Raw genomic sequence first — 72089 nt, forward strand, 5'->3', positions numbered from 1 at the left:
ATAGAGACAGAAGAGCAAACACAAGATGTACGTGGTTCACCCTGATTGGCTACGTCCACGTAGTAGAGGAGTTCTCATTAATTGTGAAGGGTTTACACCAGTACATAGGTTCAAGCTCTCCTTTAGTGGGTACAAGTGAATGATTTAGTACAAATGGCATTAGGAAATATTTTGGGAGAATGATCTCCTTTTATAGAAGAGAGTTTCTAGCCTTGTTCTGACATTGACACATGTCGTGTTGTGATTGGCTTCCGATGTTGACACGTGTCACGCTATGATTGGCTTCTGATGTCGACACGTATCGCTCTGTGATTGGCTTCCTGGTTAGAGGGGAAGCTCCTCGGTTGGGGACTTACAAGATCCAAGCCGCTGAGTAATCATGAAACTTCTAAGTACCGAAGTGTGGTATCGTCTTCACTTGCCTTATCTGTCTCATAGGTAGATGTGGCATCTTCTCTAGAAGTACTCTTCCTCCGTCCAAGGGTGGTATCTTTAACTGGTGGAGATGCACAAGGTAATGTATCAATTTCACTTGAAGCTTATGTTGGAAATGTGCCCTAAAACCAATCATATGATGATACTTTACGGACATTTCAAATGTTAAACTAATCTAGTTTAACATATAAAGGGCAAAGATTATTGTTTGAGCCGTCTCATATAAATGTTATATGCTTAAACGATAAAGTCCAAGGAATATGTGATTGGGAGAATGCAATCTAATGAAGTTAGATTAATGAGACCATTCTTTCGTAGACACTTCCTAAATGTTCCTGATCATAGGATTACCAATTGGGCATTGACAGTCCGTTAAGATCAGTACGTACTGTGTCTTCTCTCAGGGAGAGTGACTAGTCTCGAGTCATTGGTGTGTGTGACATCAAGACAAGTACGTAGGTGCTCAATAAGAGAATGAGTTCACTGAACGTGATCAACGAAGAGTTCTTATATTCCATGTCACATAAGAACTCATGGTTGGGATAATGCAAAGTAGTCCTTTGACCTGAGGCATCACAATTGTCTTGTGGTTAAGTCCTTAATCTTTGATTATGTCTAATTCACCCCCTAGGGGTGTCACGGCATCGTTGGGGTTAAGCCACTTAGCTATGGAGACAAGTAAATGCGCAACAAGGGATCTCTAACCTTCAAACAGTTGAGGGAGAATACTCTATGATATGATTTGGAATCTCTGGCCAGAGTATGAATGAGATTGGGGAATGCGTTCCAAATCACATTCAAGGAAATCATATAAGCAAACGATTCACATTGGATAGTAGACATGAGTAAATAAACTATCATACCAAACAATGTGGTCAAGAGTATTAGATTAGAGAAAGACCGTATTGCATTTGTAATCCCGAACTGAATAGGTTCTCTAACCTCTTCTGATTAGCTTGGGTAACCATGACATGCTGCTAGGCGTCAACCATGGTTTGTGGAAGCCCTATACGTGTATAACCACTAAAGGGAGAATTGAAAATTGTTTCAATTCACAATCGATGTAAAATTGTTTTAATCGCCCACTGCCTCGCTAAAAGGAACCTAATGGATCGCACACCATAAAAGGTGGAGATTGAAGATTAAACGGAAATGAGTAAGAATGATTAAATGGTTTAATCATTTATTTATGGCAAGGATTAATTAATATGTTAATTAATCAAACGAATAAGTTCGTTAAAGACTTCGGGATAGTTTTGGACCTTAAGGCCCAATGGGCTTCGAACGTCAAGCCCATTAACTTAAGTTGTATGACAATTTAATGAATAAAGATTCATTAAGGCCCAAAAGCCCAAAACTCCCTAAATGGACGGCCATATGTGTATGAATTAGGGTTTTGGTTGTTTAGGTCACTTAAAGAAGTGACTATATAAATGACTTTATAGCCAAATATTCATTAATGTGATTAAGGGTTTATTTTGGGTAAAAATGGGAGAGAATTGTCTCTCCATTTTCTCTCTAAAGAAGCTAACACCTTGGAGGGTACATCTAGCAATCCTACTACTCCAAGGTCACTCATTTCTTCTACAATCAAACCTTGGTGAAGAGACTTAGAGGTTCTCAATTTTGGGAACTTAGAGAACCTATTCTTCCATCCAAATCCATGGATCTAAGAAGCAAGGAATGAAGGCCCTATCTCTTTGGGTGATTAGCCTTTGCTTATGCAAAGAGGAATCTACAAAGGTATTAATTTCAACTCACTTTGTTTTGAGTTGATTATTGGTTCACCAATCTACTAGGCTTTGAATTTCATGGTAATGTTTTGTTTTTGAGTGCATGCAAGCATGATTCCGCCTTTTAATTGTTAATTGCATGCTATATGATGTTGCTCAAATGAACATGTTTTTCAAAATAAATCCTTCAGCTTACTTGTAGTTTCAGGCGTGATCAAGCGCGATACAAACCATGTAGTAGGAGTCCCCCAAGTCGCCGAGCTAGGGGATCTGCTGAAAGAGGTGACAGACAAGGTAAGCAATCAGAGCTCCAAGCAATCAGTCCCAGCTCAGAAGTTTAATTTCGAGTTCCGGCTGATTGTTCTCATTCTCTTTATCTTGCAGGCAGCATGAAGGATAAAGAGAAGAAAAGGAAAAGAGATGATATGAGATACTTTTTTTTTGAAGAAGTAACTTTCCACAGGCTTATTCTTAAACTGGGCTGGAGGGTTTTCTGGTTACCTCCAGAGTATAAGGCCGACTGAAGAATTTGAGGGTCAAAACAAGTCCATCAAATCTAAAGTACGTTCGACCCTGCTGATATGGGATACTTTTTCTGTTGACAAAGTAGTGGAAGTATCGGCACGTGTTCTGTTACGCTTGTTTCCACATGCTTCTTTGTATCCTTCTCACTTGCCCTATCTGTTCCTCAGGCAGATTTGGTATCTTCTCTGGAAGCATAAGATGTTGAAGATGAGTACTCGAGAGTAATGTCAGGTAAGTAATCAGGTAAGGGGTTCCAAGCAGTCAGTTCCTGACTGGAAGCTTGATTCCAAGTACTAACTGATTGCTCTCTTTCTCCTTGTCTTGCAGGTAAGAACAAGGCCAAAGGAAAAGATAGGGAAAAAGCATGATATGGGATACTCTTGCTTTTAACCCTGATGATATGAGATATTCTTGCTCTAGTGTAGCTTGTTTGCAGAGGTATTATCAGGGGAAAAGAAAGCTGAGTATTTCGAGAGGCTTCGTTGGGAGTGCCTTCTTAGATATGAGGAAGGGTTGAGCATTTTTGCAGGTCTGCCTGTCCGTTGAGGATGGAGGTCGACATATATAGGAGTCTCCTTAACAACAAGTAGTAATGTTATTCCTTTACCCTTCTTGGTCATAGCACTGTAATGGGAGCTGCCAGCTTCACGTGTTTTAACTCTGTCAGAGCACTTTGAAAAAATGGTCTGTGGTATCTGGAAAGCTGATGTTGCGTGTGAAGATTACAAACAAGCTTTATCCAAGGAGATCTGGCTCTCGAAGTTGAGAAAGCGATGCCTTTTCGGTTTTCGAACAAGCGATCCTGTTGGGGATCTGGCTCTTGAGATTCGGAGAACGATGCCTCTTCGATTTTTGAGAAAGCAATCCTGCTGGGAGTCTGGCTCTTGAAATTCGGAGAGCGATGTCTCTTCGATTTTTGAGAAAGTAATCCTGTTAGGAGTCTGGCTTTCTAGATTCGGAGGGTGGTGCCTCTTCAAATTTGGAGCAAGCAATCTTGTTGGGAGTGTTTTCTCGAATGTGAGTAAAGGTTGGGCATTTTTGCTAGTCTACCTTGCCACGAAGCACAGAGGTTGACACACAGAGACTTTCCAATTATCTTGCAGTGGTGCTGTTCCTTTACCCTTGTGGGTAATAATATGGTAGCTAAACCTTCAAAATTTATGTGTCTAAACTTTGTTAGTGCTGTTTCTTTGCTATTCTTTTACCCATCTTGGTCATAGTGATGTAGTGGGAGCTGCAACCTTCACGTGCTTTCTACTTCACCAGAAATCTTCGACAGATTGCCCGTAATTTTTGCAAAGCTGAGTGTGCGTGTGACAAGTGCTGACAAGGCTAAGAAAGCAGGTGTCTTTTCGATTTCTGAGATCGGCCCTCGTGGTCTCTGAGCAGCCCAGCTTTTAAGAAAGCAAGCGTCTCTTCGATTTTTTAGATCGGCCCTCGTGGTCTTTGAGCATCCCAGCTTTTGAGAAAGCAAACGCCTCTTCGATCTCTGAGATCAGCCCTCATGGTCCTTGAGCAACCCAGTTTTTGAGAAAGCAAACGCGTCTTCGATTTCTGAATCTCTGTCGAGTGTAGAGTTTTATAGAGGCTGGCATTAAGTTCCAAAGCACACTTGAATCTCCACCAGTAGAAGCTCCATTCTTGCACTTCTAAGATCTTGATTTATCCGACCTCTTCTCTCTTCAACACCTTTGAAAATGTATGGCTCTTCCGACCGTCGTTTTGACTTAAACCTTGGTGAAGAGGCAGCCGCGCCTTCTCCAGACAACATATGGCTCCCATTCTTCTTATCCCCTACTGGTCCTCTTACCGTTGGGGATTCCGTGATGAAGAATGATATAACCGCTGCGGTGGTGGCCAGGAACATTCTCACTCCCAAAGATAACAGACTTTTTTCCAAACGGTCTGATGAGTTGGCTGTTAAGGATTCTCTAGCTCTCAGTGTTCAATGTGCAGGTTCTGTGTCGAATATGGCCCAACGCCTATTTGCTTGAACCCGCCAAGTTGAATCATTGGCGGCTGAAGTCATGAGTCTCAAGGAGGAGATTAGAGAGCTCAAGCATGAGAATAAACAGTTGCACATGCTCGCACATGACTATTCTACAAACATGAAGAGGAAGCTTGACCAGGTGAAGGAATCTGATGGTTAGATTTTACTTGATCATCAGAGGTTTGTGGGTTTGTTCCAAAGGCATTTATTGCCTTCGTCTTCTAGGGCTGTACCGCGTAATGAAGCTCCAAATGATCAGCCTCTGATGCCTCTTCCTTTTAGGGTTCTGTCCAGTACTGAGGCTCCGAGTGATCACCCTCCGGTGCCTTCTCTTTCTGGGGCTCTACTGACTGCTGAGACTTCTCCTAAGCAACCTTTGTGAAGGCCCCCTCTTGTTTGTTTATTTTGACTCATGTATATGTACATATTTGTAACTTATCGGAGATATCAATAAATAAGCTTTGCTTCATTTCAACGTATTGTGTTAAATACACCAAATCCTTCTTCACTAAGTTCTTTGAATTTTTCTTTTGTTGAAGCTTGTACGTTGAAGTTTGTGAGTGAAGCATGTAGGTTGAGGTAGTGTTCCCTTAATTTCTCGAGTGAGGAAAACTTCTCAGTTGGAGACTTGAAAAATCCAAGTCACTGAGTAGGGTCGGCTATATGAATCTTAGAACGCCATTGTGCTCAGTCCTATGTCATGTCCTCCGTTAGATCCAAGTACTCTAAGTCTTTTCTTAGAGTTTCTTCCAAAGTTTTCCTAGGTCTTCCTCTACCCCTTCGGCCCTGAACCTCTATCCCATAGTCGCATCTTCTAACCGAAGCGTCAGTAGGCCTTCTTTGCACATGTCCAAACCACCATAACTGATTTTCTCTCAGCTTTCCTACAATTTCGGCTACTCCTACTTTACCTCGGATATCCTCATTCCTAATCTTATCCTTTCTCGTATGCCCACACATCCAACGAAGCATCCTCATCTCCGCTACACCCATTTTGTGTACGTGTTGATGCTTCACCGCCCAACATTCTATGCCATACAGGATTGCCGGCCTTATTGCCGTCCTATAAAATTTTCCCTTGAGCTTCAGTGGCATACGACGGTCACACAACACGCCGGATGCACTCTTCCACTTCATCCATCCAGCTTGTATTCTATGGTTGAGATCTCCATCTAATTCTCCGTTCTTTTGCAAGATAGATCCTAGGTAGCGAAAGAAGTCGCTCTTTGGTATTTCCTGATCTCCGATCCTCACCCCTAACTCATTTTGGCCTCCATTTGCACTGAACTTGCACTCCATATATTCTGTCTTTGATCGGCTTAGACGAAGACCTTTAGATTCCAACACTTCTCTCCCAAGGTTAAGCTTCACATTTACCCCTTCCTGAGTTTCATCTATCAACACTATATCGTCTGTGAAAAGCATACACCAAGGAATATCATCTTGAATATGTCCTGTTATCATCTTGAATTTGTACATCTCCCTTATTCTTGTAGATAGGCACCAAAGTGCTCTTTCGCCACTCATTTGGCATCTTCTTCATTTTCAAAATCCTATTGAAAAGGTCAGTGAGCCATGCTATACTTGTCTCTCCCAAGACTTTCCACACTTTGATCGGTATATCATCTGGGCCCACTGCTTTTCTATGCTTCATCTTCTTCAAAGCTACAACCACTTCTTCCTTCTTGATTCGACGATAAAATGAGTAGTTTCTACACTCTTCTGAGTTACTCAACTCCCTTAAAGAAGTACTCCTTTCATGTCCTTCATTAAAAGATTATGAAAATAACCTCTCCATCTGTCTTTGACCGCGTTCTTTGTAGCAAGAACCTTTCCATCCTCATCCTTGATGCACCTCACTTGGTTTAGGTCCCTTGTCTTCTTTTCCCTTGCTCTAGCTAGTTTATAGATATCCAACTCTCATTCTTTGGTATCTAGTCGCTTATACATATCGTCATAAGCCACTAACTTAGCTTCTCTCACAGCTTTCTTCGCCTCTTGCTTCGCTTTTCTATACCTTTCACCATTTTCATCGGTCCTATCCTTGTATAAGGCTTTACAACATTCCTTCTTAGCCTTCACCTTTATTTGTACCTCCTCATTCCACCACCAAGATTCCTTTTGGTGTGGAGCAAAGCCCTTGGACTCTCCTAATACCTCTTTTGCTACTTTTCGGATACAACTAGCCATGGAATCCCACCTTTGGCTAGCTTCCCCCTCTCTATCCCACACACACTGGGTGATTACTTTCTCTTTGAAAATGGCTTGTTTTTCTCCTTTTAGATTCCACCATCTAGTCCTTGGGCACTTCCAAGTCTTGTTCTTTTTTCTCACTCTTTTGATATGTACATCCATCACCAACAAGCGATGTTGATTAGCCAAGCTCTCTCCCGGTATAACTTTGCAATCCTTACAAGTTATACGATCCCCTTTCCTTATTAGAAGAAAATCTATTTGTATTTTTGACGACCCACTCTTGTAGGTGATCACATGTTCTTCTCTCTTCTTAAAGAAAGTGTTGGCTACGAAGAGATCATATGCCATTGCAAAATCCAAGATAGCTTCCCCATCCTCGTTTCTCTCCCTAAAATCATGGCCACCATGAAAACCTCCATAGTTGCCTGTCTCCTTGCCCACGTGTCCATTTAAATCTCCTCCTATAACTAACTTCTCCGTTTAAGCAATTCCTCGCACCAAGTCTCCAAGGTTTTCCCAAAATTTCTCCTTCGAACTCGTATCTAACCCTACTTGAGGTGCGTACGCACTAATCACATTGATGAGTTCTTGTCCTATTACAATCTTGATTGCCATGATTCTATCTCCTACCCTCTTGACATCTACAACATCTTGTGTCAAGGTCTTGTCCACGATGATGCCAACACCGTTTCTCATTCTATTTGTGCCCAAATACCAGAGTTTAAACCCTGAGTTTTCTAGATCCTTTGCCTTAAGACCAACCCACTTAGTTTCTTGTAGGCACATAATATTTATCCTTCTCCTCACCATAACTTCCACTACTTCCATAGATTTTCCCGTTAGGGTTCCTATATTCCACATTCCTAAACGCATTCTACTCTCTTAAACTCTACCATTCTGTCCTACCTTCTTCAACCTCCCTCGTCTAATAGGATCAAAGTACTTCTTTTGTATCCTGTGTAAAGTTGATAGGAGCATATGCTCCCGGACAACTTTGAGTAGAGTCATTCGAAAAGAAGTTTCTATGGCCTCCTTGCTCATTTAACACTGCATCCGGGTGCCGATGGAGATACAGCAACCCTTGTTCACTTATCACTGTGCTCGTGCCACACAGCGCGCCACTTACGGGTGACGCCCTAGCTTTAGCACGATTTCGTTCTGGATTCATTTTCATAAGGATTCGACGTAAACTAGGAGTGCCGGTTGTCGACAACCTAACGCCTTCCCCCTCCTCCTTTATCCGGGCTTGGGACCGGCAATGTAAGATAAACTTACACAGGTGGAGTTGTCAGCAAACTCCAGACATTGGAGGTAAAAATAAGGACCCTGATAAAATTGAAAAAACCAACAAAATTCCTATCGACTGAAGATAAGATAAGGTACAATGAGGTTTCATACCTTTTATATACCTTGAGCACAAAGTGGTTCCAAGGTTGCACACGAAAGCCCCAAGATTGCAGCATTACCGTTTCCTAAAATTGAAAACTAAATCATATCCGAGCGCACACACAAAACCCCAAAATTACAAACGCAAAATTTAAACATAAAACCCCCAAAATTATAAAATCAAAACTTAATCTGCTACCCCTTCTCTCCTGTTTCTCTCTCACCCTAATCTCCATTTCTGCAAATGACCTACCTCCCTGTCTCCGTGTATACTCCTTATCTCTCATTAAATCAAAACTCTCAAACCCAATTCAAAGCCTTATCAGAACCCATAGCATAATCTAATTAAAAATATTACCCAAAAAAAAAGATTCAATTTTTAATATTTTAAAATTGAAGAAAACAAAACCCATAGATGTTAAAAAAAAAAAAACTCCGAGATGTAGGATTCAAAGAACTTACCAGAAAACGTAAACCTTTTTTACTTAAAATCACCTTCAATCTAAATCAAAAAGCTGAAGAAGCTTAAACTGCTTCGAATTTTTCCAGCAAGCCAAGATTTAACAGGGATAGAAACGAAGGTTTAAGAGCGATGGAGACCATGGCGACAAAGAGAAAGGGAGAATAGCCTGCAAGACACTGAGAAGATGGTGAGAGAGACGAGAAATGGAAAGCAAAGAAAGAAAAAGCAGAGAACTGATAAACTGCATCGATAATGGACGCGTGCCAAGCGAGGAACAGAAAAAAAAGATCGAACCTAAGGGTGCGTTTAGTGCGCTTAAATTATGTGGAACGCCTGTCCCATGGAACAAAAATAGGTTAAATTTTTGGTTCCACATACCCCTGGAACGGATTGTTCCATCCCGTGAAACACAAAAATCATAAAATTTTAAGACAAAAATACCCCTGAACTTTTTTAATATTTACACCATCTATATCACACAACAAACCCTAAAACTACCATTTCTCTTCTCTCTGCCATTTTGTGAACTTGTTCATCCCATCTCCCCTTCGCAACCTTTCTCCTCATCCTTTTTCGTGTAGCCTCTCCGTGAACTTTCAGCTTTGCATCTTCGTTCCAGGTTCGATCTGATTGTGATAGGTTCCAGGGGGAACCAAGAGGTGAATTTGCAAAGAAAAAGGAAATGACAAAGAAATTGTAAAAGAACAGCTTTTCATTCATATCCCAAATGGGAGTCGCAACAGGGATAATTTACCCACACTCGCACTATAGACAAGAGTGTTAGGTAAACATGTTGAGTCACTATCCTACTACTGATCCACTACTAGATAAAGGAAATAACTAATGAAATGAGAAAAGGGTCTTAACAGGGCACCCGCCGTAGAACAAGCCTGTCCTCAAGAGTCAAAATCTGGAAAACGAGTTGCTATGGAGTCAGCATCTTCCCATGTTGCATCATGCTCTGGTAGACCTTGCCATTTGATTAACCAACGAGTGATGGCCTTGTTCTATCATTTGAACATGCCACGTTGCAGGATGCGCTCTGGAAACCATATAAAGGAGCCATTAGTGGCCACTGGGGGTAATGTTGCTAAAGTCACATAATGAGCACCAAGCTTGGGTTTGAGGAGTGACACATGAAAAGTGGGGTGAATGCGGGACTGAGGAGGAAGGTCCAATGTGTAGGTGACTTGGCCGACGCGAGCGAGCACTTGAAATGGTCCGTAATAACGCGAGGTCAATTTTGGGCAGTGAGTTTTGGACACAGAAGTTTTGCCGATACGGTTGGAGTTTGAGGAAGACCCAATCCCCGACTTGAAAAGTCTTTTTCGATCAATGCTTATCTGCCTGTTGCTTCATGCGCTGCTGTGCCATGTGTATGTTCTCCTTAAGATGGTTAAGAAGGGTGTCTCAGTTCCTGAGAGTGACATCCACCAAATGAACTGGAAAGGAGCCGGGAAGGTAGGACTGCACAGTGGGTGGATGATAGCTGTAGACCGCCCGGAATGGAGTCATTTGGATGGTTGACTGAAAGGTGGTGTTATACCACCATTCCGCCCATAGCAGCCATCGAATCCAAGTAGTGGGTTTGTCCATGGCAAAGCTGCGAAGATAATGCTCTAATGTCTTGTTAAGAACTTTTGTCTGGCCATCCGTTTGTGGGTGATAGGCAGAGTTTTTGCAAAATGCCGTTTGTTGGTGTTTGAAGAAGGCTGTCCAAAAATCACAAAGAAAAATCGGGTCGCGATCACTGACAATAGAAGCAGGCATCCTGTGTAATCTGAACACCTCTTGAATAAAGACTTCAGCAATCTGTGGAGCATAGTAAGGGTGTTGGATAGGAATGAAGTGACCGTATTTAGAAAGGCGATCCACCACTACCAAAATAGCATTCTTGCCATGGTTCGAGGGAAGACCTTCGACGAAGTCCATAGCAATATCAGTCCACACTTGGGTCGGCACCGAGAGTGGCTGTAGAAATCCTGGTGGTTTAATGGTTTCATAATGAGTTCGTTGGCAGACATCACAAGCGGCCACGAAGCTTTTAACCTCTTTTTTTATGCCGGGCCAATTAAAGTTATGAGTGATGCGTTTGTATGTCCATAAGAACCCAGAATGTCCAAAAGAATGAGAAGCATGGAATTCCTGTAGAAGGCAGGCACACCACTGAGATGTGGAAGGTACGAAAATACCGGTCTTGTAATAAATTAGGTCACCTTGCAGCTTAAAAGAGCCTGTACTGTGGGGGTTATGTTGTAAGTCCTGAATGAGCTTGGCCATGGAAGGATCGAACGCATAGGAATTCTGAATCTTGGATACACAATCAAATAGTGGTTGTGTTATCCCTATTAGAGATAGAAGGTCGTAATGGCGGGACAATGCATCAACAGCTGCATTAAAAGCCCCTGGACGATATTCCAAGGTATAGTTGTACCCAAGTAGTTTCAACAGCCACTTTTGTTGTGCCAGAGTAATAAGTCGTTGGTCTAAGAACTATTTGAAGGTTTGGTGATCCGTGAGAATTTTGAAGTGATGACCAATCAAGTATGGGTGCCACTTTTGTACAACAAACACTACAGCCATCATTTCCTTATCGTACGCTGACAAGGTTTGGTGTTTGGGGGCCAAGGGCTTACTGAGGAACTCAATGGGATGGTTATCTTGTGCCAACACTGCTCTTATACTAACGTTTGAAGCATCACACTCGAGAGTGAACCGCTTGGTAAAGTTCGGGAGAGCCAACACTGGTGTGGTGGACAGTGCAAGTTTGAGGGCCGAGAATGCCGTGTCGGCTGCCGGGGACCAAAGGAAACTGTATTTTTTTAGCATGTCTGTGAGAGGCTTGGCAATGAGACCAAAATGGCGGACAAATTTGCGGTAGTAACCTGCTAGACCCAATAATCCGTGAAGGCCCCTAAGACTTGTAGGCGTCAGCCATTCCACAATAGCTACAATTTTGGATGGGTCAACCTGAACCCCACTAGCTGAAATGATATGGCCTAAATAGGCAATCGAGTCCTGACCAAAAGTACACTTGGATGGTTTCAACCGCAAGTGGTGCAACTGGAGAATGTCGAACACGGCTGTGAGGTGGGAAACATGGCGGTCTAGTGATAGGAGCATATTTATGCGACTTAATTGGCTTGTTCTCGTACATTTACGTTATGTTTCCTTAGTTATTTTAGTGTTTAAAGTCACTTTTGTGTGTTTTCAGATTCTAAAGGCAAAGGATGCAATTTGGTGCCTTTTGGAGAAAATTGGGCTTGGAATGATTATCACAAGCTTGGAGCAAAAGGAATGGACGTAATTGAAGATGGATTCCTACTCACATGAGGATTCCTAGAAGAACAAGGATTCCTACTCCAACAAGGATTCCTACTTGAAGTAAGAAAGTTAAGCCAAGGTTTCCTATTTTGGTTTGACCTTTCCTAATACTAAAAGTCCTTATGTTCCAGCCAGTTTGAAGACTTCATATGCATTCTAGGATACAAAAAAAAGGCCCTAGAACCCTAATGGACCTTTGCCGCACCTCCCTTGACCTTTCCTCTTCCTTGTCGTGCAAGGGAGAGGGTTCTTTCCTATTTCCTTGCATTAAAACACATTCCTTTTGTGTTTTATGCCCTTGCCGCACCTTTTAGTCGAATTTCCTTTAAGTTTCTGATTTGATTTCCTATTTCTAGAAGCTTTTGACTTAATTTCTGTTTACCTAAATAACCTAGGGTTTTAATTCCTGAAATCCTTTAAATAAACTTCCTTTTTGCAGCCACAAAAGATCCATTCACTCCCATTCACGCCAGAAACCATTGAACATTCCTTGCCGTGCCCATACTTCACCATTCACACTAGTTTCTGCCCAAAAACATCCATTGCCGTCCCATACATCCAACCTAACCATAAACCCATCATTCTACACCATTCATAACTCCCAAAAACTCACCCCCAACCCTTGTGCCGCAGCAAAGGAGAGGAAAAAGAAGTGCTTGAAGGTTCTAGCTGTTCAACATTGAATCGTTGGAGAATTTAGGTGTTCTCTTTCTTATATTTACAATGTATAAATCTGTTTTCCTTTGTTTTGTGAACATGAGGAACTAAGCCTTTTTGGCTAGGGGGCTATTCAATACCATGATTATACTTGCAAGATGAACTGATTACTTCCAATTGTTATTTCATGAATTGTGAATTCAATTAGCTTAACCGTTTGATTGATGACTTATTTTTGTGTGTTGATTAAGGTGGCCAACTTAGTTTTCATGCAGGAATTTAAAGCTAAAATATAAGGAAGTTTCACCTAATAGTTACAACCTTATATTTGCAAGTAGTGGAGGTCGCTTATAAACGATCGTGTTAAGTGAATTCTTGGCAAACGTTTCATGCTTTTCATAGTAACAATTGCCTCGTCAATGCTTATAGTTTTCATGAAGTTTAATGATCTTTGATTGTACCTTTATTGTGCTTTTCACGTAAGGGACTTTTAGAGAATGTTTTGAGTTGTTGTATGTGCATTCCCATCCAATTCAATAACTTAAGGAAGACTTGAAGATTAAAAAAGTGCTATCACAATTAACCTTGGGCATTGAGGTTCATGGTTTATTGAAAAAAACAATTGGAAATCAACTTTGAATGCAAGTGTGTCATGTGTGGAGAAGAACCCTCTAGTTAGTCTATCACCCATCAATTCACCTAATTTTGTCTAAGAATCTGTTTAAATTGTTCTTGCTTTGTTTTACTTATTTTCGTCCAAAATCAAACCCCCTTTACTTTGTTAAGTCATATTAGTTAGAACTTGTCTTAGATTGTGTTTTTAAGTGTTTTGAGGCATTAGAAAACCAAATTTCGTCCAAACTTGTGTTTAGAGCTCAAAACTGGCCAGTTTGTGTTTTTAGGCAGTTTTGAGTGTTTTTAGGTTGTTTTGAGTCTTTTGAGTTTGTTTTGAGTCTTTTGAGTCTAGTTAAGTGTTTTAAAGCTTAGTTTTATCTAATTGAGTCAGTATAGAGTGTTTAGCAATCTCTCCTAATCCTCCGTTTAAGAACGATCCCTACTTATACATATACTACAATTGTCAACAAGAGGGTTTAATTTGTGTGTTTAGTTATTTTACGCATCATCTAGGGAGTCACTGAAGACTAAAATATCATCAAAAAAGACGAGAACGGATTTCCAGAGCAAGGGCTTCAAGATTGAATTCATTAGTGCTTGGAAGGTGGCTGGCGCGTTGGTAAAGCCAAATGGCATGACTGTGAATTCGTAATGGCCTTCATGTGTGCGAAACGCTGTCTTATGGATGTCCGCCTCGTGCATTCGGATTTAGTGGTACTCAGAGCGGAGATCCAATTTAGAAAATATCATAGCACCTTTCAATTCAGCCAACAGTTCATCAATAATAGGGACCGAGAAGCAATCTTTGATGGTGATCGCATTTAGCTCTCTGTAATCCACACAAAAACGCTAGGACAAGTCAGTTTTGGCACTAATAAGGTCGGGGATGAGAAGGGACTCGAGCTGGGGCGGATAATGCCTGCGGCTAGCATCTCGTCAACTTGGCGCTCCAATTCGGCTTTCTGGGCATGCCTGTAACGATATGGTCGAACATTGATAGGCCCCGTACCTGGGAGTAAGGGAATTTTATGATCGATCTCGCGATGAGGGGGCAATGATGTTGGGGGTTGGATGAGACTGTTATATTTAGTGAGGATGGATTGAAGTAGGGCCGGTGGTGGATTAGGTTGGTGAGAGGGGTGAGTAAGGCTTGACAACTGGGATACAGTTCGGAGAGGCTTGCCAGGAACAATCTTAATACTTGTAGGCACAGGAGAGCGCGGAACATGGGGATTCGAGGACCCAACCAATCAGTAATTGGTTCCATGGATTGAGAATTCCATAATTTTTAATAAAAAAATTCCATCTGATGAAACCCAGTGTTTCCAACCAATCCACTCCTAATACCATGTCACATCCCACCACCGTAAGAAGGTGAAAGTCACTGGTAAATGTATAGCCTTGAAGGTGCACTGAAACTTGGTGAGCCACCCCTTTGGTGTGAAAACAACGTCCTGTGGCGACCATGACTGCCTCGGTTCAAGACGGGTCAACGTGCAAGCCCAAACGAGTCGCCACTTACGGGTTGAGAAAACTTTTATCAGCACCAGAGTCGATGAAGACTTAGATCGGTGTTTGGAAAATGAATCCGTCCAAGCGCATTGCACGGCCCCTAGCACGCTTAGTGGCTGATATGGCATTGAGGGCGATGGGATACTCCGGATGTTCCACCATGGGAGGGGGCGGTGGTGCGGGAATCTCTGTCACTGGAATACGGTCGGGATCTTCCTCATCTGCTAGTAACAGTAGGATGTGGGATTGACAACACCGGTGACCGGGTAGATACTGGTCATCACAGTTGAAGCAGAGGCCCTGCTCGCGGCGGTTGCGCATTTGGCAGGGGAGGGGTTAGTGCTGTAAGAGGAGGTCGAGATGTAGTGGGTTGGTTAGGTGGGGTGGGTGAGGGGGAAAAAGGTTGTTTAGAAATATAATGGGATGAACGATAGTGTCCAGGACGGACCGCTGACCGGCGACCCGGTTTGTGCTCGTAGATGCGAGCGAGTTCAATTGCTCGTGCCATAGAGGAAGGTCCCTGGGCCAGGACATCATCTTGCAGCTCGTCTTTGAGGCCTTCCAAAAATGCGCCCAGTAGTTGAGCTTCGGTCCAGTCCGGAGTACGGCAGGAAAGGCGAATGAACTGGCCCACATACGCCTCCATGTGGTGGTCTGCGTGATATGGGACAAGGCCATATTAATGTTCAAGGAGTCAGTTGGGCCAAATCGTTGCAACAACTGGGTCGTGAAGGTAGCCCATGAGGAGAGGAGGAATCGTAGCTTGAACCAACGGAGCCAGTGGGTTGCGTCGCCTCCAAGATGAAAACCTGTCACTGTGACATGACGGTGCTCAGTTATCTCTTGATAGTCTAAAAACTCCTCAGCCATCGCAATCCATCTGTAAGGGTCGTCTCCAAATAAACGAGGAAGTTCGATTTTAAGGTGTTTGTGCCCAGGAAAGGTCGGGGAAATGGGTTGGGGTTTGTGGGTGTAAGACGGTTTAGGGGGAACAAAAGAAGTGGTAGGCCCAGTCGTGGATGGGGGAAGGTAGCGGGAGGTGGAGGGTCAGTTCAGAGCTTGGGTGGTGGTGGTTGTTAGGGTGAAGGGAAGGGATGAGGTCCCGGCCGTGAGGTGGGATCCTTGGGGTTGAGTTGTTAGGAAGGGTGGGGAAGGAGAGAGAGACTATGTCAGTGGTGGTATGGGGGTGTGGATGGCAGATAAGGGGTGGGTCCTAGCGAAACGGGAATGGAGCCGATTGGAATTTGTGGGTTGGGTAAGGGAGGGTTTTTTAGGGCACGAACTTCGTCCAAAATCGTTTACTGCAGCTAATCCTGACGAACCTGGTGGATCGAGAGACCGGCCATGGTGTGCTGCAGGTCGTCGTAATGGATATTCAACAGCGAGATGGATTCCTGAAACTTCTGTAACTGGGTGAGTATCTGGTGTTGTTGAAACTCACGGTCCAATTTGTCATCTGATACATCTGCCACCGTAACGGAAACCTTACTTTTGCCCATGGTTCCAACCTGGCTCTGGATACCAAATGATAGGTTCCAAGGGGGGACCAAGAGGCGAATTTGCAGAGAAAAAGGAAATGACAGAGAAATTGTAAAAGAACAGCTTTTCATTCATATCCCAAATGGGAGTCGCAACAGGGATAATATGCCCACACTCGCACTACAGACAAGAGTGTTAGGTAAACATGCTGAGTCACTATCCTACTATTGATCCACTCCTAGATAAAGGAAATAACTAAGGAAATGGAAAAAGGGTCTTAACAGATTGTGATTGTGTAGCTTCTCAGTCTCTCTTTCTTTGTATTTTGTAGTACTTTCTCTCTTGGTTTGGTGTTTGTTGTAAATTTGAAACTAAATCCCATATACTCTTACAAATCCTCCAATCTTATCTTTAATTAATTTTGATGTAAATTTGAAGACATTATTATTCTTTTCTGATTTGCTTGTTTCGATTTCATTAACCAGTTCCTAATTCTGCTGAATTTCTTTGTATTCTTTTCTGATTTGCTTGTTTTGATTTCTTTATATTTTGTAGTGCTTCGATCTACCCAATACTGCATCTGCAACCAAAGATCCGCCTCTGTTTATCTCCTTCCACTCCCTCTCTGTTTTTCAGTGTTCAAGTTTCGATTTTTATGTGCTGAAATCTATAAATTTGATGTCTTTGGGTTCTGTTAAATTGGATTGGGTTACATGTTTTGGATTTTCCTCTGTTGGATTGGGTTCTCTGTGTTGGATTTTCCTGTCAATCCCAATCTTAATGGTGTTTCTGTTAATTGGTGTTGTGTCTCACGGTTTTCATCTTCATCGACTATTGGGTTGGATCGACTATTGGGGAGCTTCCTCAATGGGCAGTTGTCGGTAAGCGACAAAGTTCATGCACCATATTTGTTATATACTTGAAGATAGTTAATTACTAATCCTGATCTGTATTTCAGGTGATACATTCCCAGTTGGCTGTGCTTTTGATCAATCCAATGTTCATCACAAGGTACTTCTGTCGTAAACTTGCTGCGCCTTTCGCGTGATGACAATTATCTGTTTGCTGATCAAAATTTTTATCCACATTATTGCCGCAGTACTTTGCGGAAAATCCTGACTACTATAATCCTTCTTACAACACTAAGTATGGAGTTTACTCGGAGGGATGTGGACTCGAAAATGTTATGATGTCGTGGGGGCACGATGATTACATGTATTTGGTATGTCTTCAAATATTTCATCATGTATTCAGATATACTTCAAAATATTAACTCTAAGCCTCTAATCAAACAATCTCGTTTTTTGTTAACACAATTAACTAAGTTTAATCTAATGGTGTGACATCTTCAGGTGGCCACAGAGAACAAATCAACTCTGCCTTCAGCAGCTCTGTTTATCATTAGATACCACTCATTCTATGGTATGTTAAGCAGCAGAAAAATACTACAAATTTACCAAAACAAAAATCTGTTTTCCTGACTAATTAACTGTGATGTTTTCTTTTTGATATTATTGCAGCCTTACATAAAGCGGGAGCGTATAAGCACTTAATGAACGAAGAGGATGTCGAAAACCTGAAATGGCTCCGTGTATTCAAGTAAGTTTATATGATACTTCACCTCTTACTAATTTTTCTTTAGTCTAAATGCTTAAGTTCACTTCGTATACTTTTACGTTTTTCCGTCGCAGCAAGTATGACCTTTACAGCAAGAGCAAGATACGGGTTGACGTTGAGAAGGTGAAGCCATACTATATTTCTCTCATTGAAAAGGTAAGTTCAACCAGATTTCATTTGATTCAACACACTTTTCTTCATTTTTTTTCCTGGAATATTAATTAGTGTTTTTAACTTGAACAATGTTGGTTGTGCAGTACTTCCCTTCGAAGCTAAGATGGTGAATATCCCAGCTCTTCCGTTCAATGTGTAACGAGTGTCGACTATATACCAGCAGATAGCGAGCGAGCTATACGCGAGGGATGACATTTCGATTTGTAGCTGCAATTCCTTGTTATTTCATAATGATTTCGTGTAAAATTATCTGTTATGTATGGTGTATCGGAACCCTTATCTTGGTTCCTTAATAAAACTCCAGCATGATTAAAAGTAAAAACTAGGGTTTTACATGACTCAGTTTCGTTATTTCCAAGCAGTATACACTTGTAACTCGTTGCCTAAATTGATAGTTATTCCATACCATAATATAGGACCTAAAAAGTTTTCTTTTGTGAAAATTGGTTAACTGGTGTAGTATCAAGTATTTTTGAGTCAATCTGTAATCTCAACTCAAAGAGAGTGCTCTAACGATTATAGGCTAATTGAGAATTTTGTACGCTGATGTGGTTTTGTTAGTTGGTAAGGGACTTTGTCCGCTTTCTTCCCTCTGAATTCGGCTTACCTAAGTTCGAGTGGTTTAAAATATTGTTTTTGTCAAAAAGAAGCGAAGAAGAATTTAGTTGTTACTATTGAGAATAGAGTGCATTTTTGCTCACCATCATTTAGTGTGGTGTATGCTCACCACCTTCTTTATCACCATTAGATAAGTTTTAATTTTGAGATTTGTTCCCATTCACTACACGAATTTCAAAATTCAAACTCATCTAAGGGTGATAAAAATGATGGTAAGCATACACCACCCTAAATAATAGTGAGCAAAAAAACTCCCATTGAGAATATGAGTTGGGCTATGTCTCCTAGGCGTGCACCTCATCCCAAAATGCGCTGTCGTTTGTGGTCCGAATTTGATTTGTGATGGATTTTTAAGATGGATTATTCATTATGTGCGCAGAAACAAATGGTTGTGCCTTCAATGTTAATACATGTGTTTTAGCGGGTAGACTAGATTTTTATAATTCTTATTCAATCATTTATTTTTAAGAATTTTAATGACAAGCTCTTGATACTATTCACTTTGACGGAAAACCACATTTTTACACTAAAAAGTTAATCCTGGTACTATTTATTTTACCCTTTATTTTGTCCATATCGTTAAAACTCAAAATTTTCAAGTCATTTTCATTAGTTTTCCTTTTATTTTTTGTACCATTCAATTCAACGTACTATTAAAAATATAAGACCAATTTTTTTTCGTGGTCCCTTAGTGAGACCCAAATTTTGAGCAGACCTCTATAATGAAAAAGTTGTTCATCCATAACCTTGTGGTCAAATTCGTTATCAATCTTAGTCCTAATCAAAATTTCTAACAAAACTCAACCCACATGTAGGTGTAGTGAAATTGAGCAAATGTGTGCAGTAGAATATAAAGTAAATAAGACACAATATTTACGAGGCAACAGGTGTGGCTACATCATCGGGACAGTAGTAATACTTTCTTTCATTATCTGAAATAATAGGAGTATAAAATAACTCTCACTATTTTCTGTCTTCTCTCTAGTCTGGCTCACTGGTATTTTCGCCTGCGTATCTCTTCTTTCTTTTCTCTCTATCTTTCATCTTTCTTTCCTTTCATCCTTATGTTTTTCTCTATTTTTGTGTTGTGTTCTTCAATGATGCAAATACCTCTTTATGTAGAGGTTTTCATTCTTCCTTGGTCATATTTGGTTGGCCATGTTTTTCAACCTAACAATCTTACCAAGACATTTTCTCTAGCAACATTGTAAAGTTACGGTTATATTTGGTTGCCTATTACTATGGGCATTCACACCTCCATTCACAACAGTCCATTTTGGATGCCCATATCAATATTGGTTGCCTTGTTAAAATCTTGATTTGTTTTGGATGCTCCCCATGATGAGTATCTTCCCTTGATTTTGAATTCTTCAATCTGACTGATTACAAAGTTGATGTAATCAGATGTCATGCAGTGTTTGCTTCTGAAGGTGGATCACGTGTGCCCAAATTTTAATAGGCCACAGGTCTTGACCAAACACATGTATTTCTGAGAGATATGAAGATGTGGCAATAAATGTTTACTTCCTTGATCGCTGTAGGATCAATATATTTTCATATGTAAATACAAATTCCTTTTTGTGAGCGATATGCATACAGGCTAAAGAGATATTCAGATTTGCTTGCCTAATAAGGTTATGCCTTTTGGTGAGTTCTTCGGAATAGAACAAGCATATGTCTATAATTTTCTAAAGATATCAATAGATAAATTTTACTTCATTCTAATACCCATATGGTGGTATTGTGCTTAATAGGAAATGTAACATCTGACTCAGTGTATTGTGCTAAATACAGTAAGGCACATACTTCACTAAGATATAGTACTTCTGGACCAAACATCAATTCATTATTTCCCTCACGATGATGAATGATCTTTCTTAGTGTTTAAATACTGGTTAATCATTTGAGTGTTTGAACTCATAATCTTCAATCCATATGGTACTTTAATACCACAAACATTTTGATGGAAACAAATCATGTTGGTATATTATTCGATATGCAACTTGAGACAATATTTCTTTCAACACTTTATAATTTTTCTGGCTCTTCAGGAGTCCTAATATAATATCAACTCTTGCAAGAGATTTAATATGTTGCAATAGTATCATAATGATAGTACCAACTAAGGCAATTTATATCATCCATTGGTATTAAGTACATAATTTATATTTTACCCTTCCAGGGTTTACTTTAAGCAATTTGAATCTTTCAAGGATTTTCTACACTTCATGACACATTCTCCTTTGGAATTTATACAGAATTTGCTTCTATGACACATTCTCCTTTGGGCATATATATAATTCTCCACTGAAATGAACAAGTTTCACAATGAGAAATCATGCTTCCAGGAGTGTATTACAATCTAAGAACCTTGCGTCTCATTGTATTACAAATGCTCACATGTAACCTTCTGGGTTCAACATAGTTTGGTGGTTTGTACTATAGGTTCATTTTTTTCATGTTCATATTAAATTGTAATGGAATTGTCTCTTTCCATTTTTGGCCTATAATTTTTGTTTTGTTGACGAACAAAAGAATATCGCTCAATATCAACACAGCTCATTGATGAATTTAGTAGCTACTGTAAAACCAAAATTAACATTGGTTATCATCAATTCGCGATTCACAATTCTTATGTGCATGCGCATGCATATTTATAAACATTTCATTACTTTAATCTCCACTTCTAGGGAGTTGAATCATTGGAACCTATACATTTATCATCCTTCGGGCATGAGATATATTAAAATTTCCATGTCCATAGATTGTCCTTTTTGGACTTTAATCTATGCAACGACTATCATGCTTCAGGCATGCAATAGTTTAGTAGGGTCAATTCATGAATAGTCTTATTGAGACTTCAATTCATGCATCATTTTGTAACTTGTTAATGCATTTGGTAGTTTATTAGTAATCGTGAAGATTGTATTACCTTTTATATATCATTGGTATGATATAAACTGGTGAGACAAAATAATATTTGTAGTCATTTTTATGCTTTGGCCATAGACTCAAGTCAAGTTTGCTAAGGCTATGAGTAGGATTCCCATAATAGAAATTTGGTCTTCCATTCACTTAGTCAGCCAATCATTTTCTCCTTTTGAACTTTTATGGGTTCATTGTTGATCATTTGGCTTCAACCTCCTGCATAATAGAATGATGTGCAACCTTTGCCTTTAAATGATCCTTCAAAACATCACTTCTTGGTGGCTCATCCATGCTTGGTAGTTTTAGTGTAAAGAGCCAACAGTGTACCAACTGTTATGCGACATTGGTGACTTGAAACCTAGCTCTAACAATAGTTGAAGATGACTACTTGAGAGCAATGCAAGGTATGAAATTAGGCAAAGGCTCCAGGCAATCAGTTCTGAATTAGAAGTTTGATTTTCAGGTTCCGACTGATTGCTTTCTTTCTTATTATCTTGTAGGCAATAACAAGGCAAAAGAAAAGACAGGAAAAAAGCATGATATGAGATACTTTTGCTCTTGACCCTGATGATATAAGGTAAAAGCTCTTGAAGAAAAACAGTAGAAGGATATGATGATGATGTAAAACTTCTTGATCAAAAATATTTTCTTGCTGAGGAAATGAGTTGGCCATTTTGAGGGACTTGGTTAAAGATTCATTCTGGGCAAAGAAGAATAGTTAGGCATTTTTGGAGGTCTACTTTGCCATGGAGGACGGGTCGACATATATAGGGATTTCCTAAGAGCAAGTAATGGGGTTGTTAGGACCATTTCTTTCACGGTTGTCGGCAACAATGGTGTAGTTGAAACAGTAAAATTCATGTGTTTTAACTTTGTCAAAGATAATTTGACAAAGTTGTCATTGATATCCAAAAAGCTAAGATTGTGTCTGAGAAGTGCTAATGACTTTATTCAGGTAAATTCGACTTTTGAAATTTAGAGAGCGGTGTCTCTTCGTTTGAACAAGTGGTCGTGTTAGCCATCAGTTGTATCCAAAAAGTACGCTCATAAAGTTGCCCACCTATGAAAATTGCTTTTGTTGTATTTCTGAGATTTCACTTATCTAACCTCATTTTCTTTCATCATTTCTTAAAATAGCTTGCCCATCTGGCCATTGTTTTGATTTGAATTTTGTGGAAGATGCATACATGCCTCTTCAAGACAGTATATGGTGCCCATCCTTCTTATCCTATAACGGTCCTCTTAAGGTTGGAGGCTTCATGATGAAGAATGATATAGTCGCTTCAGTAGTAGCTAAAAACCTTGTCAATCCCAAATATAAAAGAATACTTTCAAAAAGGTCTAACTAATTGGATGTTCAAGACTCTTTGGCTCTCAGTCTTAAGTGTGTGAGTTTTTTATTTAACATGGGCCAACGTGTACTTACTCGAACTCACCAAGTTAAATCATTAATGGCTGAGGTGGCAAGTCTTAGACAAGAGATTAGATGACTTAAGCATGAGAATAGAAAGTTGTACATACTTGCAAATAATTACCCTACGAACATGAAAAGAAAGCTCGACCAGCTACAAGAATCTGAAAACCGGCATTCATTGCCTCCACCCTCTAGACTTCTACCGAATACTGAGGCTTTAAATGATCTACCTTTGGTGCCTCCTCCTTCTGGAGTTTCGCCAAGTATTGAGGCTTCACATGATCAATCTCCAAAGCCTTCCCCTTCTAGATTTCTGCCAAGTAATGAGGCTTCACATGATCAACCTAATGTGATATAAACTAGCACTCAAACTTAAACCCTTTTTTTGACAATTGTAGTATGGATAAGTAGGGATAGTTCTAGGCTGGGGATTATGAGGGAATGCTAATGTACTCAAATTAGACTCAATTACACTTAACTAGACTTAAAAACACTAAACTAGATTCTTATGACTCAAAACTGACTCAAAACAAACAAATTGACTCAAAACTAACACTAAGGGTGACTTTGGATGAGAATTGAACTAAAAAGACTCAAAACAATGTGTATGGACGAATTCTAACTTATGTTGACTCAAAACACTAAACAGAAACCAGTTTGGATAGATTCTAACTAAAAGACACGAAATATAAAGGGGGGAGTGGTTTTTTAGGAATTTAAAGTAAAAGCAAACAGATTTAAAAACTCTAAACAACTTTGGACGAACTTGGGTGTTTTAATGAGTGAATGGCTAGCTGGAGAGTTCATCTCCACACATGACGCATATGCATACGAATCGATTTCCAGTTATTCTTCCTATAAACCATGAATGACAACACCCTAGATTAACCGTGGACAACATTAATTAACCCTCAGATTTTCCTAAGTTCATTGAATTGGACTCAGCATCGCAACCAAATTATTCTTATCAAGTTCCGTACACGAACAGTATGACAAAGATACATATCAAAGATCATTAAGTTTTGTGAAAGTCATAAGCATTGATAAGACATTCATAATTGTGAACAGCATAATACTCCTGCCAGGAATTTTACTTAACGCGATCATGACCAGTGACCTCCACTACTTATAAATATAAGATCATGACTATTAGGTGAAACTCCCTTATATTTTAGCATCAAATCCCTGCATGCAAACTAAGTATGCATCCCCAATCAACATACAAGAATAAGTTCTGAATTAAATAGTTAAGCAAATTGCATTCACGATTTATGAAATAATAACTGGATGTAATCAATTCATATGCAATATATGTTCATGGTTTTGAATTCTCCTCTAGCTAAAACAAGTTTAGTCCTCATGTTTCCACTTAAACAAAGATAACTTAAATTAAACATTGAAAACAAAAGATAGAATACACCTAAGAACGTTCCAGCAATTCAAGCTTGAATGGCAGAGCACGGCTCCAAGGGTCTCCTCTTCTTTCTCCTTGCAAGGCTGCGGCACTAAAAGGATTTCTGTGTATAATGGATGTGTGGTGCGAATTGTGGTGAGAGATGGATGATGTATGATTGCTGCGGCACAATATATTTATAAGGAGAAGAGAAGGCACGGCAAAGGTGATAGGAGCATATTTATGCGCCTTAGTTAGTTAGTTATTATGCATTTATGTTGTGTTTTCTTAGTTAAGTTAGTCTTTTAAGCTATTTTCATGTGTTTTCAGGTTTTAGAGACAAAGTGAGCAAAAGGATGCAATTTGGAGCATTTTGGAGCAAAATTGAGCTAAAATGGAGTTCATGCACATGAAGCACAAGGGATGGACGAATTTGAGGAATTGGTGAAGCTAGGAAGGCGTTTCAAAGTTGAAGAATTGAAGATGCAAGGTTTCCTACATGAAGAAGAAGAATTAAAGCCAAAGAATCAGCTCAAGATAAGGAGTATTATCCAAAACCTCATCCATAACCTTATCTTAGCTTATCTTATCCAATCAAACCTTATCCTATCCTATCTTATCCTTATCCTAAACTATCCACATTCCAGCCACTTAGGAGGGTTTCTAATTATATTAGGATGCTTAAAATAGGATTTCTAGAAGACCTTATCTTATCCTACCAAGATGACACCTAAGAACCTTTCTAGAAGCCTAAAAATCTGCCTTGCATTATCCTTCTAGAAACCACACTTTGTGCCGAATTTTCTACCCTATTTCCTTTAGGATTTTGGTTTCTAGAAGCCTTATCATTTCACACTTTTTGTGCTACACCTTATCTCCCAATCCTTTTGGGTTTTTGACTTGTTTTCCTTATAGGATTGGATGTTATTATCCTATGCAATTTAGGCCTTTAAAACCTTGTCCTTTGCTACCTAGGAGATGGGATTTTCAGCCTATATATACAACCCATTGCCGCACCCTTTCACTCACCACCCTCTACCAGATTTTCACTACACCATTCACCAATCATCCCTCATTGTGTCGTGAGTTTGCAAGGAGACTAAGGAAGACAACTTGGAGCCGTGCGTGCCATTCAAGACGTTGGATTGTCGGAGCGTTTCTAGGTGTTTTCTATCTTTGTTTCAATGTTTAAATTTATTTATCTTTGTTTGTTTGCGAACATGAGGAACTAATTTCTTTATAGTTAGAGGGGAATTCAAAGCCATGATCATATGTTTTATATGACTTGATTTCTTCCAATTATGATTTCATGAATCGTGAATGTGGTTTACTTATCTATTTGATTGATAACATGTTTATGTATGTTGATTGAGGGTCGACACTTAGTTTGCATGCATGAATTTGATGCTAGAGTATAAGGGAATTTCACCTAATCGTTATTAACTTATATTCATAAGTAGTAAAAGTCGCTAGTCACGATTGTGTTAAGTAAATCCTAGGCAAGAGTAACATGCGTATCCCATAGTTATGAATGCCTCGTCAATGCTTATGATTTCCATTGAACTTAATGATCTTTGATATGTGTCTCTATCATGCGTATTCCATAGTTAGGGTCCTTGATAAGAATAATTTGGTTGTAATGCGTATCCCATTCAATTCAATGAATCTAGGGAAATCTGAGAATTAATTGGTCAATCTAGTTAATTTGGGGCATTGTCATTCAAGGTTTATTGAAAGAGTAATTGGAAATCGAGTTGTATGCATATGTTTCATGTGTGGAGAAGGAACCTTCTAACTAGCCTTTCACCATCTTAGTTTTCATCAAAACGTTTTTGTCAAAGTTTATTTTCAAAGTTTCTGTTTTCAAAGTTAAATTCGTCCAAAATCAATCCCCCTTTACTTAGTTGAGTCATAGTAGTTAGAAATCACTTTAGTTTGTGTTTTTAAGTGTCTTAGGTCAAGTTAAAACCAATTTTCATCCAAGTTTGTGTCTAGTGTTCAAAACTGCCCAGATTGTGGTTTTAAGGCAGTTTTGAGTGTTTTTGGGCTGTTTTGAGTCTTTTGGTTTGTTTTGGTGTTTTAAAGTTTATTTTTGCATTCTTTGAGTCTAGTTTAGTGTTTTAAACTTGTTTTTACGTATTTGAGTCAGTTTTCAAGTGATTTTGCAATCCCTCCTAATCCCCGGTTTAGAACGATCCCTACTTACATACTTTGCTACAATTGATAAAAAGAGGGTTAATTTGTGTGTCAACATAATTTTCACATCAAATTTTGGCGCTGTTGCCGGGGATTAGCAAAGTTGCTAATCCCTTGGTTTGTTTTATTTCAATTTGTTTTATTTGTGTCCAGATTCTTACTTTGTTTTTGTTTCTTATTTTTAGGTACTAGTTTATGACTCGGAGCTCTAATCCGGTTCGTGAACACATCTTGGACTTTGACGACGATTTTGAACGAGAGTTGAGACGAAAGAGGAAGAATCCAGAGTCTAGTGAATCAAGTTCAAATCCGGAAGCCGAAGTTGAGATTGAGCAAGAGGAACCCACGGCACAAGTGGGTGAAGTTGAGACAGTCATGGCACAAGACAATCGTACAATCAAGGAGTTCTCGGCTTCGGGATTGGACAATGCCGCACCTCTATGTATTCAATATCCGGCGGCTGCCCAAGGAAAGACCGAGGAATTCGAGTTAAAGTCAAGTTTGCTCCACCATATTCCGAAGTACCATGGGTTGTCCATGGAGGATCCTAACAAGCACTTAAAAGAATTCGATGTGGTGTGTTCAAGCATGACTCCAATCAATGTCGACGGGAGTATATTGAAGATGAAGGCTTTTCCCTTTTCTCTCATGGAAAAGGCGAAAGATTGGTTGTATGAATTAGCTCCCGGAACGGTCACATCTTGGGAGAGCATGAAACGAGCTTTCTTGGAGAAGTTTTTCCCAACTTCTCGAGTCATCCTCCTACGAAAAAGGATAAGTGGAATTCAACAAGAAGAAGGTGAGTCTTTTCCTACATATTATGAACGGTTTAAATCTCTTGTTGCTTCTTGTCCACAGCATCAAATGAAGGAGGAGCTTCTGCTACAATACTTCTACGAGGGACTTCTACCAATCGAACGATAAATGCTAGATGCTTCGGCGGGAGGAGCTTTGGTGGACAAGACCCCCACGGTAGCAAAGACTTTGATTGCCAATCAAGCGTTGAACGCTCAACAATACGAAGGTGTTGGAGAAAGAGGCACCCCACGGCAACACCAAGTGAATGAGGTAAGTGCCATAACCGAACTTCAAAATCAAATGGCTAACCTTACTACTTTGCTTTCTCAGGTTGTGGAAGGGCCAAAAGTTCAAAATGTAAGTGCGTGTGGCGTATGTTCCATGCAAGGACATCCTACGGACAAGTGCCCACAATTGATTGAGAATGGAGGGTGGGAGACCCTCAATGCCGTGGGCTTTGGGCAGCAATACCAACAAAGGAATGATCCCTTTTCTAACACCTACAATCCCGGTTGGCGTGATCATCCAAATTTCAAATGGCGAGAACCCCAACAAGGCCAACAACAAAGCACGTTTAGGCAACAACCCCCGGGCTTCTATCAAAAGCCGTTTGCACCAAATCAAACCCAAGCACAACCCGCCCAAAAATCAGGTTCTTCTATTGATAATGATCAAAATTTTAATTTACTAACTTCTATGGCGCAGGGCATGCAGACTAGGGACAAGAAGGTGGATGAGTTGGAGAAGCAAATGGGGCAAATTACCGAGTTTATGGGACAGTTTCGAGACCAAGGAAGACTCCCCAGTTCAACCGTTGCAAATCCAAAAGGGGGATTCGAAACCGCCAAAGCAATTACATTGAGGAGTGGCAAACAAGTTGGAACTGAACCCCAAGCATCCAAAACAAGTCATGAAGAGGATGAAAAGTTGTAGTTTGAAAAGAACACACAAGCAAAACCCACGGCAAGGAGGGTACCACCTTTGCCGCAGCCATCTTGCACTTCCAATCCATATAATTCGGCCAAGGTAAGTTCAATCCCGACTTCCCCTAGTTCTATTCCACTAAACGTGCCTTTTCCTGGCAGGTTGAAGCAATCCAAGAAAGAGGAGAACGAGAAAGACATTTTGGAGACGTTTCGGAAAGTGCAAGTCAATATACCTCTTCTTGACGCCATTAAGCAAGTACCAAGGTACGCCAAGTTTTTGAAGGAATTATGCACAACAAGAAGGAGAATTTCGAACAAAGAGGTGGTCCAGGTAAGTGAGAATGTTTCCGCTGTTTTGCAAAGAAAACTACCTCCTAAATGCAAAGATCCAGGTAGTTTTACAATTCCATGTGTTATAGGCAATACTAAATTTGAACATGCTATGTTAGATCTAGGAGCTTCAATTAACGTCATGCCATACTCAATATATGCATCCATGAACTTAGGAGAACTTAAAAACGATGGTGTTATAATTCAATTAGCCGATCGTTCTAATGCATATCCGAAAGGAGTTTTGGAAGATGTGTTGGTGCAGGTGGATAACTTGATATTTCCAGCGGATTTCTATGTCTTAGAGATGGAGGACTCACCAAATGTCACCCCATTGCCGATTCTACTTGGGAGGCCTTTCATGAAAACAGCACGCACCAAGATCGATGTGTTCAAAGGGACATTGACAATGGAATTTGATGGGGAGATTATTAACTTTAACATTTCTGAAGCTATGAAATTTCCTAAAGATGATCATTCTTGTTTTTCTATTGATATATTGGATGAATTGGCGCAGGATTATCTTGATATGTTGGAAGACGATCCCCTTGAAACGACGATTGCACAAGGACTTGGCATGAAGCCCAATCTGGCCGTACCTAAGGAGGAGCATGCCGAGCTTGTGGCTGCCTTGGAATCATTGCCCCAACATCGTGGTAAGCCTTCTAACCCAATTCCAATTCCCGTTTCCACTAATACGTTGTTACCTTCTGTGATTCAGGCCCCCGTTCTTGAGCTTAAACCGTTGCCGGATCATTTAAAGTATGTATTCTTGGGAGATGAAGAAACGTTGCCCGTCATTGTCTCTTCATCACTCACGGCATTAGAGGAAGAAAAGTTGATTCGGGTGTTGAAAGAGCACAAAACAGCCATTGGATGGACATTGGCCGATATTAAGGGAATTAGCCCTACAACATGCATGCATCGCATATTTCTAGAGGAGGGGGCTAAACCAACTCGAGAGGCTCAACGCCGGCTCAACCCTCCGATGATGGAAGTCGTGAAAAAGGAGATTATAAAGCTTCTCGATTGTGGAGTGATTTATCCAATTTCGGATAGCCGTTGGGTCTCACCGGTTCAAGTTGTTCCGAATAAGTCCGGAGTTACTGTTGTGAAGAATGCCGAGGATGAGCTTGTGCCAACCCGTATTCAAACAGGTTGGAGAGTGTGCATTGACTATAGGAAGCTCAACAACACCACAAGGAAGGATCATTTTCCACTACCATTCATCGATCAAATGTTAGAAAGGTTAGTCGGTCATTCTTTTTATTGTTTTCTTGACGGTTATTCGGGATACAATCAAATTGTCATAGCTCCGGACGACCAAGAAAATACCACCTTCATGTGCCCATTTGGTACTTTTGCTTACCAGCGCATGCCATTCGGATTATGCAATGCACCGGCCACGTTCCAAAGATGCATGGTAAGTATCTTTTCCAATTTTATTGAGAAGATTATTGAGGTATTCATGGATGATTTTAGTGTCTTTGGCGATTCGTTTGATGGTTGCTTAGAAAATTTCACATTAATCTTAAAACGATGCGTGTAAACGAACCTTGTTTTAAATTGGGAAAAGTGTCACTTTATGGTAAAACAAGGCATCGTTTTAGGGCATATCATTTCTGAAAGGGGAATCGAAGTTGATAAATCGAAAATAGATCTTGTACGCTACTTACCCTCTCCAACTTCGGTTAGAGAGGTTCGTTCTTTTCTTAGCCACGCAGGATTTTATAGGCGATTCATCAGGGACTTTTCAAAGATTTCCACACCCCTATGCCGACTTCTCCAAAAGGATGTGACCTTCGACTTCAACGAGGAATGTGAAAAGGCGTTCAAACACCTCAAAGAGATGCTAACTTCGGCCCCCATCATTCGGCCACCAGATTGGAGCATTCCCTTCGAGCTTATGTGCGATGCATCCGACTATGCTCTAAGCGCTGTTTTGGGACAAAGGAAGGACAAACAGCCACACGTCATATATTATGCCTCTCGGACCTTGAACGATGCTCAATTGAACTATTCCACAACGGAAAAAGAACTTCTTGCCGTTGTTTTTTCTTTAGATAAGTTTCGTTCTTATTTACTTGGCACTAAAGTAATAATCTACACTGATCATGCAGCGTTGAAGTACTTGCTCACGAAGAAGGAGGCTAAACCAAGGCTTATTCGATGGATGCTTCTCCTCCAAGAGTTCGATATCGAAATCCGAGACAAGAAAGGAAGTGAGAACGTTGTGGCTGATCACCTGAGCCGTTTGGTGCATGAAGAGGAGGTTGTGCCGATCCCAGAGACATTCCCGGACGAGCAATTGATGTCCATTGAGGTTAGTATGCCATGGTATGCGGATTTAGTTAATTATTTAGCATCTAAAGTCATTCCAAGTGAGTTCAATAAAAACCAACGTGATAAACTTAAGTATGATGCACGAAATTATGTGTGGGATGATCCTTATTTATGGAAATATTGCTCTGATCAAATCATTCGTAGGTGTGTGCATGATTCTGAAATTCAGTCTATTTTAAACTTTTGTCACACTTATGCATGTGGAGGTCACTTTGGCACTCAAAGGACTGCACGTAAAGTACTTGAATGTGGTTTTTAGTGGCCTACTATTTTTAAGGATGCTAGAACTTTTTGCATTGCATGTGATCGTTATCAACGAACTGGAAATATAGGACCAAAAGACCAAATGCCGCAAAGTCCCATCTTTAATGTTGAAATTTTTTATGTGTGGGGCATAGATTTCATGGGTCCCTTTCCTTCATCTCATGGTTTTGTTTATATTCTACTTGCGGTTGATTATGTTTCGAAATGGGTGGAAGCAAGAGCCACCCGTACTAATGATTCTAAAGTGGCAGATTTTGTTAAGACTAACATTTTTGCAAGGTTTGGAATGCCGCGGGTACTTATAAGTGATGGGGGCTCTCATTTCTGCAATCGCACCATTGAAGCGCTACTCAAGAAATATGGTGTCACGCATAAGGTGGCAACACCTTATCATCCTCAAACAAGTGGGCAAGCGGAGGTGTCAAATAGAGAAATCAAGCAGATTTTGGAGAAGACCGTGGGGCCAAACCGGAAAGATTGGAGCTTGCGCTTGAATGATGCATTATGGGCGTATCGTACGGCCTACAAAACACCAATTGGAATGTCCCCATTTCGGCTCATTTATGGGAAACCATGCCATCTTCCGGTTGAATTGGAGCATAAAGCACATTGGGCCATCAAAACCTTTAATATGGACATTGATGCCGCAGGTCTTCATAGGAAACTTCAATTGAACGAGCTTGAGGAAGTTAGGAATGAAGCTTACGAGAACTCTCGTATTTACAAGGAGAAAACGAAGGCATTCCATGACAGGATGATTCGGAGCAAGACATTCTCTATCGGGCAGAAAGTGCTACTTTTCAATTCTCGCCTTCGGTTATTTCCAGGTAAGTTGCGTTCTAAATGGATTGGACCTTTTATTGTTACTAATGTTTTTCCGCATGGTGCAGTTCAAATTCAAAGTTTGAAGACGCAACAAGAGTTCAAAGTCAATGGACATCGTTTGAAGCCATATTTCACACCTTTTGAGGAGGAGACCGTGGAGGAAGTCAATCTCCAACCCGTGGGCCCTATTCAAGCTTGATTGGAAGCATCGTCCGGCTGGAAGACGTTAAAGCAAGCGCTACTTGGGAGGCAACCCATGCAAATAAAGAGGACCTAGGCAGCTCCGGCATCATAATCAGATTTGCGTTTCTAAACCCTACTCTTTATTGCTTTTACTTTGCCATATTTGTCATGTTTGCTAGTTGTGTTATTTGCTTGTTTTTGTGTGAGTCTATGTTTGAAACATTGAGGACAATGTTTGGTTTAAGTGTGGGGGGGTACACAAAGTGTTTTTGTGTCAAATTCGTAGGATTTTATCACCTAACATTTCAAAGGTTGTTTTTCATTGTTTTTAAGTGTTTTTAGAAAGTTTTGATGTGTTTTTATGTGGCTTTACCAGAAAATCCGAAAATTCAAGAAAAAAATAGAAAAAGTTTTGAAAAAACCCAAAAACAGTCGTTTTAAAAGTTTTTTTTGTGTGTTTGTGTCTTAGAGTACCTTCCAACACAATGATGAGGATTTGGTTTTTAATTGCATGACCGTTAAAGAAAGTTACAAACATGGATGGAAGTTTGATATGCTCTTTTGTTTATGCTTGGTCATCGTTGTTGTTTACGAATTCACATGTAATCACAAAGGAAAAAATCAGTTTTTGTAACATGCTTGAAGGAAGGAACTCAAACTAATGCTACAACCCTGTGAGACTTGAGCCTAAACATTCTTTGGAGAGTTAATAATCTTTGAATTTGTTGTTTGCTAAAGTCGTTGCATGATCTCATCATTCTTTGCTTGGTTGCTACTTAGAAGGCGTGTCATCATTATAGATCCAAATATTAGAACTCATACCCATTTCATTCAAAACTTAAAATTGAGTGCATAACATATAACAAGATGAAGTTGTTTAGTAGTTATCACCAGAGCCAAAAAGCCTTCAACCCATGCATTTGTTTTTGTAGGATTAACCCCTTTGAGCCTTATTTAGCCTATTTTTGTTGTTAGCCACATTATCCGTACCTAGCCTAGAGTAGGACTATCCATAACCTTGTTCTTAAAGGATAATAAAGCATGACTTAGAGGGAATTCCTTTTGATCAATGTGTGCAGAAAACTAAGTGTGGGGGAAGGGAAAGTTTGTGTGCCAAAAGAAGTAAGGAGGGCACGGGTTAGACAAAGAAAAACAAAAGAAAAGAAAAAAGAAAGAAAATTCGTAGAAAAAGAAAGAAAAAAAGAAAAAAAGTGTGAAAAGTATGAAAAGGAGTTGAAAGAGCATAAAATGAGCTCTAAGTTGTTGGTTGTTGAAGCAAGGGTCCAAAAAGTTGAATTAGACCCTAAGTGTTGCATGAATCTTCCCCTTGAGTTTAAACATTGATTTTCGCATGCAAAAGTGAATTCTAAGTGTCAATTTCATTACTTTGCTTATTATTCTTTAAGAATGTTTGTTTATCCTTACCTTTCTTTGTTAGCCAATACCTTAGCCCCGTTACAACCCTTTGCTTCTATCTTGATTGTTATGTGTTTCAATATGTGGAGTTTGGAGTTGGTATGAGCATATGATATCCCTGGATCTCGCATCTAAGTAGTAGCATTCCATTCATGAGATCGTATACATACATTCATAATTCCAGAAAATGCTTTTATTGTCATAACATATGTGAGCATTAGTTTTCATATTTACATCAATCTTCTCACATATAATTAGTGTAGGGTGTGTAGTCAGAAAATCTAAGTGAAAAAAGAGTGTATATCTAGTGAGGAATTGAGGGATTCTCTAAGGCATGTTACTACATTCAAAACATTGTTGTAATTGATTAAATGTGACCTAGTAAGTGATGACTATGATTAAGTATGTGCTTAAGTGTAAAGATGGCTAAAATCTATGTGAGTAGTAATCTTTGGCGTGTCGTGTACCATTGGAAATCCCTGAGGCGATTGTTGGAAGGTTTAGGTTATGTTTTGTTTCGTTGTTTTGCTCGAGGACTAGCAAAAGCTAAGTGTGGGGGAATTTGATAGGAGCATATTTATGCGCCTTAGTTAGTTAGTTCTTATGCATTTATGTTGTGTTTTCTTAGTTAAGTTAGTCTTTTAAGCTATTTTCATGTGTTTTCAGGTTTTAGAGACAAAGTGAGCAAAAGGATGCAATTTGGAGCATTTTGGAGCAAAACTGGGCTAAAATGGAGTTCATGCACATGAAGCACAAGGGATGGACGAATTTGAGGAATTGGTGAAGCTAGGAAGGCGTTTCAAAGTTGAAGAATTGAAGATGCAAGGTTTCCTACATGAAGAAGAAGAATTAAATCCAAAGAATCAACTCAAGATAAGGAGTATTATCCAAAACCTCATCCATAACCTTATCTTAGCTTATCTTATCCAATCAAACCTTATCCTATCCTATCTTATCCTTATCCTAAACTATCCACATTCCAGCCACTTAGGAGGGTTTCTAATTAGATTAGGATGCTTAAAATGGGATTTCTAGAAGACCTTATCTTATCCTACCAAGATGACACCTAAGAACCTTTCTAGAAGCCTAAAAATCTGCCTTGCATTATCCTTCTAGAAACCACACTTTGTGCCGAATTTTCTACCCTATTTCCTTTAGGATTTTGGTTTCTAGAAGCCTTATCATTTCACACTCTTTGTGCTGCACCTTATCTCCCAATCCCTTTGGGTTTTTGACTTGTTTTCCTTATAGGATTGGATGTTATTATCCTATGCAATTTAGGCCTTTAAAACCTTGTCCTTTGCTACCTAGGAGATGGGATTTTCAGCCTATATATACAACCCATTGCCGCACCCTTTCACTCACCACCCTCTACCAGATTTTCACTACACCATTCACCAATCATCCCTCATTGTGCCGTGAGTTTGCAAGGAGAAGAAGGAAGACAACTTGGAGCCATGCATGCCATTCAAGACGTTGGATTGTCGGAGCGTTTCTAGGTGTTTTCTATCTTTGTTTCAATGTTTAAATTTATTTATCTTTGTTTGTTTGCGAACATGAGGAACTAATTTCTTTATAGTTAGAGGGGAATTCAAAGCCATGATCATATGTTTTATATGACTTGATTTCTTCCAATTATGATTTCATGAATCGTGAATGTGGTTTACTTATCTATTTGATTGATAACATGTTTATGTATGTTGATTGAGGGTCGACACTTAGTTTGCATGCATGAATTTGATGCTAGAGTATAAGGGAATTTCACCTAATCGTTATTAACTTATATTCATAAGTAGTAAAAGTCGCTAGTCACGATTGTGTTATGTAAATCCTAGGCAAGAGTAACATGCGTATCCCATAGTTATGAATGCCTCGTCAATGCTTATGATTTCCATTGAACTTAATGATCTTTGATATGTGTCTCTATCATGCGTATTCCATAGTTAGGGTTCTTGATAAGAATAATTTGGTTGTAATGCGTATCCCTTTCAATTCAATGAATCTAGGGAAATCTGAGAATTAATTGGTCAATCTAGTTAATTTGGGGCATTGTCATTCAAGGTTTATTGAAAGAGTAATTGGAAATCGAGTCGTATGCATATGTTTCATGTGTGGAGAAGGAACCTTCTAACTAGCCTTTCACCATCTTAGTTTTCATCAAAACGTTTTTGTCAAAGTTTATTTTCAAAGTTTCTGTTTTCAAAGTTAAATTCGTCCAAAATCAATCCCCCTTTACTTAGTTGAGTCATAGTAGTTAGAAATCACTTTAGTTTTTGTTTTTAAGTGTCTTAGGTCAAGTTAAAACCAATTTTCGTCCAAGTTTGTGTCTAGTGTTCAAAACTGCCCAGATTGTGGTTTTAAGGCAGTTTTGAGTGTTTTTGGGCTGTTTTGAGTCTTTTGGTTTGTTTTGGTGTTTTAAAGTTTATTTTTGCATTCTTTGAGTCTAGTTTAGTGTTTTAAACTTGTTTTTACGTATTTGAGTCAGTTTTCAAGTGATTTTGCAATCCCTCCTAATCCCCGGTTTAGAACGATCCCTACTTACATACTTTGCTACAATTGATAAAAAGAGGGTTAATTTGTGTGTCAACATAATTTTCACATCAAAAGGCTGAGAATGAGGGGAATCAGGACTCCAAATCAAGAAGGAAAAAGGACACTTCTCTTTCAGATTCCAAGGAGGAAAATGATTGGTCCTTGCTGTAGGAAACATAGCTTCTAGAAGGGGCGGATGAGGCACCCTTTTAGGGATAGGGCTTGGCTTCTCGAAACCTGATTTGTAGGTATCCTAATGTCATTTAGATGCCCTCCTTGCAGCTGGAAATTAGGTAGATTAGGATAAGGTTAGGATAAGATAGGATAAGGTTTTGGATAATGTTGGATAAGATAAGGTTGGTTTGGATAATGTTCCTTCTCTTTAGCTGATTCCTTATCCTCCAAGTCTTGATTTGATTCTTCCAAATTTGTAGCACATTCCTAGCCTCTTTAACTTTAAAAACGTCTATCCACCTTGCTCCATGCATGTGCTATCCATTCTTGGCCCAAAACTGCTTCAAAATGCTCCAAATCTCACTTTCTTGCCAACTTTGTCATTTGAACCTGAAAACACACGAAAATAGCTTAAAACACTCTAATAAGTAGAAATTGGCTAGGAAAAGAAAGAAAAAAAGGATTTTGAAACCCTAGCTCGCACTCGCGCCAAGCCAAACCGCTGCCTAAATTGTAGAACGCACGTCATTTCGATGATGTCTACCCCAAACCCCCTATTTTCCGGCGCATCATGGGTGTCCACACCCAATACGACTATCCCCGTAGATCCCCCATCGTCTCTGACCCTCTGAATTGCATATCTTGTCATCTTGTCCTTCGAGACTCCACGACAACGGCCTCGATCTACAACCATCGCGGAGTGCCGTCAATAGCTTTTCTCTGGCTACCTACAACTCTGTCAGTTTTTCCGACGGGTGGCACATGACCAACCTCGCTGGATTGTACAGACCGATCCACAGTCAGCCCACTAAAATTGGGCCTAATTGAGTTTTTGGTTCTCCAGCTCAATAATATAGGCTTTGAGAAGGCTCTAGCTTGTAGCCAACCCAATGACACTACACATCTCCTGCAGAGAGTTGGGTGCTTTCAAGCCTGCATATTTTTTTTCCGTTGGAGCCCCAGTCCAATTTGTTTTAGGCCTATTTATTTTAGCCCATATGAAATAACTGCCCACTTAATGAGATGTTTTTCACTTTTTCTTTCTTACCCAGATTTGGTCTTGGGTTTTGTCAATCTTGTTAAGCCTAAAGTTAAGCCACTTAGTACTACGATCTAGTAATATTCCTCTTCATTTGTAAGTGACAGGTCTTAAGTTCGATTCTCTCTAAAGGCTAATTTGAACCACATTATTGCTAGCCCGTTGTGAGAGTTAGCTTATCTCATACCCTTTAGTGTAGACAATATTATTCGTTCAAACAAAAACAAAAAACTTAATACTATATGTACAATTTTGTATATTAATTATATGTTATATTCTTTTAATAGATGGATCCCCGGCGCTTCCAAATCGGGATTTTTTTTAATAGATGTATCCGTACTTCGTAGGTGGAAGTATTACATACCGGATGAGGTCATGTACGCTCTTCGTCAATACAAGCATACAGGCTTAGCGTAATTGAGTTCCTTTCTCTTGGTCAACTCTTGCAGCCCTGAATTTCTGTTTCCTTACAGGGAATTGTTGACAAGTCAAGGTTCAAAGTCATAAGAAGCTGCTCCATCCCCCTCAAACTCTCCAAGTCTCCATCATCCTGAAACGACGAAGTCAACCAACAATGCAGCAAATAAAAATGACATAAAGAAAATTAAATGATGTAAAAAGAAGCAACTTTTTGCCATATTTGAGCAGAAAACACACCATATCCTTCTCAATCTGTTCTTTAAGAGTGCATTGAGGACCCAACTGAGTTTTACTGCTTCCTTCTTCATCTTCTTCGTTTCCCTCTTCACATGCTTCAGGAGCCATGAACTCTGGTATCCCTACTCCAATAAAATTGAATTGAAATCTAAACACATATTAGCCTTCTAAGTAGATAGTTTTCCCTTATTTCAATCTACTTGACAGACCAACAAAATTTGCATAGGGGCACTCATATTAGATTCAAGTATGATCATTTATGAAGCAATTATTATAGTATGGAAGGGTCATTCAATTATCAACGCAGTGAGCGAGGTGAACATTTCAGTGACAAAATCATAAAAATTTTATTAAAAAACTCACAAAATACATACTGCTTAAGGGTCCCAAAGGCGAACATGTCAGTGACAAAATTGATGTTTCTGTTGGCAGTATCAACCGAGGAAGTGTAGAACTTCATGATGTTTATGTGCTTCGATGTTTTGAGGAGGTGGATTTAGTAGAGCCTCTCAAGATCTTCAGGGCACTGCAGGAGATCGTAGAGCTTGGCCTAGTTTAATTAAAGCAACTTCTATCCCTTCATACTCATCAAATGCTCCGTAATTTCAAAAACAATAAAAGAAACCCAGAAAACCCACTGAAAAAATCTACCAAACACCCAAAAATAGATTTACATTTTGGGAAATCTGAAATTGGTTCTGATGATTTTTGAAGAAAGTAAAGAGCTTGGAGTCTGTACTTCAACAAAAAATAGACGAAGATAGAATTGTCGATAAACAATGAAATGCTCATAATAATAATAATAATTAAAGAGCTAAGTAATTTCTGATTGAAATGAATTTTTGCAAGTATGAGGTTTATATCATAAGATTACATAGTGAAGCAAGGTCAAACGAGTGATTAGAACCACATTAAGATATTAACTTATTGCGCTTCAGCATTGCTGAACATTTTCAATATCTAATTGTAACACAGCGTTGCAAAAAACACAAGAAATGTTAATGACAATAATCAAATGACTAAATTACTTCTGATTTTGTAGAAATATGACTCCTTAAATTAATTATGTACAAAGTTTACAATATATAGAGTTTAGAGAAAACCCTTATGTGGTAGGAATCTTAAATTAATTACAAGTGATATCACATTCCTTTAATAACGGATAAGAATCTGGAGTAATTTATCATATTCTAATAGATTTGAATGGTAATGGTGATCTTTGAATGAAGATCTAAAACATATGGTTTTGATCCTGAGAAAATATTGTGAAGTGAGCCCAAACACTAATTAGTTCTATATTGAGTTGGTAACTGATTAATTTTCTAGTCTCTCCAGAGATTCTAAGTCCTATAGGGTTTGGCTAATCAAAATGTTAACACTAGCAATCAACCAATTTTATGGTTTAGCATCAGCAGGGAAACCAACTTTATGGGTTTAGGGACAATTCCATTGAAGTGATATGCACTCCACGACTTGACAGTGAGTGATAATATGTTGAAAATGTTTTTGCCAAACAACACTAATGCATGTTCATATGTTTTAACAGGTGGCTCAAATTCAAACCGTAATAAACTACCCTGTCAGTATTCATAGATTTTATAGCTTAGACAATTTATGGATCATCTGCAAATCTTATGTTTGATAATCCACGAATAATATCCTGGAATTAATTAATTAAATAATGGGGTATATAATAGTATTCAAATTCTAGAACGTCAACATACAAGGGCTGCATCAAAGTCTAATTCCAAAAACTAGAGAAGAAAAATCAACCTTCCTATTCAAACAACGCGCTCCAACCTACAAATACACCTCATCCCAACAAGTTTGTTATTGTTTTCTAATAACATAGAACTAATGACAGGTGGCTCTATGAGGTCTGCTTTGGTGACCCTCTTCATCTTTGCCATCGTACTCTCTCCGATTTCAACCCCAGAGGCAGCTCGATTCGTTTTTCTAGGTAATTCACATGACCTATATTATTTCATATCTCTGCACCTGTTTGTATTTACGAAAATGGAGATTCGAACTTAGATAACCAACATAAGCACATTTGCATATGTGTATAAAATGTTGATTCTGTACTTGGTTTGCTTTTCAGATACAACTCCTATATGTCCAGCTTGTGTATGCTGCGCACCGGCACCACAAGGCTCTTGTTGCGATTGTTGTGCTACACCAATTGAAACTCAGTCCCAGGAAGGGTCACCATGATACAGCAAATATTTATACATATATATACCTGGCTTCATGTCACGGTGAAGGAAAAATAATGATCATTTGTATATAGAAAGCTGAACACGGGCTTCCCCTTCTTGGAAACGATATGTCCCATCTTGAATAAAACTATATGTTATAACAGATCATGATCCAGTATTTGACATTTTATTGAGGACCAATAAAGGTTTGGGGACTGTATATCCCTTTACAAACTTATTTGAGATAAAATTCTAGGTTTTGGACGAATATTGTTCTGATATTATTCTTCTCACATAGAGGAATATATAAACTTATACAATCTCCTACAAATTAGGAAACAAGTATCCCAAATCTACAAGGATACCAATTACATAACTTTATACCCAAAAACTCTTCATTCCTTATTCCCTAAAATTGCCTCACGCAACACTCCCCCTCAAGTTAGGCTCACGGGTACTCAAGATATTGGGCTCACAGCTGCTGGGCTCATGATTTTGAACCACTGTTGGACCACAGCAGGTATCATCCACTTGTACAGTTGGTAGATCAATCCAACTATAATCTTCATTTGTGCTTATCTCCCCCTGAAGATTATAGTAGGTGTGTTCAGTGAGAAAAAACATCTCATGTTCGGAAAATGTAATATCCATGGTGACGTACATATGCTTGGTTGGTGGGTGATAATACCGGTACCCTTTTTGTTGATTATTAAATCCCAAAAAAAATACAACGAATTGCACATGGGTCCAACTTACTGCGCTGATTTTTGTGAAGATGCACATAAGCCACACAACCAAAGATACGTGGTGATAAATGAAGGGAAGATGGTAAGGTCACATGATTAGCAAAAGCTTCCATAGGAGTGCAAAAATTATGCACTCGAGATGGCATTCAGTTCATTAGATAAACGGAGTATCTAACGGCATCCGCCCAATAGGAGTGAGGAGCATGAGCACCAATGAGGAGTGCTCAAGTAGTTTCCAAAATATGTCTATTTTTAGGCTCTGCTACACCATTTTGTTGTGGGGTTTGTGGGCAAGTAGTCTCATGAAGAATGTCGTGCTTTAGAAAAAATTGAGAGAGTTCAGTGTTGAGATATTCCCCGCCATTATTCGACCTGAGAACCTTAAGGGGAAGAGAGTATTGATTTTTAACCATGCTGTAGAACTAGTGAAAAATCTGCCCAACCTCACTTTTATGTTTCATAGTATAAAGCCATGTCATTCAGGGTGTAGTCATCCACAAAGATAAAATTCTAGGTTTTGGATGAATATTATTCTAATATTATTTTCTCACATAGAGGAATATATAGACTTATACAATCTCCTACAAATTAGGAAACAAGTATCCCAAATCTACAAGGATACCAATTACATAACTTTATACCCAAAAACTCTTCATTCCTTATTCCATAAAATTGCCTTACGCAACAATTTGCTTATCTAAGATTGCAAACCAAACACGGGAAGTAAATATGAGAAGATACAAAACAGAACTTAAGATACAAAACAGAACTTACACACACAAAAATAAGGGGAATGACATGAACGGGCCATTTTTTTGTTCTTGGGATCAAAATAGGACAAATCGGTTATGCACACTTCATGCACAAAGTGAAATGATGAAAATACCCACACATAAATTGTAAAACTCACAGCTCATTGTGTCATTTTTCTGATTTTGAAGTTAGGGATGTTGAGCAAGAGAGCTATATGCTTTTGGGTTTAGCTTAGATGTGTGAGCTTTGATTTTGAAGAGAGGGAAGTCAAGAGAAAGGTGAGAACAGTGAGATTTAGGTTTTGGGTTGAGATCAGAGCTTTGATTTTGAACACAGGGATGTCGAGAGAGAGGTAAGAAGAGTGACATCGAGCTCAGATATGTGAGCTATGTGTGTTATTATTCCATAATCAAACACAACAATTTGTTTCATCCTTAAAGATAGGATGTTTGTGCCATATTTTCTATTTTGGTTGGAAAGTTCCATTTTTTTCCGGCAACTAAAGCTTTGACAAACATAGTAAGGTAACGTGTTTAATTCCAAGTTCATATATCAATGATTTAGGTAATATATGGGTTGTTTGTAAGACGAATTAATACTTAGAAGTTCAATTAGGGTTTGTGTTTCATGTTGGGGCTATGAGTTGTGGAAAACAACTTTATTTTTGACGTGCTAGAATACCGAGTATGTTCCAATTTCTGTTTCAAGGGTTTAATTGCAGAAATTTGTGAAATTTGAAAAAACTTTCCCATTATTTTCATATGGTGTGCAAGGCAATCACTTAATATGAGAAGCGAGAGTGTTCACTAGTTATGATGCATGTATGTTGTGCCTCAAAATTTAGCGAGTATGACCACAACCTAGGTCCAGCCTTAGTGAAAAACAAAATTAAGAAAAAGGTTAGAGGCCATTAAGGGTCATATGTGTCCATAAAATAAGCGACAACAAATTTTATGTTTTCCACGTGCATGGTTAAACGGTGGTTGATATACGTAACAAGACTTGCAAACTGTCAATGTAACCTTATAGATGTGGTCGTTCTGAATTATGTTTTCATTGTATCCAATGTTTAAAATTTCTTCGATACGGTGGATATTTCCATGGAAATATTCAAAAAATTAGAGAAAATGGGGGGTGAAAGAGACTTGCTCCTGAAAATAAAATAATAAAAAAATGGCAAAGAGATCCATGCGCCCCTCAAATTTACTGATCATGGGAAGGTCTAAATTGTAGCAATCATGAAAATGATCCACAGCCAAGAATAATATCCTTGTATCTCTTCACGAAAACATAATTTATGACATTCACTAGTAAGATTAGGTTTTGCAGGATCAGAATTGTAGTATACAAATTATCAACTAGCACAGACCACTGGTCACTCGGCTATATCTTATAATCTGCCCCTCGCCATAACTTTACAATTAACTAAACTTTGTCATTGAAAATTATAAAACCTTTCAAGAATGTCCTCAACAAGATTAACAGGGGAAATAGCTCCTTATATATCCAATCTCACCATGATACACGCTTTGTAAGTATGCCTTAACATCCTATTTTCATTTGTAACAATTAGTAGTTTATGAGTAGATGTTGCTCGTTATTTCAGGGATTTATCAATTAACTGTTGGATCTTAAGCTGATTTCTGGAACTAATTCATGGAAGTTAAAGCAGTAGCATCCCCAAAGAAAGCCAACGACTATTTTTTAAATTGTAACGGCTGGTTTCAGTCAAGTGATAGTATTTGACAAGTGTAAAGTTTAGATTAAAAGCTCCAATGAAGGGCTATGATTAGTTCTATACAGACTGAGTTGGTAAGCATTTTGTCAGCTAGGTCCAATGGAAATAAGGGCTGATTGTGCTTTCCTAAAACCCTACCTTAATGATAGATATATATGCTGCTAAGAGCTGTTGTGTTAAGCAGACTTTGATAGCCGAGACCTCTTTAAAATTATGTGCACTCATCACCATCTTTGGGAATTTCAAGCAGAGCTTGAAACCCTAAGTGTCAGTTCAAATCCAAGATAAAAGGATTGAGTGACGGTGAGCTCAAAGCTCCAGTGTTTGATGGAGAAAACTATGGCTAATGGAGAATTAGAATGACAAACCATTTTCTAGTCCTATGACATTTGGAATATGGTTGAGGAGGGATATGAGTTGCCAGAAATGGAAGATGATGTTATTTAATAGGATCACTCTATGGCACAAAAGGTTGCCTTGAAGAAGAACATGATGAATATGCTCGTGCCTTGGGAATAACACAAGGAATAGTCTCAAAGTCAATCTTTATCAGAATAGCAAATGAGATACATCTAAGTCAGCTTGGGATGTCCTGTAACAAGAAATACATAAGAGATAAGAAGGTAAGAAAAGTGAAACTCCAACCTCTTAGACGTGATTTTGAATATACACGCTTGAGAGAAGATGAACCACTTAAAGATTATTTCTCTAGACTGTTTGATGTTGTAAATCAAATGAAAACTTATGGAGAAGACTTGCCAAATGAAAGAACAGTGCAGAAACATTTGATTAGCCAGACTAAGGCTTATGATTCTATAGTAAGTGTGATAGAGAAAACCAAAGAAACTAACACTCTCAGTGTAAACTGTGCTAATCAAAATGTAATAAATGCAACAAGTTTGGTCATGTTCAGAATGATTGCAGATCAAATGTCACTCAACAAGTGAACTGTGCAAATCAAGTGGAGGAAGAGACAAATGTGTTTTGTGCATTTAGTGCTACTGTTGTGAAACAAATGGTAAGTTTGGTACATAGACAGTGGGTGTAGTAATCAATATATTCGCACATGAGGCCTTCCTCACTGATATTAACACTTCATACATTGGGATAGTAAAAATGGGAAATTCAGATCTTGTGAAAACAGTTGGCAGAGGGACCTTTATTATTGAACCTAAGAAGGGTAGAAGAGACATTAAGGAAGTCATGTTGGTACTTGGATTAGATGAAAAACTTCTCAGTGTTAGACAAATGATGGAGCATATATAGATACTTTTTGTTATTTAGTGGCAAAGTTGTTGAAATATATGATGATAGATCAAATTGTCAAACTTGGTTACCAAGGTTGAAATGAAGAAAAAAAATTCCAGTACAATTAAAATGTCTATTAGAAATGACAAGAAAGCAAGCGTAGTTGATTCAGAAAGGTTATGACACAAAAGATTTGGCCATTTGAATATGCAGAATTTAAAAACTTGTAGATACATTAAATGGTACAAGGTCTACTCCAAATAGAAGATATGGATGAGAGTTGTGAAGGTTGTGCACTTGGGAATCAACACAGGGACACATTTGAGACAGGAAAGGCTTGTAAAGCTAGAAAGCCACTAGAATTGATTCACACTGATGTTTGTGGTCCAATGAAGATTGTAGCCATCGATGGGAACAAATATTTCTCGACTTTCATAGATTACTACTCAAGGATGTGTAGGTATATTTTATGAGATTCAAGTCAGAAGTCTTCAATATTTTTATGAAATTTAAAGCAATGGTGGAACTACAAAATGGGCATCAATTAAGAAGATAAGAAATGTAGGGGAGGTGAATATACCTCAGTTGAATTCAATGCTTTTTGTAAAGATTTGGGCCTAGAAAAATAACTCACAATGGCATATTCACGTCAGCTTGAGAATGCATTTGGAAACTTTAGGCATACACAAATATCACATTGTCACTTTGGTGATGCCTAAAAACTATGTTGGTGCTAGGACAGGACGAAGTCCTGGCACAGGTTCAACATGTATTTGGCTCGAGTGCTGCCTTCGAACTTAATGCCAGGAGTGGCTCGAGTGAAAGAGATAATAGGTGTGCCACTGTTGGAGGCAGCCAACATAAAGTGTTAGTAATTGAGTGAGGTTGCGTGTGAATCTGACTTCCTAACCAAAATATTGTGTGTTGATTGAGACGTTGGTTCAATTAAGTTTTTTTCGATGCCTTGTGTGGATGAGGACTTAAAATTTAGTGTAACTTTGTGTGCTTTTTCTTAAAACGTAAGGGGAAATTGTGAAGTCTAGTTTTATTGTTTGGCTTTCCTTGTCAAATGTTGTAAATTGTGCCACACATGCTCTAGTTAGATTTAGGGTTTAAATGCTACTTTTGGGATCATGCTACTGAGAATATCATTTCAAGAGATTAACTTCTCTCATCAAAGGTTTGTCATTCATATTCATCTCATGCCATTATTTCCAGTACATTCTATCTAGTGGTTCTGTCTCATCAAAACTTCTCGCTGCTTTCACGCGAGCTGGGCACACACTTTAAGACAACCCATATGGGCAAACTAACAGCTTTTTCCCAAAAATGGTTTTTCAGCCCTAGATCTTTCCAAATTGATTTTGCACATGTTGCATGATATTTCATCCCCTCTTCCTGTTTGAAACAAACCATCTATAAATGCTTAATCTAGGGTTTCATTTTCACTTGGCTAGGAGATTTTTATTTTCCAAAAGAGTTGTTTTCAGCTTGTGCTACCTCTTTGTTCTCACTCGAAAACCCTAGCCACAAAATCACACTCATACACTAAACACCCAGATCATTGCATATTAGGATAGCATTGTTTTTGTGATTTTGATCTTTGTTTTAGGTCAAGCATTTCTAGTTTCAAATCTTTGAGCAAACCTCTTTTTGGATTCACGTTAGTTTCATCTTTCAAGTGTTTGACTGGTGAAACTGACTAGACATCGAATCCTGATTTGCATCAACTTCATCGTAACATCATTTGCATAAGTTGATTTGATTTCGGTGCCACAAGGTGAAGAGCTTAGGAGGAGCTGCTACTTTGTGAAGACCAAAGGAATAGACCTCGTGAAAGGTAAGATAGCACAAAGGTATAAGCTGCTCCATAGATTAGGATCTAGAATTGAGCTTGTGTGGTCACTTTGTAAGAATCTTGATTTCACTAGTGGATTGGACTCAGTGGAGAGTCCCCAGCTTTTTAACCTAGAGGTGGGTTTTTTCCGGCCAAAAACATCCCGTGTTGATTATTGCTTTCCTTTGATTTATTTCTTACATCTTGTATATGATACATGATCATCTTGACTTGCACATAGACTTGTCCATGCATCTAAGCTTATCAGGGTTTGCATTTATACAGAACTGGACCTTAGTTAACTAGGGACATTTCTGTAAACCTAGTTTTTAAATTGATTATTTCCACTGCAGGTTAACTGACAAGCTTGATCTTAGTTGACTAGTGTTGCTAACTAGTCAGTCAAGCATATATAGAACTTTAATTGCAGGTTATTCCACTTGGTACCAATCTCAAAAATTGAAACTAAGGGCTCATTTGGAAGTGCTTTTAAAATGACTAAAAGCACTTTTAAAGAAAATGTTTTTGGGTTCTAAAAATGTTTGAGTGTTTTATGCAAGAAGCACCAGTTATGCGCTTCTTCCAAGAAGCGCTTTAAGTGTTTTTTCAAGATTAACTTGCATTTTTACGAAGGATTGATTCAAAATATTTTCACCAAAAGCGCTTTCAATCATTTTAAAAGCATATCAAACAAGCTCTAAAGCGAGCATCAGAACATAATTATTTCCTGGTGGAGTCAAGGTTACAAACATTTATAAAAGTAAAATCGAGGTCGATGGGATGAGCTACATAACTAGAAATGTAAAGAAAACAATAAAAGTTTTAGCAAGATTCAAGCCATGAAGTGAAAGATAATGCTAGAGAAGTCCACCAAGATTACTGTCTTCAGACTGGACTTGGTACAAAACATACTCATCAAAGAAAGAATCAGAGTGGTTGGAATTGCACGTCAACCAAATCATACCATAGCTCTCAGTGTTCAATGTGCAGGTTCTGTGTCGAATATGGCCCAACGCCTATTTGCTCGAACCCGCCAAGTTGAATCATTGGCGGCTGAAGTCATGAGTCTCAAGCAGGAGATTAGAGAGCTCAAGCATGAGAATAAACAGTTGCACAGGCTCGCACATGACTATGCTACAAACATGAAGAGAAAGCTTGACCAAGTGAAGGAATCTGATGGTCAGATTTTACTTGATCATCAGAGGTATGTGGGTTTGTTCCAAAGGCATTTATTGCCTTCGTCTTCTAGGGCTGTACCGCGTAATAAAGCTCCAAATGAGGCTCCGAGTGATCACCCTCCGGTGCCTTCTCTTTCTGGGGCTCTACTGACTGCTGAGACTTCTCCTAAGCAACCTTTGTGAAGGCCCTCTTGTTTGTTTATTTTGACTCATGTATATGTACATATTTGTAACTTATCGGAGATATCAATAAATAAGCTTTGCTTCATTTCAACGTATTGTGTTAAATACACCAAAGCCTTCTTCACTAAGTTCTTTGAATTTTTCTTTTATTGAAGCTTATACGTTGAAGCTTTGTGAGTGAAGCATGTAGGTTGAGGTAGTGTTCCCTTAATTTCTCGAGTGAGGAAAACTTCTCAGTTGGAGACTTGAAAAATCCAAGTCACTGAGTAGGGTCGGCTATATGAATCTTAGAACGCCATTGTGCTCGGTCCTGTGTCATGTCCTCCGATAGATCCAAGTACTCTAAGTCTTTTCTTAGAGTCTCTTCCAAAGTTTTCCTAGGTCTTCCTCTACCCCTTCGGCCCTGAACCTCTATCCCGTAGTCGCATCTTCTAACCGAAGCATCAGTAGGCTTTCTTTGCACATGTCCAAACCACCGTAACCGATTTTCTCTCAGCTTTCCTACAATTTCGGCTACTCCTACTTTACCTCGGATATCCTCATTCCTAGTCTTATCCTTTCTCGTGTGCCCACACATCCAACGAAGCATCCTCATCTCCGCTACACCCATTTTGTGTACGTGTTGATGCTTCATCGCCCAACATTCTATGCCATACAGCATTGCCGGCCTTATTGCCGTCCTATAAAATTTTCCCTTGAGCTTCAGTGGCATACGACGGTCACACAACACGCCGGATGCACTCTTCCACTTCATCCATCCAGCTTGTATTCTATGGTTGAGATCTCCATCTAATTCTCCGTTCTTTTGCAAGATAGATCCTAGGTAGCGAAAGAAGTCGCTCTTTGGTATTTCCTGATCTCCGATCTTCACCTCTAACTCATTTTAGCCTCCATTTGCATTGAACTTGCACTCCATATATTCTGTCTTTGATCGACTTAGGCGAAGACCTTTAGATTCCAACACTTCTCTCCCAAGGTTAAGCTTCATATTTACCCCTTCCTGAGTTTCATCTTTCAACACTATATCGTCTGTGAAAAGCATACACCAAGGAATATCATCTTGAATATGTCCTATTAACTCATCCATTACCAACGCAAAAAGGTAAGGACTTAAGGATGAGCCTTGATGTAATCCTATAGTTATGGGGAAGCTTTCGGTTTATCCTTCATGAGTTCTTACGACAGTCTTTGCTCCTTCATACATATCCTTTATAGCTTGGATATATGCTACTCGTACTCCTTTCTTCTCCAAAATCCTCCAGAGAATGTCTCTTGGGACCCTATCATACGCTTTTTCCAAATCTATAAAGACCATGTGTAAATCCTTTTTCCCCTCTCTATATCTTTCCATCAATCTTCGTAAGAGATAGATTGCCTCTATGATTGAGCGTCCTGGCATGAACCCAAATTGGTTGTCTGAAACCCGTGTTTCTTGCCTCAATCTATGCTCAATGACTCTCTCCCAGAGCTTCATTGTATGACTCATTAGCTTAATACCCCTATAGTTCATGCAATTTTGTACGTCGCCCTTATTCTTGTAGATAGGCACCAAAGTGCTCTTTCGCCACTCATTTGGCATCTTCTTCATTTTCAAAATCCTATTGAAAAGGTCAGTGAGCCATGCTATACCTGTCTCTCCCAAGACTTTCCACACTTTGATCGGTATATCATCTGGGCCCACTGCTTTTCTATGTTCATCTTCTTCAAAGCTACAACCACTTCTTCCTTCTTGATTCGACGATAAAATGAGTAGTTTCTACACTCTTCTGAGTTACTCAACTCCCTTAAAGAAGTACTCCTTTCATGTCCTTCATTGAAAAGATTATGAAAATAACCTTTCCATTTGTCTTTGACCGTGTTCTCTGTAGCAAGATCCTTTCCATCCTCATCCTTGATGCACCTCACTTGGTTTAGGTCCCTTGTCTTCTTTTCCCTTGCTCTAGCTAGTTTATAGATATCCAACTCTCATTCTTTGGTATCTAGTCGCTTATACATATCGTCATAAGCCACTAACTTAGCTTCTCTCACAGTTTTCTTCGCCTCTTGCTTCGCTCTTCTATACCTTTCACCATTTTCATCAGTCCTATCCTTGTATAAGGCTTTACAACATTCCTTCTTAGCCTTCACCTTTATTTGTACCTCCTCATTCCACCACCAAGATTCCTTTTGGTGTGGAGCAAAGCCCTTGGACTCTCCTAATACCTCTTTTGCTATTTTTCGGATACAACTAGCCATGGAATCCCACCTTTGGCTAGCTTCCCCCTCTCTATCCCACACACACTGGGTGATTACTTTCTCTTTGAAAATGGCTTGTTTTTCTCCTTTTAGATTCCACCATCTAGTCCTTGGGCACTTCCAAGTCTTGTTCTTTTTTCTCACTCATTTGATATGTACATCCATCACCAACAAGCGATGTTGATTAGCCAAGCTCTCTCCCGGTATAAATTTGCAATCCTTACAAGTTATACGATCCCCTTTCCTCATTAGAAGAAAATCTATTTGTGTTTTTGACGACCCACTCTTGTAGGTGATCACATGTTCTTCTCTCTTCTTAAAGAAAGTGTTGGCTAAGAAGAGATCATATGCCATTGCAAAATCCAAGATAGCTTCCCCATCCTCGTTTCTCTCCCCAAAATCATGGCCACCATGAAAACCTCCATAGTTGCCTGTCTCCTTGCCCACGTGTCCATTTAAATCTCCTCCTATAAATAACTTCTCCGTTTGAGCAATTCCTTGCACCAAGTCTCCAAGGTCTTCCCAAAATTTCTCCTTCGAACTCGTATCCAACCCTACTTGAGGTGCATACGCACTAATCACATTGATGAGTTCTTGTCCTATTTCAATCTTGATTGCCATGATTCTATCTCCTACCCTCTTAACATCTACAACATCTTGTGTCAAGGTCTTGTCCACGATGATGCCAACACCGTTTCTCATTCTATTTGTGCCCGAATACCAGAGTTTAAACCCTGAGTTTTCTAGATCCTTTGCCTTAAGACCAACCCACTTAGTTTCTTGTAGGCACATAATATTTATCCTTCTCCTCACCATAACTTCCACTACTTCCATAGATTTTCCCGTTAGGGTTCCTATATTCCACATTCCTAAACGCATTCTACTCTCTTAAACTCTACCATTCTGTCATAGCTTCTTCAACCTCCCCCGTCTAATAGGATCAAAGTACTTCTTTTGTGTCCTGTGTAAAGTTGATATGAGCATATGCTCCCAAACAACTTTGAGTGGAGTCGTTCGAAAAGAAGTTTCTATGGCCCCTTTGCTCATTTAACACTGCATCCGGGTACCGATGGAGATACAGCGACCCTTGCTCACTTATCACTATGCTCGTGCCACACAGCGCGCCACTTACGGGTGATGCCCTAGCTTTAGCGCGATTTCGTTCTGGATTCATTTTCATAAGGATTCGACGTAGACTAGGAGTGCCGGTTGTCGACAACCTAACGCCCTCCCCCTCCTCCTTTATCCGGGCTTGGGACCGGCAATGTAAGATAAACTTACACAGGTGGAGTTGTCAGCAAACTCCAAACGTTGGAGGTAAAAATAGGGACCCTGATAAAATTGAAAAAACCAACAAAATTCCTATCGACTGAAGATAAGATAAGGTACAATGAGGTTTCATACCTTTTATATACCTTGAGCACAAAGTGGTTCCAAGGTTGCACACGAAAGCCCCAAGATTGCAGCATTACCGTTTCCTAAAATTGAAAACTAAATCATATCCAAGCGCACACACAAAACCCCAAAATTACAAACGCAAAATTTAAACATAAAACCCCCAAAATTATAAAATCAAAACTTAATCTGCTACCCCTTCTCTTCTGTTTCTCTCTCACCCTAATCTCCATTTCTGCAAATGACCTACCTCCCTGTCTCCGTGTATACTCCTTATCTCTCATTAAATCAAAACTCTCAAACCCAATTCAAAGCCTCATCAGAACCCATAGCATAATCTAATTAAAAATATTACCCAAAAAAAAAGATTCAATTTTTAATATTTTAAAATTGAAGAAAACAAAACCCATAGATGTTAAAAAAAAAAAAACTCCGAGATGTAGATTCAAAGAACTTACCAGAAAACGTAAACCTTTTTGACTTAAAATCACCTTCAATCCAAATCAAAAAGCTGAAGAAGCTTAAACTGCTTCGGATTTTTCCAGCGAGCCAAGATTTAACAGGGATAGAAACGAAGGTTTAAGAGCGATGGAGACCATGGCGACAAAGAGAAAGGGAGAATAGCCTGCAAGACACTGAGAAGATGGTGAGAGAGACGAGAAATGGAAAGCAAAAAAAGAAAAAGCAGAGAACTGATAAACTGCATCGATGATGGACGTGTGCCAAGCGAGGAACAGAAAAAAAAAGATCGAACCTAAGGGTGCGTTTGGTGCGCTTAAATTGTGTGGAACACCTGTCCCATGGAACAAAAATAGGTTAAATTTTTTGTTCCACATACCCCTGGAACGGATTGTTCTATCCCGTGAAACACAAAAATCATAAAATTTTAAGACAAAAATACCGCTGAACTTTTTTAATATTTACACCATCTATATCACACAACAAACCCTAAAACTACCATTTCTCTTCTCTCTGCCATTTTGTGAACTTGTTCATCCCATCTCCCCTTCGCAACCTTCCTCCTCATCCTTTTTCGTGTAGCCTCTCTGTGAACTTTCAGCTTTGCATCTTCGTTCCAGGTTCGATCTGATTGTGATAGGTTCCAGGGGGGAACCAAGAGGCGAATTTGCAAAGAAAAAGGAAATGACAGAGAAATTGTAAAAGAACAGCTTTTCATTCATATCCCAAATGGGAGTCGCAACAGGGATAATTTACCCACACCCGCACTACAGACAAGAGTGTTAGGTAAACATGTTGAGTCACTATCCTACTACTGATCCACTACTAGATAAAGGAAATAACTAAAGAAATGAGAAAAGGGTATTAACAGGTCACCCCCCGTAGAACAAGCCTGTCCTCAGGAGTCAAAATCTGGAAAAACGAGTTGTTATAGAGTCAGCATCTTCCCATGTTGCATCATGCTCTGGTAGACCTTGCCATTTGATTAACTAACGAGTGATGGCCTTGTTCTGTCGTTTGAACATGCCACGTTGCAGGATGCGCTCTGAAAACCATAGAAATGAGCCATCAGCGGCCACTGGGGGTAATATTGCTAAAGTCACAGAATGAGCACCAAGCTTGGGTTTGAGGAGTGACACATGAAAAGTGGGGTGAATGCGGGACTGAGGAGGAAGGTCCAATGTGTAGGTGACTTGGCCGACGCGAGCGAGCACTTGAAATGGTCCGTAATAACGCGAGGCCAATTTTAGGCAGTGAGTTTTGGACACAGAAGTTTTGTCGATACGGTTGGCGTTTGAGGAAGACCCAATCCCCAACTTGAAAAGTCCTTTTCGATCGATGCTTATCTGCTTATTGCTTCATGCGCTGCTGTGCCATGTGCATGTTCTCCTTGAGATGGTTAAGAAGGGTGTCTCAGTTCCTGAGAATGACATCCACCAAATGAACTGGAGATGAGCCGGGAAGGTAGGACTGCACAGTGGGTGAATGATAGTTGTAGACCGCCTGGAATGGAGTCATTTGGATGGTTGACTGAAAGGTGGTGTTATACCACCATTCCGCCCATAGCAGCCATCGAATCCAAGTAGTGGGTTTGTCCATGGCAAAGTTGCGAAGATAATGCTCTAATGTCTTTTTAAGAACTTTTGTCTGGCCATCCGTTTGTGGGTGATAGGCAGAGTTTTTGCAAAATGCCGTTTGTTGGTGTTTGAAGAAGGCTGTCCAAAAATCACTAAGAAAAATCGGGTCGCGATCACTGACAATAGAACCAGGCATCCTGTGCAAGCTGAACACCTCTTGAATAAAGACTTCAGCAATCTGTGGAGCGGAGTAGGGGTGTTGGATAGGAATGAAGTGACCGTATTTAGAAAGGCGATCCACCACTACCAAAATAGCATTCTTGCCATGGTTCGAGGGAAGACCTTTGACGAAGTCCATAGCAATATCAGTCCACACTTGGGTCGGCACCGAGAGTGGTTGTAGAAATCCTGGTGGTTTAATGGTTTCATAATGAGTTCGTTGGCAGACATCACAAGCGGCCACGAAGCTTTTAACCTCTTTTTTTATGCCGGGCCAATTAAAGTTATGAGTGATGCGTTTGTATGTCCGTAAGAACCCAGAATGTCCAAAAAAATGAGAAGCATGGAATTCCTGTAGAAGGCGGGCACGCCACTGAGATGTGGAAGGTACGAAAATACCGGTCTTGTAATAAATTAGGTCACCTTGCAGCTTAAAAGAGCCTATACTGTGGGGGTTATGTTGTAAGTCCTGAAGGAGCTTGGCCGTGGAAGGATCGACCGCATAGGAATTCTAAATCTGGAATACACAATCAAATAGTGGTTGTGATATCCCCATTAGAGATAGAAGGTCGGAACAGCGGGACAATGCATCAACAGCTGCATTAAAAGCCCCTGGACGATATTCCAAGGTATAGTTGTACCCAAGTAGTTTCAACAGCCACTTTTGTTGTGCCAGAGTAATAAGTCGTTGGTCTAAGAACTATTTGAGGGTTTGGTGATCCGTGAGAATTTTGAAGTGATGACCAATCAAGTATGGGTGCCACTTTTGTACAACAAACACTACAGCCATCATTTCCTTATCGTACGCTGACAAGGTTTGGTGTTTGGGGGGCCAAGGGCTTACTGAGGAACTCAATGGGATGGTTATCTTGTGCCAACACTGCTCTTATACTAACGTTTGAAGCATCACACTCGATAGTGAACAGCTTGGTAAAGTCCGAGAGAGCCAACACTGGTGTGGTGGACAGTGCAAGTTTGAGGGCCGAGAATGCCGTGTCGGCTGCCGGGGACCAAAGGAAACTGTCTTTTTTGAGCAAGTCTGTGAGAGGCTTGGCAATGAGACCAAAATGGCGGACAAATTTGCGGTAGTATCCTGCTAGACCCAATAATCCGTGAAGGCCCCTAAGACTTGTAGGCGTCGGCCATTCCACAATAGCTACAATTTTGGATGGGTTAACCTGAACCCCACTAGCTGAAATGATATGGCCTAAATAGGCAATCGAGTCCTGACCAAAAGTACACTTGGATGGTTTCAACCGCAAGTGATGCAACTGGAGAATGTCAAACACGACTGTGAGGTGGGAAACATGGCGGTCTAGTGATAGGAGCATATTTATGCGACTTAATTGGCTTGTTGTCGTACATTTACGTTATGTTTCCTTAGTTATTTTAGTGTTTAAAGTCACTTTTGTGTGTTTTCAGATTCTAAGGGCAAAGGATGCAATTTGGTGCCTTTTGGAGAAAATTGGGCTTGGAATGATTATCACAAGCTTGGAGCAAAAGGAATGGACGTAATTGAAGATTTGAAGAAGTTAGGATTCCTAATCAACGAAGGATTCCTAATTGAAGATGGATTCCTACTCACATGGGGATTCCTAGAAGAACAAGGATTCCTACTCCAACAAGGATTCCTACTTGAAGTAAGAAAGTTAAGCCAAGGTTTCCTATTTTGGTTTGACCTTTCCTAATACTAAAAGTCTTTATGTTCCAGCCACTTTGAAGACTTCATATGCATTCTAGGACACAAAACAAATGCCCTAGAACCCTTATGGACCTTTGCCGCACCTCCCTTGACCTTTCCTCTTCCTTGCCGTGCAAGGGAGAGGGTTCTTTCCTATTTCCTTGCATTAAAACACATTCCTTTTGTGTTTTATGCCCTTGCCACACCTTTTAGTCAATTTCCTTTAAGTTTCTGATTTGATTTCCTATTTCTAGAAGCTTTTGACTTAATTTCTGTTTACCTAAATAACCTAGGGTTTTAATTCCTGAAATCCTTTAAATAAACTTCCTTTTTGCAGCCACAAAAGATCCATTCACTCCCATTCACGCCAGAAACCATTGAACCTTCCTTACCGTGCCCATACTTCACCATTCACCCTAGTTTCTGCCCAAAAACATCCCTTGTCGTCCCATACATCCAACCTAGCCATAAACCCATCATTTTACACCATCCATAACTCCCAAAAACTCACCCCCAACCCTTGTGCCGCAGCAAAGGAGAGGAAGAAGAATTGCTTGAAGGTTCTAGCTGTTCAACATCGAATTGTTGGAGAATTTAGGTGTTCTCTTTCTTATATTTACAATGTATAAATATGTTTTCCTTTGTTTTGTGAACATGAGGAACTAAGCCTTTTTGGCTAGGGGCTATTCAATACCATGATTATACTTGCAAGATGAACTGATTACTTCCAATTGTTATTTCATGAATTGTGAATTCAATTAGCTTAACCGTTTGATTGATGACTTATTTTTTTGTGTTGATTAAGGTGGCCAACTTAGTTTTCATGCAGGAATTTAAAGCTAAAATATAAGGAAATTTCACCTAATAGTTACAACCTTATATACGTAGTGGAGGTCGCTTATGTTAAGTGAATTCTTGGCAAACGTTTCATGTTTTTCATAGTAACAATTGCCTCGTCAATGCTTATAGTTTTCATGAAGTTTAATGATCTTTGATTGTACCTTTATTGTGCTTTTCACGTAAGGGACTTTTAGAGAATGTTTTGAGTTGTTGTATGTGCATTCCCATCCAATTCAATAACTTAAGGAAGACTTGAAGGTTAAAAAAGTGCTATCACAGTTAACCTAGGACATTGAGGTTCATGGTTTATTGAAAAAAACAATTGGAAATCAACTTTGAATGCAAGTGTGTCATGTGTGGAGAAGAACCCTCTAGTTAGTCTATCACCCATCAATTCACCTAATTTTGTCTAAGAATCTGTTTAAATTGTTCTTGCTTTGTTTTACTTATTTTCGTCCAAAATCAAACCCCCTTTACTTTGTTAAGTCATATTAGTTAGAACTTGTCTTAGATTGTGTTTTAAGTGTTTTGAGTCATTAGAAAACCAAATTTCGTCCAAACTTGTGTTTAGAGCTCAAAACTGGCCAGTTTGTGTTTTTAGGTAGTTTTGAGTGTTTTTAGGTTGTTTTGAGTCTTTTGAGTTTGTTTTGAGTCTTTTGAGTCTAGTTAAGTGTTTTAAAGCTTAGTTTTATCTAATTGAGTCAGTTTAGAGTGTTTAGCAATCTCTCCTAATCCTCGGTTTAAGAACGATCACTACTTATACATATACTACAATTGTCAACAAGAGGGCTTAATTTGTGTGTTTAGTTATTTTACACATCATCTAGGGAGTCACTGAAGACTAAAATATCATCAAAAAAGACAAGAACGGATTTCCAGAGCAAGGGCTTCAAGATTGAATTCATTAGTGCTTGGAAGGTAGCTGGCGTGTTGGTAAAGCCAAATGGCATGACTGTGAATTCGTAATGGCCTTCATGTGTGCGAAACGCTGTCTTATGGATGTCCGCCTCGTGCATTCGGATTTGGTGGTACTCAGAGCGGAGATCCAATTTAGAAAATATCATAGCACCTTTCAATTCAGCCAACAGTTCATCAACAATAGGGACCGAGAAGCAATCTTTGATGGTGACCGCATTTAGCTCTCTGTAATCCACACAAAAACGCTAGGACAAGTCAGTTTTGGCCACTAATAAGGTCGGGGATGAAAAGGGACTCGAGCTGGGGCGGATAATGCCTGCGGCTAGCATCTCGTCAACTTGGCGCTCAAATTCGGCTTTCTGGGCATGCCTGTAACGATATGGTCGAACATTGATAGGCCCCGTACCTGGGAGTAAGGGAATTCTATGATCGATCTCACGATGAGGGGGCAATGATGTTGAGGGTTGGAAGAGACTGTTATATTTAGTGAGGATGGATTGAAGTAGGGCCGGTGGTGGATTAGGTTGGTGAGAGGGGTGAGTAAGGCTTGACAACTGGGATACAGCACGGAGAGGCTTGCCAGGAACAATCTCAATACTTGTAGGCACAGGAGAGCGCGGAACAGGGGGATTCGAGGACCCAACCAATCAGTAATTGGTTCCATAGATTGAGAATTCCATAATTTTTAATAAAAAAGTCCATCTGATGAAACCCAGTGTTTCCAACCAATCCACTCCTAATACCATGTCACATCCCGCCACCGTAAGAAGGTGAAAGTTACTGGTAAATGTATAGCTTTGAAGGTGCACTGAAACTTGGTGAGCCACCCCTTTGGTGTGAAAACAACGTCCTGTGGTGACCATGACTACCTCGGTTCAAAACGGGTCAACGTGCAAGCCCAAACGAGTTGCCACTTGCAGGTTGAGAAAACTTTGATCAGCACCAGAGTCGATGAAGACTTGGATTGGTGTTTGGAAAATGAATCCGCCCAAGCGCATTGCACGGCCCCTAGCACGCTTAGTGGCTGATATGGCATTGAGGGCGATGGGATGCTCCGGATGTTCCACCATGGGAGGGGGCGGTGGTGCGGGAATCTCTGTCACTGGAATAGGGTCGGGATCTTCCTCATCCGCTAGTAACAGTAGGATGTGGGATTGACGACACCGGTGACCGGGTAGATACTGGTCATCACAGTTGAAGCAGAGGCCTTGCTCGCGGCGGTTGCGCATTTGGCAGGGGAGGGGTTAGTGTTGTAGGAGGAGGTCGAGATGTAGTGGGTTGGTTAGGTGGGGTGGGTGAGGGGGAAAAAGGTTGTTTAGAAATATAAGGGGATGAACGACAGTGTCCAGGACGGACCGCTGACCGGCGACCCTGTTTGTGCTCATAGATGCGAGCGAGTTCAATTGCTCGTGCCATAGAGGAAGGTCCCTGGGCCAGGACATCATCTTGCAGCTCGTCTTTGAGGCCTTCCAAAAATGCGCCCAGTAGTTGAGCTTCGGTCCAGTCCGGAGTGCGGCAAGAAAAGCGAATGAACTGGCCCACATACGCCTCCATGTGGTAGTCTGCGTGATATGGGACAAGGCCATATTAATTTTCAAGGAGTCAGTTGGGCCAAATCGTTGCAACAACTGGGTCGTGAAGGTAGCCCATGAGGAGAGGAGGAATCGTAGCTTGAACCAACGGAGCCAGTGGGCTGCGTCGCCTCCAAGATGAAGACTTGCCACTGTGACACGACGGTGCTCAGTTATCTCGTGATAGTCTAAAAACTCCTCATCCATCGCAATCCATCTGTAAGGGTCGTCTCCAAATAAACGAGGAAGTTCGATTTTAAGGTGTTTGTGCCCAGGAAAGGTCGGGGAAGTAGGTTGGGGTTTGTGGGTGTAAGACGGTTTAGGGGGAACAAAAGAGGTGGTAGGCCCAGTCGTGGATAGAGGAAGGTAGCGGGAGGTGGAAGGTCAGTTCAGAGCTTGGGTGGTGGTGGTTGTTAGGGTGAAGGGAAGGGATGAGGTCCCGGCCGTGAGGTGGGATCCCTGGGGTTGAGTTGTTAGGAAGGGTGGGGAAGGAGAGAGAGACTATGTCAGTGGTGGTATGGGGGTGTGGACGGCAGATAAGGGGTGGGTCCTAGCGAAACCGGAATGGAGCCGATTGGAATTTGTGGGTTGGGTAGGGGAGGGTTTTTTAGGGCACGAACTTCGTCTAAAATCGTTTACTGCAGCTAATCCTGACGAACCTGGTGGATCGAGAGACCGGCCATGGTGTGCTGCAGGTCGTCGTAACGGATATTCAACAGCGAGATGGATTCCTGAAACTCCTGTAACTGGGTGAGTATCTGGTGCTGTTGAAACTCACGGTCCAATTCGTCATCTGATACATCCGCCACCGTAACGGAAACCTTACTTTTGCCCATGGTTCCAACCTGGCTCTGGATACCAAATGATAGGTTCCAAGGGGGGACCAAGAGGCGAATTTGCAGAGAAAAAGGAAATGACAGAGAAATTGTAAAAGAACAGCTTTTCATTCATATCCCAAATGGGAGTCGCAACAAGGATAATATGCCCACACCCGCACTACAAACAAGAGTGTTAGGTAAACATGCTGAGTCACTATCCTACTACTGATCCACTCCTAGATAAAGGAAATAACTAAGGAAATGGAAAAATGGTCTTAACAGATTGTGATTGTGTAGCTTCTCAGTCTCTCTTTCTTTGTATTTTGTAGTACTTTCTCTCTTGGTTTGGTGTTTGCTGTAAATTTGAAACTAAATCCCATATACTCTTACAAATCCTCCAATCTTATCTTTAATTAATTTTGATGTAAATTTGAAGACATTATTATTTTTTTCTGATTTGCTTGTTTCGATTTTATTAACCAGTTCCTAATTCTGCTGAATTTCTTTGTATTCTTTTCTGATTTGCTTGTTTTGATTTCTTTATATTTTGTAGTGCTTCGATCTACCCAATACTGCATCTGCAACCAAAGATCCGCCTCTGTTTATCTCCTTCCACTCCCTCTCTATTTTTCAGTGTTCAAGTTTCGATTTTTATGTGCTGAAATCTATAAATTTGATGTCTTTGGGTTCTGTTAAATTGGATTGGGTTACATGTTTTGGATTTTCCTCTGTTGGATTGGGTTCTCTGTGTTGGATTTTCCTGTCAATCCCAATCTTAATGGTGTTTCTGTTAATTGGTGTTGTGTCTCACGGTTTTCATCTTCATCGACTATTGGGTTGGATTGAAAAGCTCTGATGGTTCTCTAAAATTTGTGTGTAGCATTCGAAACTAATGCCCAGTATCTAACTTCAAACATTTAGTTTTGTGCCATTGAAACTTCAGTCATATGTAATAAGTCGATGAATGTAGTTTTGTGCTATTGAAACTGATACTCTGTTCACCTGACTTGCTATCGGTGTAGCGGTATTTCTATAAAGAAACAAGTTCAAACTAGTGCTCTGTTATAGCAGTTGTTTCAAACTTCAAACTTTCGCGTTAAGTTTCACTTCACAACATCAAGAATTTGATTAAAAGTTGTAAATTCATGTCCTCATATTGAATTATCTAGTGATTTTTGTGTTCCTGTGGCTGAAAGTTTCCTGCTATTTCCTCCAAATTGTAGTTAAGTATGTTAACTCCGCCTATGTCTTACATGGCCGGTCCCAAGCCCGGATAAAGGAGGAGGGGGAGGGCGTCAGGTAGTCGACAGCCGGCACTCCATGATCACGTCGAATCCTTATGAAAATGAATCCAGAACAAAATCGCGCTAAAGCTAGGGCGTCACCCGTAAGTGGCGCGCTGTGTGGCCTGAGCACAGTGATAAGTGAGCAAGGGTCGCTGTATCTCCATCGGCACCCGGATGCAGTGTTAAATGAGCAAGGGGGCCATAGAAACTTCTTTTCGAACGACTCCACTCAAAGTTGTTTGGGAGCATATGCTCCTATCAACTTTAACCGGGACACACAAAAGAAGTACTTTGATCCTATTAGACGGGGGAGGGTGAAGAAGCTAGGACAGAAGGGTAGAGTTCAAGAGAGCAAAATGCGTTTAGGAACGTGGAATATAGGAACCTTAACGGGAAAATCTATGGAAGTAGTGGAAGTTATGGTGAGGAGAAGGATAAATATTATGTGCCTACAAGAAACTAAGTGGGTTGGTAGTAAGGCAAAGGATCTAGAAAACTCAGGGTTTAAACTTTGGTATTCGGGCACAAATAGAACGAGAAACGGTGTTGGCATCATCGTGGACAAGACCTTGGTACAAGATGTTGTAGATGTCAAGAGGGTAGGAGATAGAATCATGGCAATCAAGATTGTAATAGGACAAGAACTTATCAATGTGATTAGTGCGTACGCACCTCAAGTAGGGTTGGATACGAGTTCGAAGGAGAAATTTTGGGAAGATCTTGGAGACTTGGTGCAAGGAATTGCTCAGACGGAGAAGTTATTTATAGGAGGAGATTTAAATGGACACGTGGGCAGGGAGACAGGCAACTATGGAGGTTTTCATGGTGGCCATGGTTTTGGGGAGAGAAACGAGGATGGGGAAGCTATCTTGGATTTTGCAATGGCATATGATCTCTTCTTAGCCAACACCTTCTTTAAGAAGAGAGAAGAACATGTGATCACCTACAAGAGTGGGTCGTCAAAAACACAAATAGATTTTCTTCTAATGAGGAAAGGGGATCGTATAACTTGTAAGGATTGCAAAGTTATACCAGGAGAGAGCGTGGCTAATCAACATCGCTTGTTGGTGATGGATGTACATATCAAAAGAGTAAGACAAAAGAACAAGACTTGGAAGTGCCCAAGGACTAGATGGTGGAATCTAAAAGAAGAAAAACAAGCCATTTTCAAAGAGAAGGTAATCACCCAATGTGTGTGGGATAGAGAGGGGGAAGCTAGCCAAATGTGGGATTCCATGGCTAGTTGTATCCGAAAAGTAGCAAAAGAGGTATTAGGAGAGTCCAAGGGCTTTGCCCCACACCAAAAGGAATCTTGGTGGTGGAATGAGGAGGTACAAACAAAGGTGAAGGCTAAGAAGGAATGTTGTAAAGCCTTATACAAGGAGAGGACTGATGAAAATGGTGAAAGGTATAGAAAAGCGAAGCAAGAGGCGAAGAAAGCTGTCAGAGAAGCTAAGTTAGCGGCTTACGACGATATGTATAAACGACTAGATACCAAAGAAGGAGAGTTGGATATCTATAAACTATCTAGAGCAAGGGAAAAGAAGACAAGGGACCTAAACCAAGTGAGGTGCATCAAGGATGAGGATGGAAAGGTTCTTGCTACAGAGAACGCGGTTAAAGACAGATGGAGAGGTTATTTTCATAATCTTTTCAATGAAGGACATGCAATGAGTGCTTCTTTAGGGGAGTTGAGTAACTCAGAAAAGTGTAGAAACTACTCTTTTTATCGTCGAATCCGGAAGGAAGAAGTGGTTGTAGCTTTGAAGAAGATGAAGCATAAAAAAGCAATAGGCCCAGACGATATACCAATCGAAGTGTGGAAACTTTTGGGAGAGACAGGTATAACATGGCTCACTGACCTTTTCAATAGGATTTTGAAAACGAAGAAGATGCCAAATGAGTGGCGAATGAGCACTTTGGTGCCTATCTACAAGAATAAGGGCGACGTACAAAATTGCATGAACTATAGGGGTATTAAGCTAATGAGTCATACAATGAAGCTCTGGGAGAGAGTCATTGAGCATAGATTGAGGCAAGAGACACGGGTTTCGGACAACCAATTCGGGTTCATGCCAGGGCGCTCAACCATGGAGGCAATCTATCTCTTACGAAGATTGATGGAAAGATATAGAGATGGGAAAAAGGATTTACACATGGTCTTTATAGATTTGGAAAAAGCGTATGATAGGGTCCCAAGAGACATTCTTTGGAGGATTTTAGAGAAGAAAGGAGTACGAGTAGCATATATCCAAGCTATAAAGGATATGTATGAAGGAGCAAAGACTGCCGTAAGAACTCATGAAGGACAAACCGAAAGCTTTCCCATAACTGTAGGATTACATCAAGGCTCATCCTTAAGTCCTTACCTTTTTGCGTTGGTAATGGATGAGTTAACACGACATATTCAAGATGATATTCCTTGGTGTATGCTTTTCGCAGACGATATAGTGTTGATAGATGAAACTCAGGAAGGGGTAAATGCAAAGCTTAACCTTTGGAGAGAAGTGTTGGAATCTAAAGGTCTTCGCCTAAGCCGATCAAAGACAGAATATATGGAGTGCAAGTTCAGTGCAAATGGAGGTCAAAACGAGTTAGGGGTGAGGATCGGAGATCAAGAAATACCAAAGAGCGACCGTTTTCGTTACCTAGGATCTATCTTGCAAAAGAACGGAGAATTAGATGGAGATCTCAATCATAGAATACAAGCTGGATGGATGAAGTGGAAGAGTGCATCCGGCGTGTTGTGTGACCGCCGTATGCCACTGAAGCTCAAGGGAAAATTTTATAGGACGGCAATAAGGCCGGCGATGCTGTATGGCACAGAATGTTGGGCGGTGAAACATCAACACGTACACAAAATGGGTGTAGCGGAGATGAGGATGCTTCGTTGGATGTGTGGGCACACGAGAAAGGATAAGATTAGGAATGAGGATATCCGGGGTAAAGTAGGAGTAGCCGAAATTGAAGGAAAGATGAGAGAAAATCGGTTACGGTGGTTTGGACATGTGCAAAGAAGGCCTACTGACGTTCCGATTAGAAGATGCGACTATGGGACAGAGGTTCAGGGCCGAAGGGGTAGAGGAAGACCTAGGAAAACTTTGGAAGAGACTCTAAGAAAAGACTTAGAGTACTTAGATCTAACGAAGGACATGACACAGGATCGAGCACAATGGCGTTCTAAGATTCATATAGCCGATCCCACTCAGTGACTTGGGTTTTCCAAGTCTCCAACTGAGAAGTTTTCCTCACTCGGGAAATAAAGGGAACACTACCCCAACCTACATGCTCCACTCAGAAAGCTTCAACATACAAGCTTTAACAAAAGAAAATTCAAAGAACTTAGCGAAGAAGGCTTTGGTGTATTTAACACAATACGTTGAAATGAAGGAAAGCTTATTTATTGATATCCCCGATAAGCTACAAATATGTACATATACATGAGTCAAAATAAGCACACAAGAGGGAGCCTTCACAAAGGTTGCTTAGGAGAAGTCTCAGCAGTCGGTAGAGCCCCAGAAAGAGAAGGCACCGGAGGGGGATCATTTGGAGCCTCAGTACTGGACAGAACCCTAGAAGGAGGAGGCATCAGAGGTTGATCATTTGGAGCTTCATTACGCGGTACAACCCCAGAAGACGAAGGCAATAAATGCCTTTGGAACAAACCCACAAATCTCTGATGATCAAGTAAAACCTGACCATCAGTTTCCTTCATCTGGTCAAGCTTCCTCTTCATGTTTGTAGCATAGTCATGTGCGAGCCGGTGCAACTGTTTATTCTCATGCTTGAGCCCTCTAATCTCCTGTTTGAGACTCATCACTTCAGCCGCCAATGATTCAACTTGGCGGGTTCGAGCAAATAGGCGTTGGGCCATATTAGACACAGAACCTGCACACTGAACACTGAGAGCCAGCGAATCCTTAACAGCTAACTCATCAGACCGTTTGGAAAGTAGTCTGTTATCTTTGGGAGTGAGAAGGTTCCTGGCCACCACAGCAGCGGTCATATCATTCTTCATCACGGAATCCCCAACGGTAAGAGGACCAGTAGGGGAGACGAAGGATGGGCGCCATATGTTGTCTGGAGAAGGCGGGGCTGCCTCTTCAACAAGGTTCAAGTCAAAACGACGGTCGGAGGGGCCAGACATTTTCAAAGGTGTTGAAGAGAGAAGAGGTCGGACAAATCAAGATCTTAGAAGTGCAAGAATGAAGCTTCTACTGGTGGAGATTCAAGTGTGCTTTGGAACTTAATGCCAGCCCCTATAAAAATCTGCACTCGACGAAGCTTCAGAAATCGAAGAGGCGCCTGCTCAGAAATCGAAGAGGCGTTTGCTTTCTCAAAAGCTGGGCTGCTTAGAGATCACGAGGGTTGATCTCAGAAATCGAAGAGGCGTTTGCTTTCTCAAAAGTTGGGCTGCTCAAAGACCACGAAGGCCGATCTCAAAAATCGAAGAGGCGCTCGCTTTCTCAAAAGCTGGGCTCCCCAGAGACCACGAGGGCCGATCTCAGAAATCGAAGAGGCACCTACTTTTCCAGCCTTTTCCAGCCTTGTCAGCACCTGTCACACGCACACTCAGTTTTGTGGAAATTATGGGCATTCTGTCAAAGACTTCTGGGGAAGTAGAAAACACATGAATCTTACTGTTCAATCACCCACTTCCCACACGCAACAATAGCTCATGGGTACCACAGATAACTTTGCCAAAGTTCTCTGCCAAAGTTGAGCACGTGAAGCTTGCAGCTCCCACTACATCGCTCTGACCAAGAAAGGTAAAAGAATAGCAAAGAAACAGCACTAACAAAAGTTTAGACACATAAATTTTGAAGGTCTAGCTACCATATTATTACCCACAACTGTAAAGGAACAGTACCACTGCTGGATAATTGGAAAGTCCCTGTGTGTCAACCTCTGTGCTTCGTGGCAAGGTAGACTAGCAAACATGCCCAACCTTTACTCACATTCGAGAAAACACTCCCAATAAGATTGCTTGCTCCAAAATCGAAGAGGCACCGTCCTCCGAATCTCGAGAGCCAGACTCCCAACATGACTACTTTCTCAAAATCGAAGAGAGGGTAAAGGAACAGTACCATTGCTGGATAATTGGAAAGTCCCTGTGTGTCAACCTTTGTGCTTCGTGGCAAGGTAGACTAGCAAACATGCCCAACCTTTACTCACATTCGAGACAACACTCCCAACAAGATTGCTTGCTCCAAAATCGAAGAGGCACCGCCCTCCGAATCTCGAGAGCCAGACTCCCAACATGATTACTTCCTCAAAAATCGAAGAGACACTGCTCTCCGAATCTCGAGAGTCATACCCCCAGCATGATTGCTTTCTCAAAAATCGAAGAGGCATCGTTCTCCGAATCTCGAGAGCCAGATACCACAGACCACTTTTTCAAAGTGCTCTGACAGAGTTAAAACATGTGAAACTGGCAGCTCCCACTACCGTGCTATGACCAAGCAGGGTAAAGGAATAGCATTACTACTTGTTGTTAGGGAGACTCCTATATATGTCGACCTCCATCCCCAACGGACAGGCAGACCTGCAAAAATGCTCAACCCTTCATCATATCTGAGAGGGCACTCCCAACGAAGCCTTTCGAAATATTCAGCTTTCTTTCCCCCCGATAATACCTCTGCAAACAAGCTATACTAGAGCAAGAATATCTCATATCATCAGGGTTAAAAGCAAGAGTATCCCATATCATGCTTTTTCCCTGTCTTTTCTTTTGGCCTTGTTTTTACCTGCAAGACAAGGAGAAAGAGAGCAATCAGTCAGCACTTGGAATCAAGCTCCTAGCCAGGAACTGACTGCCTGGAACCCCTTACCTGATTACTTACCTGGCATTGCTCTCGAATACTCATCTTCAACATCTTATGTTTCCAGGGAAGATTCCGCATCTGCTTGAGGAACAGATAGGGCAAGTGCGAAGGATACAAGGAAGCATGTGGAGACAAGCGTAACAGCACACGTGCCGATACATTCATTACTCTGTCAAAAGCAAAAGTATCCCATATCAGCAGGGTGGAACGTACTCTAGATTTGATGGACTTGTTTTGACCCTCAAATTCTTCAGTCGGCCTTATACTCTGGAGGAAACCAGAAAACCCTCCAGCTCAGTTCAAGAATAAGCCTGTGGAAAGTTACTTCTTCAAAAGCAAAAGTATCTCATATCATCTCTTCTCATTTTTCTTCTCTTTATCCTTCATGCTGCTGCAAGATGGGGAGAAGGTGAACAATCAGTCGGAGCTCTGATTGCTTACCTTGTCTGTCACCTCTTTCAGCAGACCCCCTAGCTCGGCGACTTGGGGGACTCCTACTACATGGTTTGTATCGCGCTTGACCAAGCCTGAAACTACAAGTAAGCTTCAAGTGAAATTGATACATTACCTTGTGCATCTCCACCAGTTAAAGATACCACCCCTGGATGGAGGAAGAGTACTTCCAGAGAAGATGCCACATCTACCTATGAGACAGATAAGGCAAGTCAAGACGACACCACACTCCGATACTTAGAAGTTTCGTGACTACGAGATCATTCTCCCACAATATTTCCTAATGTCATTTGTACTAAATCATTCACTTGTACTCACTAAATGAGAGCTTGAACCTATGTACTTGTGTAAACCCTTCACAATTAATGAGAACTCTTCTATTCCGTGGACGTAGCCAATCTGGGTGAACCACGTACATCTTGTGTTTGCTTTCCTATCTCTATCCATTTATATACTTATCCACACTAATGACCGGAGCAATCTAGCGAAGATCACAAAAAGCGATCGTTTTCGCTACCTAGGATCTATCTTGCAAGAGAACGGAGAATTAGATGGAGATCTCAACCATAGAATACGAGCTGGATGGAAAGAGTGCATCCGGCGTGTTGTGTGACCGTCGTAGGCCACTGAAGCTCAAGGGAAAATTTTATAGGACGGCAATAAGGCTAGCGATGTTGTATGGCACAGAATGTTGGGTGGTGAAGCATCAACACGTACACAAAATGGGTGTAGCGGAGATGAGGATGCTTCGTGGGATGTGTGGGCACACGAGAAAGGATAAGATTGGGAATGAGGATATCCGAGGTAAAGTAGGAGTAGCCGAAATTGTAGGAAATATGAGAGAAAATCGGCTCCGGTGATTTTGAACATGTGCAAAGAAGGCCGACTGACGCTCCGGTTCGAAGATGTGACTACGGGACAGAGGTTCAGGGCCGAAGGGGTAGAGGAAGACCTAGGACAACTTTGGAAGAGACTCTAAGAAAAGACTTAGAGTACTTGGATCTAACGGAGGACATGACACAAAACCGAGCGCAATGGCGTTCTAGGATTCATATAGCCGACCCCACTTAGTGGGAAAAGGCTTTGTTGTTGTTGTTGTTGTTGTTGTTGTAGTTAAGTATGTTAGTGTGATCGAGTCTATAAATTTAATCTTATCGTTGAATGATCTGTATGGAAGTATTTGATATTCTTTTTTCGAAATGTTGTTGTTTATACGGTTGAATGCTATATGCAGTTTAATTGTGGAATCTTTGAAGGTAGATAGCTTGCAAAGACTTTGTTTACAGAAGATGATTCAAATGTTTAGTATATTGGAATTTCATAGTTGGGGCACGCATAACTGCTAGACGATGGACAGAACAATTTAACTAAAATCCTTGATCATACTCACTTGGTTAAATTTAAACCAATTAGTTATGCGTCGTCAAAAGTACGGTGTCAAAACTAGTTATGTGTCATGAAAAGTATGGTACCCAAACTAGTTTTCAGAATGATTTTCCAGACAAGGAAAACTAGAAGCTCATATCAGGAGTTCTTTTACTTGCATAAACCTAAACAACTTAACATTAGGGCATCAAAGTCCTTCTTCAATGCATTGATAAGATTTCACAAATGTGGACCATGTGTACATATGGGTCAAATTTGGGGCTTAACCCAGTACACAAAATTGGACATGTTAACTTATTTCTGTGGGCCAAAAGAAAAGAAACAAGAATTGTACAACAAAAGGGCTCAAGGATGTCCTTGTGAAAGTGTGATAATTTATTATATTTTCTTATATTTAATGCTGAGAAAATTGTGTAAACTCCTTCATATCAATGTGATGGGCTTGTCAAAAGTTACTACGTATGAAAATTTTGTTCGGCTGAAAAAAATTATATCAAACTTTGTCGAGTTGTTCTGTATGATGCTTACTTTCTTGCTTTTTTCTCAACTGCAGTGGTGCTGGAGCTCAGTTATTTAGATCCTGGGCAACATATATAAATCGTTCCATTTCTCACCCGAGGTATTTCCCTATTCCAGCTTAGCTTTTATGCTTCTACAAGTTTTGTAGTGTTAATGATTGGCTAAAATTATCAGTTAATAGATTCTTTTTTATTGACATGCTTATATATTTTTCATCCTTGCATGGCAGCCATTGCCATAGACATTCAATTGTCTCGCAGCTCAACTTATAATATACATATTGTGTGACACAATAAGTCCATATTTCGGTGTTGCGTGCTTAGTCTTCAGTGCTCTGAAGAGGGCCTTTTCAGCTCCAAGAATCTGAACTATGCTCCCAGGCTGCTTTGCAAGGTTCAACAAGCTACCACCATGGGAAATGGGGTGAGCACCGACGAGCTCTCCAACAAGAGCAGTCAAATTTGGTGCAACGGTGTTCATCCTATTTTTCAAATAGTCATATAGCTGAGCTCTGTACTCAGAGAGAGAAAGGACTTGGTCACGGAGTGCTTTGATGTTCATCAAATCAAGATCGCTAACTTCTGTATTTAACTCTTTATCGAACCCTCATTGCATATGTATTTAACTCTTTATCGAACCCTCATTCATACAGTATAGAAAACTGACTGAGCATCATTTCCGGTAACTTAACTTTCATTTTACTGAGTTCAGTAAATCAGTCCCTTACCAACATCAAGTAAGAAAAACCAACAAACTGATCATATGTTTTCTTGCTGTTCTACGACAAGCATGCAGAAGAGTAAAAAAACATTGCAGGCAACAAATAGAAACGAGAAGCTTACATAGCTAGCCGTGATTGATGACTAAAGGAAACGAGACATTAAACCAAACTATAGTTCATAATCCCAGAAACAATGTAAGCATCTGGTCATTAATTAACCAATTAAACCAAACCATCTGGTAGAAAGCTTTAGGATTTACTCTGGGGAAGAGCCTTGGTAAGGGGTTCTGCGACAGGAAGCTTGATAAAAAATGACCTTAGTGAGAACTCCAGGTCAGCTTCTTCCACCCTCGAGCCATGCGATTGATTCACACTGAGCTTAAACATAAATCTTTCCACAGGGATGTTGTCCCCGTCAAAGAAAATAACAGCTACTCTCTCCACGAGACCCTAGTTTGTAAGATGTATTCTCTGTCTCAGTGAAAATGTTCTTTAAGTGGAAAAACAAATAAAAACATACAGAAAAAGTGGCAAAACTTTGGTTCAAGTAGAAACACATTCTTCAAACTTTTCACCCAATTTGGTTGCAAATCATTTCTAAGCAAAGATGATAAGCTCATGTATAAAAAAAGTTTTAGAAGAAATAAATAAGTAAAGGAGCAATCATTTGGATAAAAGGAAGAAGTCCCGAGACAGCGGAATGGATGTAATCTCTGAATTCAGGGTGACGAGCTCTATGAACCACCAAATTCATATATTTCCTTCTTTCAAAAGCACCTTTACCAAAACACACCAAGTATCAGAGTCTATCAGTAAATATCAGTTCATAATGTAAAAGATGCAATTACCCATTATTCCACTAAGTCTCGTATGCAACTTGCGTAAGGATTTTAGTTGAGAAAATGGGGTTTTGCTTTCTCGGTAGGGTAATAAAGCAAAACAGAACCCAATACCATAATTTTCTCAGCAACCAAACAAGAAAATGTGGGGTGGGTGGGATAGGATTGAATGGAGGATTAGAAGAAGAAACCTGGAGGGTAAATTCCTTTGAGGAAAACGACTGAAGTGATTGCAACCTCCAGGAATTCCACCAGAATCCGAGCTATCTCACCTGCACTATTTCAATTCGAATTAAGGAAACTGATTTATCAAAACCGAAAATTGAAACCGTTTGAGAAGTAAAGAGAGAAGAATGAAGAAGAAGAAAGAAAAAAAAAAGGGGGGGATTTTGCACAAATCCAACTGAATGAAGAGCAAAAAGAAGAAAAAAAAAAATTGTTCCGTCCCGTCCCAAACATTGTACCAAACAACAGGCGGAACAGGGTAAGTAGTTTTAATGTTTTGGTTCTGTTCCGTCCTGCGCGTACCAAACGCAAAACGGAACAATTTTCCCGTTTTGTCCTACGCATACCAACCATCACATGGAACCACTATTCCGTCCCGTCCCGTTCTGTCCCGTCCCATCCCGTCCCGTCTACGTACCAAACGCACCCTAAAGGCACACGAATGAGAAACGCATGGGCTGGGAGGACAAAACCGTCATTTTACTGTGAAAAAAAAAAACTGAACACCAATTGGGGGGCATTTTCGTCCGCGCACTGTCCGTGAACTTGGGTTTTAGTTAGGCTTGGCATTTTGGACCGAACTCGTTAACCCGACCCAACCCGTTAATATTTGTATTTGGGTGAATGCTTAACGGGTTGGGTCGCTAACGGGTCACTTTGGGTCAACCTGTTAGACCCGTTAGAACCCGTTAACACCCGTTAGCACCCGTTAGTTGAGGATATTTTAGTAATTTTAGTAAAGTCTTAATAACAAAAAATAAACTTTATGCAAAAAAAAATTATAATTGTTAAAGGGTGTTAACAAGTGAAACGGGTCGGGTTTGGGTGACCCGTTAGCTTAACGGGTTGGGTTCAAGTGACCCATTAACTTAACAGGTCGGGTTGAACCCGACCCAAACCCAATAAACCCGACCCGTTTACAGGTCTAGTTTTAGTATATAGATAATATAATTTTATTGGTTGTTAATGGGACCCAAGGGTTAAAAATTAAATTAAATATATTTAACTCATTTTTTGTTTGCTGTAAAAAAGGCAGCTAGAAGCAAGGAGTCAAATGACTCACATGCCACATCATATATGGCATATCCATTGGAGAACA

General features: G+C 40.2%; 1 protein-coding gene and 2 long non-coding RNA genes across 4 annotated transcripts; 2 read left to right on the forward strand and 1 right to left on the reverse strand.

Annotated features, from left to right (window-relative positions):
- The first annotated feature begins 16028 nt into the window (after nucleotides 1–16028).
- On the forward strand, nucleotides 16029–18441 carry LOC103439079 (inositol oxygenase 1-like). Its single transcript, XM_029096821.2, has 9 exons — nucleotides 16029–16241; nucleotides 16871–17023; nucleotides 17112–17196; nucleotides 17274–17326; nucleotides 17415–17537; nucleotides 17668–17737; nucleotides 17836–17914; nucleotides 18007–18088; nucleotides 18190–18441. Exons 1-9 carry the CDS (start codon nucleotides 16029–16031, stop codon nucleotides 18214–18216), a joined length of 885 nt encoding a protein of 294 aa, XP_028952654.1. The 3' UTR covers nucleotides 18217–18441.
- A 15568-nt stretch (nucleotides 18442–34009) lies between these two features.
- Nucleotides 34010–40503, forward strand: LOC108173724 (uncharacterized). 2 transcript variants are annotated; one of them, XR_011578311.1, is made up of 3 exons: nucleotides 34607–35239; nucleotides 37833–40102; nucleotides 40244–40503. It is a non-coding gene; the product is annotated as an uncharacterized lncRNA (long non-coding RNA). The 2 variants fall into 2 exon arrangements; XR_001790430.3 differs by having other exon boundaries at nucleotides 34010–40102.
- Nucleotides 40504–69880: 29377 nt separating this feature from the next.
- On the reverse strand, nucleotides 69881–71147 carry LOC108173723 (uncharacterized). Its single transcript, XR_001790429.3, has 2 exons — nucleotides 70957–71147; nucleotides 69881–70703 (listed from the first exon to the last, which is right to left on the reverse strand). It is a non-coding gene; the product is annotated as an uncharacterized lncRNA (long non-coding RNA).
- Between the last annotated feature and the right edge of the window lie 942 nt (nucleotides 71148–72089).

Source organism: Malus domestica, chromosome 17, assembly GCF_042453785.1.
Source record: "Malus domestica chromosome 17, GDT2T_hap1".
Taxonomy (NCBI): Eukaryota; Viridiplantae; Streptophyta; class Magnoliopsida; order Rosales; family Rosaceae; genus Malus; species Malus domestica.

Bases quoted from the DNA above. Each gene is read 5' to 3' on its own strand.
- LOC103439079 (XM_029096821.2), top strand. From the start codon at position 16,029: ATGGCAGATAAGGGGTGGGTCCTAGCGAAACGGGAATGGAGCCGATTG. The intron at 16,242-16,870 runs GTAACTGGGTGA...TATATTTTGTAG, and splicing joins GATGGATTCCTGAAACTTCT to TGCTTCGATCTACCCAATAC. The intron at 18,089-18,189 runs GTAAGTTCAACC...TTGGTTGTGCAG, and splicing joins ATATTTCTCTCATTGAAAAG to TACTTCCCTTCGAAGCTAAG.